At 40.3% G+C, this 72,089-nt stretch overlaps 3 non-coding genes across 3 annotated transcripts; 2 read left to right on the top strand and 1 right to left on the bottom strand.

The window, feature by feature from the left end:
• Positions 1 to 29,297: 29,297 nt before the first annotated feature.
• TRNAV-GAC (transfer RNA valine (anticodon GAC)) lies at positions 29,298 to 29,369 on the top strand. The gene has a single exon. It is a non-coding gene; the product is annotated as a tRNA-Val (tRNA).
• A 9,136-nt stretch (positions 29,370 to 38,505) lies between these two features.
• TRNAM-CAU (transfer RNA methionine (anticodon CAU)) lies at positions 38,506 to 38,577 on the bottom strand. The gene has a single exon. It is a non-coding gene; the product is annotated as a tRNA-Met (tRNA).
• Positions 38,578 to 52,804: 14,227 nt separating this feature from the next.
• Positions 52,805 to 52,876, top strand: TRNAQ-UUG (transfer RNA glutamine (anticodon UUG)). Its single transcript has one exon. It is a non-coding gene; the product is annotated as a tRNA-Gln (tRNA).
• The last annotated feature ends 19,213 nt before the right edge of the window (positions 52,877 to 72,089 follow it).

Raw genomic sequence — 72,089 nt, 5'->3', positions numbered from 1 at the left:
TTTTATGCACTAGCAGACACAAACTCCCTCCCTATTGGCTGGAGGAAAGCCATAAGCTCCGCCCACACTGCCTCACTTGATCGAGCTGAAGGTTGAAAGGCAATTTTTCACAATTATCTCTATGTATATATGGAAAAAAGTAAAATATAATGGTGTCATGAGATAGAGCTTGCTGTGTTGTATATGTTCCATAAGATACATCAAAGAAAAATGCATATTTCACAAAAAGCACACGATGATAGGCACAGAAGGTACAACTGCTACTTTTACGTCCCTCTAGCCCGGTATATATAAGAATGTTCCTACATATACATCACGAATCCCTCCTCTAAACATCTACTGGAGGAAATTGTTTGAAAGACAAGTAGAGCGATTTCAAATACATCATACTCACTGGACTGATTACTTCAACAATCTCCTGGGAATAGACCACCCAGGTAACATGTTTAATATACAACCTGGACAACATCCAGTGCCAATATATTAAAGAACTAAAAACCTCTATAGATCTTGCTGTTAAGTCTGTGCGGGGAACGCCTTGGTAAAATCAGTGTCCATCGGCCAGAGATACGATCCATCTCCTCCTATATCCCTTAAAAGAAAAGAAAAAAAAAAATACAAGAAAAAATGAAATAAGAAAATGTGATAAAGAAAATAAATAGATATATAAATAGAATAAAACCTTGCCCTCCAGTCATCATTTCCGCCCTTCTTAAGCTATTTTTCCTATGCAAGCTGGGTTAAACCTTGGCTCTTTTCCTTCCTCTAAAATTCACTTCCTCTAATAATTCTTGCTCTTTCCCCCCTCTCTTGCCCCCCCCCCTCCTTGGAAAGGACTTTTCTATCATCATCATTGTCATTGTGTTCGTCATCTTTTCTAGCCATTCGAGAAGGTTCTTACTGCTCCTGTCTCGGCCACGTGTTAACCACGTGGTTGATGGAGGATTAACCGCCAGATCCCACGAAGAGAGAAGACCGAAGAAAGAAGTGGATTGTAACGTTGCCTCCAGCGTTGGTCCTTCCCGCGGGAGACCGTTACGGTGACGACGCCGGCAGGCTGTTCCCTCACCACCCTCGCTGCTCCCCACACCCCCACATTGCCTCCAGTCCATCTTCACATCCCTTTTTTATTTTTTATCTTTTATCATCCATCATCCATCTCTCGACCGTTTGGCTTGAGCAATCTCTACCCCAGCTTCCCCACCCCATTCTGGAAAACTCATTTTCCTGAGGAGTGGAGGCTGGAGTGGACCTGTTCTCACCTGACGGGGTGGAGACCCTCACACTATCTCTTACCTCTCCCCTACCTTGGACCGTCGAGCGTCCCTCACTCACGTTTTCTCGCACTAGGACACTGATGCCACCAACATGCCGCCCGACATACGTCTAAAAACTCTCAAAACTGATTGCCCCCCTCCTTCCACGTTCGAACTCCTGTCCATCGTCTTTAAGACCACTGAGATCCGTCCTACTAGGGTCATTCAATTCCCCTCGAACAAATACCAGTTTAAGATTTGCTTGGGCAGAGATAGTGATCTAGATAGAATCCTATCTAAGCCTCTCCTTGATGAACTAGCTCAAAAAAAACTACCAAATCGTTCAGGACCGCTGCCCCCTTCAAGCTAGATGTACTATTATTGCCTACAATGTTGATGAATCTATCTTGTCCCTCAGCCCCTCGGAGATTGTGGAAGCCATCAATGGCGAAAACAATGACGTTAATGTCATCAACGTCTATAAACCGAATAACTCCAGATCAATAAAGATACAATGTTCAAACCCGACCGAGGCCGATCGCCTGCTCTCCCGGGGAGTCCTGTTCCCCATGATCTCTGTGCCAGCAAAATCCCTGAAGAAAGATGAATATCTCGACGTACAACAATGTTTCAAATGTCTGAAATACCGACATGAGACTAAGAACTGTAAAGAACCCCACCAAACCTGTAGTCAATGCGCGGAAACTGGTTATGGTTTTCGTGAGTGCAAGGCTCAGTCAGCGAAGTGTGTCAACTGTAAAGGTAGACATGTTGCTGTATCTGGGCTGTGCCCACGTAAGAAGGAGTAACTCCGCGCAGTGCGTCAGGCACAAAAATCCAACTCACCTCCTTCCACAAACCCTCACCTCTACGCAACAGTTGCTGCTGCTGCTCCTCCCCCTGCCACCCAAGCTTCTCCTATCCCAACTACTAATTCTTCAGACCTCCTCACCCTACAAGGTAGGATGCATGCGTGCTACCTAAAAGCGTTGTTCCTGAGCGGGGAAGATAAGTCGGAATTCATCAGAATCTTCAATTTGCTGCTTGCTCATAACAACCTACCCAATGTAAGCACTCCACCTGAACTCCTCAGCTCCGCCGCCAACAACCATCCCTCACCGACCCCTGTCTCGTCCACCACCCTGACCCCTAACGAAAACGTATCCCAGGAGACCCCCAGTAACATTTCCAACTCTCCCCCAACTACTCAACCTGTCACCCTCCCAACTTCCAATACCCCCTCCGCACACCTTAACACAACTCCATCCACAACCCCCAACCCAACACCAGCAATCCTACTGTCTCTCCAAATACCGATTCCTCTCCCACCCCCACCGTCCCAACTTCCACCACCACGACAGTTCCCCACGAACCTCCACTCACCAATCCCCCCCTCCCCTCTACCCCTCCCTCCGTCCCCCGCCTAACCCTCCCAGAGGAGCCCCAGCACCTGACCTTGCCGACACACCAGACAACCCACCAACGGTCAACCTCGACCTTCAACTCGTCGACAAAGATCCTCTCCCCTTCCCTCTCCCCTCTCCTGACCCCTCACCAGATAGATCCCGACCCACGACTAGAAATATGATACAAGTGAGACTCGCAAACGGTATGTCAACGGCCTTCATCGACAACAGACACAAAAGGCCAGTAAATTTCACCAAGTCGTAAGATGCTAAAAATCTTACAATTTAACGTGCGCGGCTATCACAATGGCCGTCATCTGATTGCCACTCTCCTCGAAGAGAAAAAACCCGATGTTGTGATACTTAACATCACATGTATCACCAACAGATACAAAATTAGACATTACGGGTATACATCACGACAGTCTCCAGACAGTAGACACGAGGGAGTCGCCATTCTCATACGCAACACCATCGAACACGATTACCTCGCCATCTCATGGCAATTCGAACACTTTCTAGCAGTTAAGATAAATACAATATATTGCTTCATTATCTTCTGCACTACATACTCTCGACCCAACACTACCACTCCACTCCATGATTTCTACACAGTATTCAATCACACACATATCCCAGTCTACCTTCTACCTAACCTCAACGCCCAACACAGAACCTTCCACCACAACAGGAACAATTCTCATGGTGATGACTTATTCAATTTATACTCTTACAAACGTCTTAACTTCCTAGGACCTTACTTCCACACTGTCTTCACTGGCCAAGGAGGGAAAGGCAGACCTGACCTTGTCTTCTCCAACAGAGCCAGTAATTATCTTCATAATTTCTTGTCTCCAGGACCACTGTGTGGTTCCGACCACATCCCTATCTTTCTTCATCTCTCGTCTAACCCTATCCTCGTCCCATCACCCTCACACTACCACTACAAAAGAGTAGACTGGGAGAGCTTCAAAGACACTCTCTCCAACTGCACTTACACGACAAACTACGAAAATCACCAATAACACTAATAGACACAGAAATAGAACATATACACGAAACAATCACACAGGCAGCTAACATTTCTATCCCCAAATCTTCATTTACTTCAAGATACTCCCTCTTTCCCTCTGCCAAAACAACAGGACTCCTCTCGTGGTACCGTCGACGCTTTGAGCAAAACAGACGTCGATTTGGCCTAGTACAGTGGGATCTCACATCCCTACGAAACGACACACTCAACAGCCTTCTAGAAGACCACAATAGACACTGGAAATCTCTTATCACCACAACAGAGCAACACCGGATCAAATCTCCTCAAGAGTTTTGGAAAAGAATCCGCAAACTCAAAGGAATAGCAAAAACAGACTTTAATGGGCTAAATGACGACAAAACTCTACACCATAACCCACAAGACATTGCCAACATTTGTCAAAAACACTGGGAAGGTATCTTTCACCCTCACCCCCTCACCCTCTGGCGTACGAAAACACTCAAATTGTCACACAACACATACAAAACAGACCCAGTCACTTCTACCCAGAACAGATCATACACCTCCAATCGCTTTTACACGACCAACTTCTCACAACTCCCATAAGATCGAACAAGGTCAAATTCCTCCTCCTCAAATTACCCAAAGTAGCCCCAGGTAATTCAGGCATTGGTTACCAGCTACTTACACATCTCGCTGACAACACTATTAGAGCCATCACCTTCCTCTTCAACGCGGCACTAGCCTCTGGCTATTTTCCCGCAGTCTTCAAAACAGCAACAACCACAATGATACCTAAACCCAACAAATCCAACAGAGACCCCATGAACTACAGACCCATCAGCCTACTTGAGTCCATTGGAAAGACATTTGAAAGAATCTTAAACAACAGAATTAGACAACACCTTACAAACAACAACCTACTCTCACACAAACAGTTTGGCTTTCACCAACATCGCTCCACACAAGATGAACTCAACATCATTACGAACTACATAAGAAACAACACGCGGACACACAAAATGACCGCACTAATCACAAAAGATGTTGAAAAAGACTTTGACACCGTGTGGCACGATGGATTGAGGTATAAACTAAGCACCCAATTCCAACTCCCACGACCCACCATTAAGCTTCTCTCTAACTATCTTAGCAACAGAAAAACTGGAATCAAATACAGAAACACTTACTCAAACTACTTCTTCCTCAATGCCGGTGTACCTCAAGGCTCCGTGCTGGCCCCCACTCTCTACACACTCTACTCAAATGATCTTCCCAATCCTATGCACCTGGACTCCATCACTCTCCAATATGCAGATGATGTTACTCATCTAATCAGAGCCGTAACCCTCACACACTTAACCAGCAGAACCCAACAGGAAATTGACCACGTTTCGCTTTGGGAGTTGAAATGGAGGATTAAATCAAATCCTGCCAAATCCAACATATCTTACTTTAATGTGCGTCAGAGATACAACATAAGTAATGTCTACCTACACTCCCGTATACACCGTCATTTACCCATTCCCATCTCAAATACCAACACTGTCCTGGGCCTAAATTATGATGTAAACCTGAGAATGAACCGATATATTCAGTCTAGAGCGGCTATTGCGAGAGCGGAGCTCGCAAAATTGTATAGATTCAGAGAGGCGCAATTCAAAACCAAATTTCACCTCTACAAAGCATTAGTACGACCTCTTATCACATACGCCCCTTCAGCTCTCAAACTCGGAGGCAAATCCAACATCCGTGCACTCCAAATCATTCAGAACAAAGCTCTACGTTGGGCTTTTAACATCAAATGGCACGAGTTCATCAGGAACACAGAACTTCATGAGAGAGCACGAATCCCTCCTCTCAACATCTACTGGAGGAAATTGTTTGAAAGACAAGTAAAGCGATTTCAAATACATCATACTCACTGGATTGATTACTTCAACAATCTCCTGGGAATAGACCACCCGGGTAACATGTTTAATATACAACCTGGACAACATCCAGTGCCAATATATTAAAAAACTAAAAACCTCTATAGATCTTGCTGCTAAGTCCGTGAGGGGAACGCCTTGGTAAAATCAGTGTCCATCGGCCAGAGATACGATCCACCTCCTCCTGTATCCCTTACAAAGATGAAAATGAAAAAAATAAAAAAGAAAGTAAATAAGTAATACAAAAAATAAAATAAATAAATTGATAAAGAAATGGATATTAAAAAAGATAACTAAAATAAAACTTTGCCCTCCACTCATCATCTCCGCCCTGCTTATCCTATTTTTCCTATGCAAGCTGGGTTAAGCCCTGGCTCTTTTCCTCCCTCTAAAGTTCACTTCCTCTAACAATTCATGCTCTTTTCCCCCTCTCTTTTCCCGCCCCTCCTTGGAAGGGACTTTTCTATCATCATCATCATCATTAGATGGGAGGCAGGTTTGGGACGAGACTCAGGCCGAAGAGGAGAGAAAAGCTTGGGACGAGAGTCAAGCAGGAGAGGAGAGAGAGGCTTGGGACGAGAGTCAGGCTGGACAGGAGAGAGAGGCTTGGGACGAGAGTCAGGCTGGACAGGAGAGAGAGGCTTGGGACGAGAGTCAGGCTGGACAGGAGAGAGAGGCTTGGGACGAGTCAGGCTGGACAGGAGAGAGAGGCTTGGGACGAGAGTCAGGCTGGACAGGAGAGAGAGGCTTGGGACGAGAGTCAGGCTGGACAGGAGAGAGAGGCTTGGGACGAGAGTCAGGTTGGAGAGGAGAGAGACGCTTGGGACGAGAGTCAGGCAGGACAGGAGAGGTACCACGTCAGTCTCTCGTTCCCATACACAAGTCATCAAGTCCAGTCTCTTCTTTGCCACTCCAAACCTCCAGCCTGACTCGACAACACTGTGGTCTGCATGATGGAAGCACACATGAAATATTCACAAGAATTTCCTTCTCTACACTTGCCTCCACAACTTTCTTTTATGCTTGTAGGTCCAAAAGTTTACGCCAGGCCTTAGCACAGACACCATTGAGATCACCAACTGGTCAAATGTATACTGTAAACACATAATGACAAAGGAAAACATACTTACGGCTACGTACATACATGCACGTATAACCTTAATGGTCAGGTCAAAGGTCAGGCCATCATAATACCTGAAGGTCGCGCCGTCGTGTTCAGCCACACAGATCTTTCAGAGCTTCATGCCTGAGTACGATACCACATTACCTGCTTCCAGTATTGTACTACCTTTCCCGCCACACCACACGACAGCCTCACCTTAATGTCATGCAACATCAACATCTATATTTGGTCTTTGACGACAACCCCCCCACCACCAGCAGACCCATGCAGGCCCCCATGCCACTTGAGTCATTACAGTTTCCAGGCACCACGTGGCATTTTAGTGGCTGTTAATTACCACTCCTCTGACCCAGGCAGCTTTCTTACCTTCCTGTCTCACCCAGACGTTGTCTGCTGGTTCTTACTCCACAAACATGCAACCTCTCCTTCCCAGACATAACGCATCACAACACCTTACTCCCACCATTTTGATCTTTTTCTTCGTGACAATATATTTCTCTGCAATAAAGTTATCTAATTTGTATAGACCATCACTAATATTAAGATGATAATTCTTTGTGTACTTAATAACAGAAGATTCAATGATATTTCTCTTGGTAATAGAGTCAGAGTTAATAACTGAGATGGCGTTACTCCAGTCAATACAATGATCATAGTTTTTAACGTGATTAAACAAGGTAGATAAGTCTAACTCTTCTGTGATTTTAGACAAAAGTAACTATTTATCTAAAATGAATGAACCTCTAAATGATGACACAACATATTCTAAACTTAGCAAAAATCCCTTAGAAGCAGTTAATTCTCACTTCAATAAAGAAATGAAGTTGTTGTTGAAAGGTAACATTTCTCTTATCAAAAGTTTGTCATCTTTGTCCCCTTCATTGCCATATATGTATGGACTTATCAGAACATAAACAGAATTTTCCAGCAAGACCTATAGTGAGTTCACTAGGCTCCATCACATATAAATTGTCAAAATGGTTAGTTTCATAATTAAGCCCTTTAGTGGGTAAGGTATCAAATTCTAATATCATGAATAATGTAGATTTAGTCAACAAGCTAAACAATATCAATGTTAATTTTGATTTTAAACTAGTTAGCTTTGATGTTTCCTCACTTTTCACTAAAGATCCAGTTGATGACCTTTTAGAATATTTATCTGATGTCTTGGATGATATTCATTTACCTGTTTCAAAGTCAAATTTCATTGAACTGATAAAATTGTGTATAAAAACTGTGTATTTCAATTTAATTGACATTATTATGCTCAAAAATTTGGTATGGTAATGGGTGACCCTCTTTGACCTGTACTAAGTAATCTTTATATGGAATTTTCTGAAACAAAATTACTAAAGGATATCTTACCTTCTAATGCAATTTGGTTTAGGTATGTAGATGATGTTCTTTGTGTTTGACGAACAAATGAAAATTTACAAATATTTCTTCCCTTACTTAACAATTTAGTACCTTCCATCAAATTTACTGTAGAGCTTACAAAAATCCTATGCATGAATATTATTTCTATTCACCTTTGCACATTGTTCAGTTAGCCTTTGTACTGTTATTCAACTTTGCTACCTCATTGGTTTTTGAGAGCTACACCTGGTTGGATTGTGATTATTATGTGCTCTAAGATCACACTTATTGCAAGTCGCCTTATAGGATTTTTGTAAGCTCTACTTTAAGATTTATATTGTATTCCTGATAAGATCTCTGTTTTAACTCTTCTGAAGACCAGCTCTTTCATGCCTGTCATGCTACAGTATAATTCATTTTCTCTTATCTTTGACCACTGTCATTCCATTTCCCTACACCTTGTTTTCAGTTTCTGTGAGAAATGTTAGATCAGAGTTTCATTTTTCCACTTGACAGGAAATTATTTGGTACTGTTGGGTGGTGAGCACACCACTAGATAGCCAGCTGCGCCCTGCTAGTGATTCCCGTATGTGTGCAAGTAAATCATAGTATTTAAAGCCTCCATATTGCTCTGTCAATATGACAATGTTAGGATAGTTCAGCATAAAACAGGCGTGGCATGATGCCAGCAGTAGCAGACAGGGTCTTTTTTCTCAAAGAAACCGAAAAAAAGGGCTCCTTCACTATTTTAAGAGCCACTTACTCCTTTGAATATGAAAAAAGATTCATCATATGAAACCCCTACAACATGTATGACCTTTTAAAGTAGCCGTTACCACGAACATATACAACATAGCTCTGAAAATTCTACATTGCTGCAGGAATTTTCACATCACAGAGAAAAATTTCGTTTATGTCTGACCTTGGAATAGTTGGGTTGTTGGTCTGGACAAGATGGCTGAGACTGCAGGGTCTGCTGTTTCTGAGGAGGGATTGGCAGTTTCTAGAAATTATGATGCTTCCTAGTCAAGCATCTGTATGCTTAAGTGCGTGTAAGCCTTCTCCATTATTTGCTGCAACATCTTAATGCGCTTCATTTTGAATTAAGCAAGCAAGGGCTCAGGGCAGGATTCATCAAACTGATTTCTGAAAAATAAACCGATTATACTTTCCACTGTCAGGAAAATAGCTACATAGTTGCACAACAAACTGTATATCATATCATTTCTCTTAAATACAAGCTTAAACAATGATTCTTGACCTTCTCTACATACAGGTCATATGCCTTGAGGACAGCAGCTTCTGTTGTTCTGCAAGACCTAATAGATCCATCAATGTGGAGGCAGACCTGCCTTCAAATATGCCTTGGAAAGTCACCAAACAGAATATTAAGCAACAAAAATGCATTTTAAAGGTGCAAGTTTAAGGGCTACATAGAACTGAAAGAATGTTAAGATATAATCTCTATCAAAGGTACAGTTTCTAGATATCAGAGCAGCGAGGAATATTTCGCCACCCGTACTGGACATGTCGCTGCAGGCTTACCAGAGGGAGGGTGATCTACGCTGTTTGTGTAACTGTTCCTCCAACCAATCAGAATGTAACTGAAGCTCATAGCCAATCAAAATGTAAGGTTGTATAGCTAGCAGGGAACGCTTATATACCCATGACACCCGCTGAGTCTCTCTCTTTCTAGCCCAGCGAGGTAAGTGGTCCACCCCTGCTGTAAGTCCTGCTGTGTTGTAAGCCTGTAAGTCCTGCTGTGTTGTAAGCCTGTAAGCCCTGCTGTGTAATAAGCCCATTACCCAAGTGTTGTGCTGTAAGCCCGTTATAATTATCAGTGTAATGTTATCGAAGAACTGCCCTAGAGGAAAGAGAACTCCTGGCTTGAAATCTTATCGGGAATGTTAAGTCACGTACGAATGTTACCTCATGTTTAATGTTAACTCTAATGTTCAGTGTTAACGTAATGTTTCATGCTTGATTTATGTGCCTATCTTTGTACACTTGAATTCTTTCATTATAAGTAGATTTAATGTGATGCTGGTCTTTAATTCAATCCCATAACTATTATTGTGTTATCCTGAGTTGTGCAACTTGACAAATCTATAACGTCCTTGCAAGACAAGGAACAGTAGTATTTGTAACATATGTTACTGGCGACCTTGCCTGAATAAGTGTTGAATTCGTAACATATAAATTGGCGACCTTGCCAGGATTTTTCTTGCCTTAACGGAATCTCTTTCCTTGATTCATTAATCATGTCGTTGATCAGTGGTGACAATACCGTTCGATCATTAACGTCGGCCAAAGTCTCGATCCTTCCCCATATCCCTAGTGATATTAATGTTGATCTCAGTTATTGGCGAAAGCAGCTAGAGATAGCTAAGGTCAATGCACAAGCACAGTTACAAGTGCAGAGGAAGAAGACTGAACAAGCTAGGTTAGCTCTCGAACGTGAAAGACTTAGACTTAACGCTTCACCATCAGGACCAGTGTCGTCCCAGTTGGGTAACTTACATCTCGTACCAAAGTTCAGTAAACTTGACGCGGGCAGGCATTCAAAGGGCTACGACAGCAGAGGGAGGACCAATGATTATGTAATCCCACCTGAAGCTGCTACCTTGCCGGTAACTCATGAAAGTAAGGGGAAATACTCCAACAGAGTTAAGAGTTGTTTTTATTGTGGCAAGGCTGGGCACCAGGTGAGGGATTGCTGGGCTCGAGAGGAGGAATTTAGAGATTCTACCGTGAGTAGACCGGTGAATCTCGTCTCAACTTTAGGGCCACTTAGTAAAGTAGGTGAGGCTGTCCCTGCTCTTAGGAAAAAGAGGGGTTGCGAGAGTGTAGTTAAGGATCCGTTCTGTGGGAACTACAATGCGTTCCTATCTGAGGGCTATGTTAGTAGATGTGGTGTACGACGAAAAGTAACCGTATTACGGGTTTCTGGTTCTCTGCAGTCCCTGATGTTGGATGGCTTGGTGCCGCGAGGAGAGTTTGGAGACCGAGTCTTGCTAGATGGACTGTCGGGTCCCAAGGAAGCTCCACTAGTCGATGTGAGGGTAGAAACAGATCTCTTCACGGGCCATGCTCTCATAGGGGTTGTAGATAGGTTACCTGTCTCAGGTGTGGACTTTGTGTTAGGCAGTGACCTAGCGGGAGGGAAGATGAACCCAATGCCGGTGTTGCCTACGGGCCCGGTGGAGTCCACGGAGACAGTGCAGCTTGACGAAGAAGTCCCAGAGTTAGTCCCCAACCACGATGTTGCTAGGTCGATGACAGCTGGCACGGCAGGCCGTGTGCCTGACGACATAGCCGTTGAAACGGAGGAAGTGAAGGCCAGCGAGAGGAGGCTGTGTGATACCCTCTCCCCTGGTACAGACTCCGTTGAAACGCAGGAAGTTAAGACTCTCCCCCCGACTGAGACCAGCGAGAGGAGGTTGTGTGATAACCTCTCCCCTGGTATAGACTCCGTTGAAACGCAGGAAGTTAAGACTCTCCCCCCGACTGAGACCAGCGAGAGGAAGCTGTGTGATACCCTCTCCCCTGGTGTAGCCTCCGTTGAGACAGTGGACCTAAAGACTCTTCATGAGAGTGAGGCCAGCGAGAGGAAGCTGTGTGATACCCTCTCCCCTGGTGTAGCCTCCGTTGAGACGGCGGACTTAAAGACTGTTCCTGAGAGCGAGTCTAGTGAGGGGAAGCTGTGTGATACCCTCTCCCCTGGTGTAGACTTCGTTAAGACGGAAGAAGTGAAGTCTCTCCCTACGAGTGAGTCTAGTGAGGGGAAGCTGTGTGATACCCTCTCCCCTGGTGTAGACTCCGTTGAGACTGAGGATTTGTCTCATGCCCATTCAAGAGAGAAGACTTTCCCTGAGGATGAAATTAGTGAGGAGAAGCTGTGTGATACCTCCTGTACTGGTTACGAGTCCGTACAAGAGTCAGTGGGTGAGACTGAGGATTTGTCTCGCGCCCATTCAAGAGAGACTCAGGAACGGAGGACAATATGGTATGACAAACGATTTCGTTTAAGAAGGTTTGAGGCGGGCGACGAGGTGTTGCTTCTACTACAGCAGTCAGGTCAACCCTTGGTTGTCCTTTCTAAGGGTTCCTACACCATTATCTGGAGTGTAGGAGACTCAAATTACTTTGTCTCTACCCCTGTTAAGCGCAGAGGTCGGAGATTATGCCACGTCAACATGCCTAAGCCATATTTCAGTCGTGATCCTTCACCCTTGGAACCGACGGTGCCAGTCTGCATCATCTTACGTCCAGCAGTAGCCGTGTGTGACGAAGTCGACGACGTAGCTGCGAGTGCCTCGAAGACTTGGGACCCGGGCGGAAGCGTGAGAGAACTGAAGTGTTGCTTGTATATAGTTGGGTACTATAGGATGTTCATTGTAAATTTTGCAACAGTCGTAACCCCTCTGACAGATTTGTTGAAGAATGATATCAGATGTTGGGAATGAGCAGTGTGAGACAGTCTCTCTTTTTAGTTAGGAACCCTACTTTTCAACTGTTTTATTTTGCAGGCTCCAACCAGATTAGCTGTGAATGCCGCCAGTGTTGTAAAAGCTGGAAAGGTCCCCATGCAGGAGGACGGAAAGAAGGTTGAGCCCAAACATATAGACCCCACCAAGAAGAGGGAACTTTTGTTTTGCTATTTGTATTGTAGCACTTTGTTTATGTGTTATTCAAGCAATCATAGAAGTAACCTTTGTTTTCCTATTTGTATTATAACACTGTATATTTGTGCCCTTCAGCAAATCAATTTAGAGTGTACTGACTACCAAACCTTTCAAAAGTTATGGGAACGGAGTCAGAAATTAAATAGGTGGGCCTTGTTATGTACAATTTATAGTGTACATTGTTTTCAGCACACCTCATGTGTTAACAGACTGTGTTAGCTGATTGTTTATCCCGCTCTTAAGAAAATTCCTCTTCCAGGAATTTTCTCCTTTAAGGAGGGGGGTGTTACGGAACACGTGTGTCTGTGCTCACATGTTCGCGTATATAACGTGTCATTTGTCCTTGAGCACCCCGACCCTTCCCCGAGGCGGCGGGGGGGGGGGGGGGGGGGGGGTAAGTTGTCATCAGCTGCGGAATATTTCGCCACCGTACTGGACATGTCGCTGCAGGCTTACCAGAGGGAGGGTGATCTACGCTGTTTGTGTAACTGTTCCTCCAACCAATCAGAATGTAACTGAAGCTCATAGCCAATCAAAATGTAAGGTTGTATAGCTAGCAGGGAACGCTTATATACCCATGACACCCGCTGAGTCTCTCTCTTTCTAGCCCAGCGAGGTAAGTGGTCCACCCCTGCTGTAAGTCCTGCTGTGTTGTAAGCCTGTAAGTCCTGCTGTGTTGTAAGCCTGTAAGCCCTGCTGTGTAATAAGCCCATTACCCAAGTGTTGTGCTGTAAGCCCGTTATAATTATCTGTGTAATGTTATCGAAGAACTGCCATAGAGGAAAGAGAACTCCTGGCTTGATATCTTATCTGGAATGTTAAGTCACGTACGAATGTTACCTCATGTTTAATGTTAACTCTTATGATCAGTGTTAACGTAATGTTTCATGCTTGATTTATGTGCCTATCTTTGTACACTTGAATTCTTTCATTATAAGTAGATTTAATGTGATGCTGGTCTTTAATTCAATCCCATAACTATTATTGTGTTATCCTGAGTTGTGCAACTTGACAAATCTATAACGTCCTTGCAAGACAAGGAACAGTAGTATTTGTAACATATGTTACTGACGACCTTGCCTGAATAAGTGTTGAATTCGTAACAATATATATATATATATATATATATATATATATATATATATATATATATATATATATATATATATATATATATATATATTCGTGTGTGTGTGTGTGTGTGTGCAAATACCAAGTCAATTGGGAGGTAAGTTTGAATGGAGAAAAACTGGAGGAAGTAAAGTGTTTTAGATATCTGGGAGTGGATCTGGCAGCGTATGGAACCATGGAAGCGGAAGTGGATCATAGGGTGGAGGAGGGGGCGAAAATCCTGGGAGCCTTGAAGAATGTGCGGAAGTCGAGAACATTATCTCGGAAAGCAAAAATGGGTATGTTTGAAGGAATAGTGGCTCCAACAATGTTGTATGGTTGCGAGGCGTGGGCTATGGATAGAGTTGTGCGCAGGAGGGTGGATGTGCTGGAAATGAGATGTTTGAGGACAATGTGTGGTGTGAGGTGGTTTGATCGAGTAAGTAATGTAAGGGTAAGAGAGATGTGTGGATATAAAAACAGCGTGGTTGAGAGAGCAGAAGAGGGTGTTTTGAAATGGTTTGGGCACATGGAGAGAATGAGTGAGGAAAGATTGACCAAGAGGATATATGTGTCGGAGGTGGAGGGAACGAGGAGAAGTGGGAGACCAAATTGGAGGTGGAAAGATGGATTGAAAAAGATTTTGTGTGATCGGGGCCTGAACATGCAGGAGGGTGAAAGGAGGGCAAGGAATAGAATGAATTGGATCGATGTGGTATACCGGGGTTGACGTGCTGTCAGTGGATTGAATCAGGGCATGTGAAGCGTCTGGGGTAAACCATGGAAAGTTGTGTGGGGCCTGGATGTGGAAAGGGAGCAGTGGTTTCGGGCATTATTGCATGACAGCTAGAGACTGAGTGTGAGCGAATGGGGCCTTTGTTGTCTTTTCCTGGCGCTGCCTCGCACACATGAGGGGGGAAGGGGATGGTATTCCATGTGTGGCGAGGTGGCGATGGGAATGAATAAAGGCAGACAGTGTGAATTGTGTGCATGGGTATATATGTATGTGTCTGTGTGTGTATATACATGTGTACATTGAGATGTAATGGTATGTATATTTGCGTGTGTGGACGTGTATGTATATACATTGTGTATGGGGGTGGGTTGGGCCATTTCTTTCGTCTGTTTCCTTGCGCTACCTCGCAAACGCGGGAGACAGCGACAAAGAAAAATAATAATAAGAAAAAAAAAAATTATATATATATATATATATATATATATATATATATATATATATATATATATATATATATATATATATATATATATTCCTATGAGTCCACGGGGAAAATGAAACACGAAAGTTCCCAAGTGCACTTTCGTGTAATAATGACAATGTGTGGTGTGAGGTGGTTTGATCGAGTAAGTAATGTAAGGGTAAGAGAGTAACGCCATCTCAGTTGTTAACTCTAATTCTACTACCAAGAGAAATATCATTGAATCTTCTATTATCAAATACACAAAGAATTATAATCTTAATATTAGTGATGGTCTGTACAAATTAGATAACTTTATTGTTGATAAGATTTGTAAAATGATAAGTTTATGAACGCTCGTTGTATGTTTTGGACAATCACATGTTTACCAAATGGCGTCCTAGCTTCGTCTCTTCGATGTATATCAACTGACTGTTATATTCCTCTCTTGTGTCTCCCCTGATGATGTGATTATTACACGAAATTGCACTTGGGAACTTTTCGTGTTTCATTTTCCCCGTGGACTCATAGGAATATCTTGATCACGCCCAAAATTGTGATCCTTTCCAACATATATATATATATATATATATATATATATATATATATATATATATATATATATATATATATATATATATATATATATTATCCCTGGGGATAGGGGAGAAATAATACTTCCCACGTATTCCCTGCGTGTCGTAGAAGGCGACTAAAAGGGGAGGGAGCGGGGGGCTGGAAATCCTCCCCTCTTGTTTTTTTTTTTTAATTTTCCAGAAGAAGGAACAGAGAAGGGGGCCAGGTGAGGATATTCCCGCAGAGGCCCAGTCCTCTGTTCTTAACGCTACCTTGCTAACGCGGGAAATGGCCAATAGTTTGAACGAAAGAAGAAAAAAAAAAAAATATATATATATATATATATATATATATATATATATATATATATATATATATATATATATATATGTATATATATATATATATATATATATATATATATATATATATATATATATATATATATATATATATATATATATATATATATATATATATATATATATATATTTTCTTTTAAACTATTCGCTATTTCTTGCGTTAGCGAGGTAGCGTTAAGAACAGAGGACTGGGCCTTTTTTGGAATAACCTCACCTGGCCCCCTCTGTTCCTTCTTTGGAAAATTAAGAAAAAAAAAAAAAAAACTAGAGGGGAGGATGTGGAAAGGGAGATGTGGTTTCGGGCATTATTGCATGACAGCTGGAGATTGAGTGTGAGCGAATGGGGCCTTTGTTGTCTTTTCCTGGCGCTGCCTCGCACACATGAGGGGGGAGGGTGTTGTTATTCCATGTGTGGCGGGGTGGCTATGGGGGTGAGTAGGGGCAGACAGTGTGAATTGTGTGCATGTATGTATATATGTGTGTCTGTGTATGTATACATGTGTGTACGTTGGGATGTGTGGGTGTGTATGTTTGCGTATGTGGACGTGTGTGTGTGTGCATGTGTGTGGGGGCGGGTTGGGCCATTTCTTTCGTCTGTTTACTTGCGTTACCTCGCAGGCGCGGGAGACAGCGACAAAGCAAAATTAAAATATAATGAAATATATATATATATATATATATATATATATATATATATATATATATATATATATATATATATATATATATATACATATCCTCTAAAAAGAATTCATATTGATTCATAAGGAATATTTCTAAGAAAAACCTCGATAATTTTGGGAGCAGCTAAATGAGTGTGTTAGCGGTTTTGATGCACGAGACCGGGTTATAGTGATGGGTGATTTGAATGCAAAGGTGAGTAATGTGGCAGTTGAGGGAATAATTGGTATGCATGGGGTGTTCAGTGTTGTAAATGGAAATGGTGAAGAGCTTGTAGATTTATGTGCTGAAAAAGGACTGATGATTGGGAATACCTGGTTTAAAAAGCGAGATATACATAAGTATACTTATGTAAGTAGGAGAGATGGCCAGAGAGCGTTATTGGATTACGTGTTAATTGACAGGCGCGCGAAAGAGAGACTTTTGGATGTTAATGTGCTGAGAGGTGCAACTGGAGGGATGTCTGATCATTATCTTGTGGAGGCTAAGGTGAAGATTAGTATGGGTTTTCAGAAAAGAGGAGTGAATGTTGGGGTGAAGAAGGTGGTGAGAGTAAGTGAGCTTGGGAAGGAGACCTGTGTGGGGAAGTACCAGGAGAGACTGTGTACAGAATGGAAAAAGGTGAGAACAATGGAAGTAAGGGGAGTGGGGGAGGAATGGGATGTATTTAGGGAATCAGTGATGGATTGCGCAAAAGATGCTTGTGGCATGAGAAGAGTGGGAGGTGGGCTGTTTAGAAAGGGTAGTGAGTGGTGGGATGAAGAAGTAAGAGTATTAGTGAAAGAGAAGAGAGAGGCATTTGGACGATTTTTGCAGGGAAAAAATGCAATTGAGTGGGAGAAGTATAAAAGAAAGAGACAGGAGGTCAAGAGAAAGGTGCAAGAGGTGAAAAAAAGGGCAAATGAGAGTTGGGGTGAGAGACTATCAGTAAATTTTAGGGAGAATAAAAAGATGTTCTGGAAGGAGGTAAATAGGGTGCGTAAGACAAGGGAGCAAATGGGAACTTCAGTGAAGGGCGCAAATGGGGAGGTGATAACAAGTAGCGGTGATGTGAGAAGGAGATGGAATGAGTATTTTGAAGGTTTGTTGAATGTGTCTGATGACAGAGTGGCAGATATAGGGTGTTTGGGTCGAGGTGGTGTGCAAAGTGAGAGGGTTAGGGAAAATGATTTGGTAAACAGAGAAGAGGTAGTAAAAGCTTTGCGGAAGATGAAAGCCGGCAAGGCAGCGGGTTTGGATGGTATTGCAGTGGAATTTATTAAAAAAGGGGGTGACTGTATTGTTGACTGGTTGGTAAGGTTATTTAATGTATGTATGACTCATGGTGAGGTGCCTGAGGATTGGCGGAATGCGTGCATAGTGCCATTGTACAAAGGCAAAGGGGATAAGAGTGAGTGCTCAAATTACAGAGGTATAAGTTTGTTGAGTATTCCTGGTAAATTATATGGGAGGGTATTGATCGAGAGGGTGAAGGCATGTACAGAGCATCAGATTGGGGAAGAGCAGTGCGGTTTCAGAAGTGGTAGAGGATGTGTGGATCAGGTGTTTGCTTTGAAGAATGTATGTGAGAAATACTTAGAAAAGCAAATGGATTTGTATGTAGCATTTATGGATCTGGAGAAGGCATATGATAGAGTTGATAGAGATGCTCTGTGGAAGGTATTAAGAATATATGGTGTGGGAGGCAAGTTGTTAGAAGCAGTGAAAAGTTTTTATCGAGGATGTAAGGCATGTGTACGTGTAGGAAGAGAGGAAAGTGATTGGTTCTCAGTGAATGTAGGTTTGCGGCAGGGGTGTGTGATGTCTCCATGGTTGTTTAATTTGTTTATGGATGGGGTTGTAAGGGAGGTAAATGCAAGAGTCCTGGAAAGAGGGGCAAGTATGAAGTCTGTTGGGGATGAGAGAGCTTGGGAAGTGAGTCAGTTGTTGTTCGCTGATGATACAGCGCTGGTGGCTGATTCATGTGAGAAACTGCAGAAGCTGGTGACTGAGTTTGGTAAAGTGTGTGGAAGAAGAAAGTTGAGAGTAAATGTGAATAAGAGCAAGGTTATTAGGTGCAGTAGGGGTGAGGGTCAAGTCAATTGGGAGGTGAGTTTGAGTGGAGAAAGGCTGGAGGAAGTGAAGTGTTTTAGATATCTGGGAGTGGATCTGTCAGCGGATGGAACCATGGAAGCGGAAGTGGATCATAGGGTGGGGGAGGGGGCGAAAATTTTGGGAGCCTTGAAAAATGTGTGGAAGTCGAGAACATTATCTCGGAAAGCGAAAATGGGTATGTTTGAGGGAATAGTGGTTCCAACAATGTTGTATGGTTGCGAGGCGTGGGCTATGGATAGAGATGTGCGCAGGAGGATGGATGTGCTGGAAATGAGATGTTTGAGGACAATGTGTGGTGTGAGGTGGTTTGATCGAGTAAGTAACGTAAGGGTAAGAGAGATGTGTGGAAATAAAAAGAGCGTGGTTGAGAGAGCAGAAGAGGGTGTTTTGAAATGGTTTGGGCACATGGAGAGAATGAGTGAGGAGAGATTGACCAAGAGGATATATGTGTCGGAGGTGGAGGGAACGAGGAGAAGAGGGAGACCAAATTGGAGGTGGAAAGATGGAGTGAAAAAGATTTTGTGTGATCGGGGCCTGAACATGCAGGAGGGTGAAAGGAGGGCAAGGAATAGAGTGAATTGGAGTCATGTGGTATACAGGGGTTGACGTGCTGTCAGTGGATTGAATCAAGGCATGTGAAGCGTCTGGGGTAAACCATGGAAAGCTGTGTAGGTATGTATATTTGCGTGTGTGGACGTGTGTATGTACATGTGTATGGGGGGGGGGGTTGGGCCATTTCTTTCGTCTGTTTCCTTGCGCTACCTCGCAAACGCGGGAGACAGCGACAAAGTATAAAAAAAAAAAAAAAAAAAAAAAAATTTCTTAATTAGTGTTTATCACAGTAAAGTAAACATGTCTATTTTTCAAAGTATACTTAATGGATCTTACTAAAGTTTTGAAGAATATAAACTTATAACTTGTTTAAGACTTTCTAAACCTGGTGCGAATAATAACTACATCACTTTTCTATAGACAATATCGTTTTAATGCGTAAAACCCGGATAAAAAGCTTGTGATATAAAATCTGATGGTTTATGTTTGGGTTGTTGAAGATGTTACTGATTTTTACATGTAAAACATTTATGTTATCTGCAAAATAGAAATCTTTATGTTAGATATGTTAATTCTACCGGTTTCATGTTACATACATTTCTGTACCCTGTGCTCCAGAAAAGTTATGGGATCTTATTCATTCTCGTATAAGATAATCATTTTAGATAAAATATTTCGTATATATTCAATATGAATCCACAAGGAAAATACACTTTTACTATCTGCATTCTATAATTAGTCATAGATTTTTAGATACAGTAAATGTATAATACATTACTTAGGGAGTAAATCCTTCGTCCATCACAATATACCGTAAGAGTGTCTAAGGCTCACCCTAGCTGGGGTTTACATTGTTGAACAACGTAATGCTTTTTGGTCGGTTTAGGTTTCTTAATTGTTGACTACAGGGACGAGTTTATAAGGAAGTGAGGAATTTGGGAAGGGTTTATTGATGGGTGCCGGGAGTGTGGTGGTGATGATGAAGGATCAGAGAAAATATATTATGTCAGAGGTCAATAGATCCTGGTGCTCGACCCAGAACCTTGACTAATCGTCTATAAGAAAGTGGTTGTTTATGTTTGGCCAAGTCCCAGCTTGGCAGGGGCTCTGGTCTTATGACACATTGTTATCTGGCTTTATTTGTCATGTAAAGTTTTTTCATAGGTTGGATTGCTGAGAACATTAAAGAATTAGAATTTCATCTAAACACATTCTAATGGAATGTATACCTACTATGTAAATTTTGAATTGATTGTATGAGCTCTATAATTCTTGTAATGGAAAACTAGTTGTCTTAATTTGTAATTGACTCCTAAAAAGAAGAAAATGATGAATGACTTAGAGTAAGCGCCTTAGATTTGATAAATCTTTCAAGAAACAATTCTCTTCATTTTTTCATAATTTAGCCAACAGTGGTTTGTGTCAGTCTAGCAAGTCAAGTATTACTCCACCGTACAACAACTACAACATGGTTTGTGTCAGTGTGTCTGTCCCTCAGTATAGCAAGTCAAGCATTACTCCACCGTACAACAACTACAACATGGTTTGTGTCAGTGTGTCTGTCCCTCAGTATAGCAAGTCAAGCATTACTCCACCGTACAACAACTACAACATGGCTTGTGTCAGTGTGTCTGTCCCTCAGTATAGCAAGTCAAGCATTACTCCACCGTACAACAACTACAACATGGTTTGTGTCAGTGTGTCTGTCCCTCAGTATAGCAAGTCAAGCATTACTCCACCGTACAACAACTACAACATGGCTTGTGTCAGTGTGTCTGTCCCTCAGTATAGCAAGTCAAGCATTACTCCACCGTACAACAACTACAAGGTCACAAATGAGGGGACAAATAACATATAGGTTGGCTCACGGAAAATGCCTAATGAGCTGAGGAAAAGGAAGGACATTACATACACTGGCTTTATCAGTGAATCATTTTGTGATGGTTGTGAAATATTGGTCATGTGTAGAAGATGGTCCTTGTACATGAATCATGCTATATATTAGTTTCACAATATGTTACAATGGTGTCTTTAGCTGGTGAACTAATATGTGATATATCAAATGTAATCTGTCTTGTTCTATATTTCTCTTTGAATATATCAACTTTAGATTTATATCAAATTTTTCCTACCTGCAATGAAATCGTGTTTACGAGTTAAACAGAATCTTATGACATTGCAGGAAGATCTTAACAGGCTATCGTTGTACAGTGTACAATGACCAGTGATATTCACCGTAGACATATGCAACATGTTTACACTGTGTACACATAGCAGGCAAACTACAGTATCATCTTAAGATGTGGAAATAAAACTATCAAGGCAGGAGAAGGATTTAGGTGTCATCATTAGTAGAGATGTAAAGCCAAGACAACAGTGTATTAATGTACGTAATAAGACTAACAGGCAACTTGGTGTCATGTGTTAGTAACAAGAATGAACAGGTAATATTACAGCTATAGTTAGTCACACACCACTTACATTGTGCTGCATATATTGCTAATTATATTTGTGTACAAAAATACCTCTGATGGAATTCAGAGACGGATGATGATAATGTCATTAGAATTTCCCACATGAAGACATTAAGATAACAAGACTTACATTATCTGGAAGGACAGAGGGCGAAGGATGATATGATAGAAGGTTAGATAATCTGGTATGTTTATTAATGCGAGTTACACCTTACATTATTACCTGCAAGCCCAAAATATTCATTTTCATTAATTACATATTCACATTGTCAGAGAGAATAACATAATGAGTTGTCGACCAGAGAGAGGATGAAACAGGAGCAAAACTCTATGAATTATTAGATTTATTGATCATATAATGATCGTTGAGCCAGAATCCATAATCATATATATGTATTTACAACTGAGGAAAATACTTTTGTTGTTAGATTCGTCAAGTGTCATGATGAAATGTATTTTTGTCTCATTGTTAGGTTGAGCAGCAGGTCTCTGCTTCCCGGGTCTATGGTGTCGTTGTTAGGTTGAGCAGCAGGTCTCTGCTTCCCGGGTCTATGGTGTCGTTGTTAGGTTGAGCAGCAGGTCTCTGCTTCACGGGTCTATGGTGTTGTTGTTAGGTTGAGCAGCAGGTCTCTGCTTCCCGGGTCTATGGTGTCGTTGTTAGGTTGAGCAGCAGGTCTCTGCTTCCCGGGTCTATGGTGTCGTTGTTAGGTTGAGCAGCAGGTCTCTGCTTCACGGGTCTATGGTGTTGTTGTTAGGTTGAGCAGCAGGTCTCTGCTTCCCGGTCTATGGTGTCGTTGTTAGGTTGAGCAGCAGGTCTCTGCTTCACGGGTCTATGGTGTCGTTGTTAGGTTGAGCAGCAGGTCTCTGCTTCACGGGTCTATGGTGTCGTTGTTAGCCTCTCTAGGTGTATGTACTGGTCCTCACCTCAACCCGGCCCTGTATCTGATCTTGTCTAACAGGTAGTTTGTTGTTGAGAGATTGGCCATGTTCCTGCCTGGCACGGGACCTTATCATACGAAGGTTCGCTGTGTATACAACGTCAGGGGATGTGTATCGTTGGATTCATTGGTTATTAACTGGTAAAGATCATTAAACCAGTATCTCTACCATACGACAAGCCATTCACATTACAATATTTGCTACATGATAACAGGAATGTACATATGTTGATAGATGTTGATGGTTATGAGTAGCAAAGGTCATTAAGCCTGAAGCCATACCATACGTCAAACATTGAAAGTACATTAAATGTATAACAAGATGTATATAATGATGGTGGATACAGTGACAATGTACAGTTAAAGGTCATTGAGCCACAATAATGAAATAAACACTAAATACCTAAAAGCTAATGATAACTGGACACAAAAGCTGTGAATGTCTGTCTTGATAATTGATGGTTGGGGGAGGAGATGCTTATGGCAGTTGAACGATTATAAAATAGTTTGTTGTGTGGTGAGGAAGAGAAGGATAGGAGGAAGGTAATAGATCCTGGGTGGGGTCAACCCTGGTGCTTCATTGTCAATCAAGCAAAATAAGTAAAATAATTATCAAGGAAAGATAGATTTTTATGTGTTGATTTTAACGATCAGTGAGCTATGAGTAAGGTCATGTTTTGCTTGATTTAGAAAAGGTATAAACCGTCATGACATTAATTATTTCTTGATACTGATGATTTAACAAAACAAATCTGTTGCATTTGGACATCAATGATAAGGATATTTCAGTGTGTTTATGTTAATCTGTACTACTCGCAGCTCAATGAAATTCATTTGATCAAGGGCATAAATTTCAGGATGAGTAATGCAATCTATTGGTCACTGATACAAGTAATACAAAATGATTTTCAAACTTCAAAGCATTATAAGAACGTATGCAAAGTGAAATTATGGATTCTGATCTCCATTTCTTCAGTATCATGAGAGAGAAAAGCGGGTTTGAATTACATTGATACCCATATAATTTGAATATACAAATTTTGTTAAATCTCGAGAGTGATTCAAAGAAATTTGTAAATACTTAGATAGATCTCCAGGTGCATGTGTTGATTCGTAACAATACTTAAAAAAAGATAAAATGCCTGCAACTATATACGAGGTATAATTCTTCTTTTGGTGTTCATAATGTTGGTCATGTATGGAGAGGAAAACATTATGTCCAAAACAAATTCTTAGGTATGCTATATAATTCGCAACGGTATGAATTTTCTTACAAATCTAAACCTTTGCTTCAGAAAAGTTATGGCACATTCATTCAACGGGATATGATAACCAGACTATAACTATTTGATCATTTTCAATAGTATTCCACAATGAAAATATTCGTAAATCATATCTATTCCATGACAGCCAATAATCTGTGTAATAGATTCCATTTATCTATCTATCTGTCTCTCATCATTTCTCCATTGTCAATATGATGGTGTGGATCAAGTACATATAACCTGCACAACATCAGTCACATGTGCACATCCTCAACCCGTGCCTAGTGTGTTCAAGTGAAACAGACTTCCATAGACATAAAAGCGCTTCTTACTTTCTCACTTAACTCACTAAGACCCAAGTCCCTATTCATACCACTTCTATACACAAGACGCTTCCATTGTAACCCATCCCAATCATTCCTCTAACATCATCTGAAATATCCCGTCCTGATCAATCATCTCATATATACATATATCCATCACTTCCGTGGCCTACCTCTCCTTCTTGTACATACCTTCCACTGTGCCAACAACTGGACATGTATAATACTGTTACCTATTCCTTTCGTGAGCTTTGATTTATCAAATGAATAGAATTCATAACAAATATCGTACTTCATCGGTTGTTGCAAGATATAATACAATAGATTTCTGTAACCAAAACACATATCAAGAACTTGTGATAAAATTACCAATAGATTCATTTAAGGCCTCAGTATCATGTTGTATATATGATTCCATACCAAAGAGATACTTCCTTTGATTAAGCTAGCTCGCAGGGCTGTTTGCTCGCTATTGATATCTAATGATGAAAACAGCAATAAATACTTTCTGTCTTATAGATCTACATTTTGGAGAGTAGATTTGGTGAGTGATTTGACTTCAGAAGATAGTAGTTATAATCGCTGTGTTATATGTATACAGTCAACATGGCATATCTTTGGTAATGCTTTGAAATAGGTGAAGTTAGTTCTACCCATCTATCTGTCCATCACGTAACTCCATTTCAAGATTATGAAGAGATCAGGTACAGATAGATACCCATCACACATACACCCATCAACCGATGCACAGTAAGTTAAAGTCAGACTTCCACGCTTATGAAAGCGTTTCCTAAATTTACAATTAACTTATTTGTCTCCATCTATATCATTTCTATACACAGATCGTTTTAAATCCGATACAATCTTCATGTGAAATATTCCTAACCATAACCAAGTTTCTCACTACATCTGTACATCACTTCTGTGGCCTACCTCTTCTCTTTCTACCCTCTGTTGTACAACAGTACATCTTCCTGACCAGCATATTGTTTACCATATATTTTACAAGACCATATCATCCAAAGCCTTCAATCTTCATTATCTTTATCCTCTTAATACCAAACACATTACGCAAGTAATCCATCTCCACTGCCCATATTATTTGTCCTATCCTGACCTGTTTACATTTACCTTCCACAATCATACGATAACGTTGGCACGAGATCTGCTCAGGCAAGTATCTGGCAACTCTAATTGTTTTGTCATTTACCAAACCTTTCAATACGTCCTCAGTTTTCGTACTGCCATTGTTCTACTCTCATATTCAGCCTCAGTATCATCCTAAATGAATTATACATCTTGTATCATACTTTCACTCACACTCACTTTCATCATCCTCTCTACAAACATCATGGAACCAGTGTGCCATTCTTTCTCTGACAGCAAACAACAGCATTATCTGCATACAATACCTGTGGCAACTTGCATTGTGTGTTTCCATGGTTAATATCAGCCTACAATCATCCCAGCTGGCTCTCATCTCACGTCATGCCTCATCCATAACGACATTGTGAGTCTTCATGGTTAATATCATCCTACAATCATCCCAGATGGCTCTCATCTCACGTAATGCCTCATCCATAACCACATTGTGTGTCTTCATGGTTAATATCAGCCTACAATCATCCCAGCTGGCTCTCATCTCACGTCATGCCTCATCCATAACCACATTGTGTGTCTTCATGGTTAATATCAGCCTACAATCATCCCAGATGGCTCTCATCTCACGTCATGCCTCATCCATAACGACATTGTGAGTCTTCATGGTTAATATCATCCTACAATCATCCCAGATGGCTCTCATCTCACGTAATGCCTCATCCATAACCACATTGTGTGTCTTCATGGTTAATATCATCCTACAATCATCCCAGATGGCTCTCATCTCACGTCATGCCTCATCCATAACGACATTGTGAGTCTTCATGGTTAATATCATCCTACAATCATCCCAGATGGCTCTCATCTCACGTAATGCCTCATCCATAACCATATTGTATGTCTCCATGGTTAATATCATCCTACAATCATCCCAGATGGCTCTCATCTCACGTAATGCCTCATCCATAACCACATTGTGTGTCTTCATGGTTAATATCATCCTACAATCATCCCAGATGGCTCTCATCTCACGTAATGCCTCATCCATAACCACATTGTGTGTCTTCATGGTTAATATCATCCTACAATCATCCCAGATGGCTCTCATCTCACGTAATGCCTCATCCATAACCACATTGTGTGTCTTCATGGTTAATATCATCCTACAATCATCCCAGATGGCTCTCATCTCACGTCATGCCTCATCCATAACGACATTGTGAGTCTTCATGGTTAATATCATCCTACAATCATCCCAGATGGCTCTCATCTCACGTAATGCCTCATCCATAACCATATTGTATGTCTCCATGGTTAATATCATCCTACAATCATCCCAGATGGCTCTCATCTCACGTAATGCCTCATCCATAACCACATTGTGTGTCTTCATGGTTAATATCATCCTACAATCATCCCAGATGGCTCTCATCTCACGTAATGCCTCATCCATAACCACATTGTGTGTCTTCATGGTTAATATCATCCTACAATCATCCCAGATGGCTCTCATCTCACGTAATGCCTCATCCATAACCACATTGTGTGTCTTCATGGTTAATATCACCTTAACGACCTGGTAATAAAAGCATCGAAGCACAAGAAGGATCTATGTGTCATTATTAGTAGATTCTACAAACATTTCTGTAATATCATTCAGAGAAGATGACAACATTGATAGCAAGCCTCAGAATCCTCCCTTATGATGAAGATAACAAGACTTGTAATGGGCGATATGATAGAGGTTTACAACACCAGGTATGTTTACTGATGATGAAGCTACATCTTACTTACATTGTGGTTGTATACACAGCTTCTCTCCTTCTCTTACCTGGATTTATCACAGTGGATGAATATCCCACTGAGTTCCATCTTGTCTTTAAGTTTCCTGGCTTGCCTCTGTGTGTGTGTGTGTGTGTGTGTGTGTGTGTGTACAAGTAACTAAAAAACACGATGCATACACACAAGGTTAAAAAAACGGGCAAAACACATAACAGTCACAAAAGATGAGCTCACACACACACACACACACACACACACACACACACGCACACACACACAGAGCGGCGCCAGGCTGGAGGCGGGGCATCGTGACGTCACAGGCAAGTCCCTCCCCCCGCCAGATCCAAACATGTGTTGTGTCTGGTGATGGCGGTTCAAGATTTCCCACATTTATATTGATCTTTACATTATCATCCACTCCCAAAGTCACCTGGCATTCTTGTGTTTCAACAACAGACGTGATATATACAACACCAGGCAAACATTGTACCATTATCTGATAGGTTAATTGGTGCAGAATCAAGAACCAGTGAATTTCATCGCCGCCATAAGTAAGTAAGGAAGGTGACTTTAATGATGATAAATACGACCTGGTATGGCTGTGTCTACACACTACCGCCATCTGGTCAACCTGGTACGTACGAACCTTAACCTTAAAGTGGCCCACGTAAACGCGAACTTAAAATCTATCCATTTAACTGTCATTCATTAATTAACATTTAAACACCATCTTTTAAACGTAAATCTTCCACTTGCATTATATTAACAAGTACTCTAAGATACGTCATACAAACACAAGGTTTAAAGCTGAAACTCGAACTTTTAAGTCCGTCAATTTAACACCTACTTTAGAATTAGCAAAAAAATGCGAATTTTTAACTCCGCCAGAAAGCAGCTTGTGTATGTAATGCTTCATTTAATTGAACATTTTTAAAGTCAGTTAAATTAATGGTATCCTTTGATGTTCATCATTAAAACATAAACCTATGAACTCTGTCTCTAGAACTAAGCACAAACTTTTACGTTCCATCATAGGAAAGGAAACTTGCAAAATCTATCAAAATTCGTCACATAACGCGAACTTTTCAACCCTTCCATTTACCTGGGCCACTCTTCCCTGGCTGCCATTCATATTTTGTCCTTTTAAACTGGGACTTTAGTACACTTTCATTCATTCATCATGACTTTATTACACTTTCGTTCATTCATCATGACTTTATTACACTTTCATTCATTCATCATGACTTTATTACACTTTCATTCATTCATCATGACTTTATTACACTTTCATTCATCATTCATCAACTAGTTCGTCTCACTGATATTCCATTCATAAACTTCATTTGTGCATCTCATAGTTTGACCGCCATGTTGCATGTTTCCTTAAGTTTTATAATTCTTTGTGTATTTAATAATAGAAGATTCAGTGATATTTCTCGTGGTACTGGAGTTAGAGTTAATAACTGAGATGGCATTATAATCTCTAACTCCAGTACCACGAGAAATATCATTGAATCTTCTATCATTAAATGCACAAAGAATTATAATCTTGATATAAGTGATTGTCTATACAAATTGCATAAATTTAGTGTTGATAAAATTTGTAAGGAATTCATCTTGTCCACATAATTAGTTTATGATACGCTTGTTGTCTGTCTCGGACAATCACATGTTTACCAAATGGCGTACTAGCTACGTCTCTTCGTTGTATGTCAACTGACTGTTATATGTCTCTCTTGTGTCTCCCCTGATGATGTGGTTATTACATGAAAGTGCACTTGGGAACTTCTCATGTTTCATTTTCCACGTGGACTCATAGGAATATACTTGATCACGCGCAAAATTGTGATCCTTTCCAATATATATATATATATATATATATATATATATATATATATATATATATATATATATATATATATATATATATATATATATATATATATCCTTCAGTATGTTTACTTTCGATAATGAGGGACAGAAGAAGGAGCCAAAGCAAGTAAATTTCGTCAAAGACATCTCTCTTTTCTAAACGCTGCCTCGCAAAGATTTTCATTAATTCAAATTGAAGAAACAGACGTATTTTTCTATTGTCTGGTTAGCTCAGTGGTAGAGCGTGAGTCTGACACACTCAAGGTCGTGGGTTCGAGACCCACACCAGACATAGTTTTTGTCTTTTTCTTTTTTCATTTTGTCCGCATCACATGTGTGCAACATTCAGTATGTTCGTCCAACGTTATAGTGAAGATCTTCACAATAAATTGGGGTTTTCGACCTTATCTGAAAGGGTCAGGTCCACCAAGACGTCCTTGAAATCTTCCAGAAGCTTCTGGCGATCCTCCTCCAACTGCTGGGCACATCAGAGTTAACATGGGCCAGACATCGGTTGTGGAACGACTATCTGCTTCCAGTAGTTAGCAGGGATGATAATGAGGGCTCTGACCTCATACCAGGTCAGCTTAGTTCCAGTCTATTGTTTAGTTCCAGTCTATTGCTTAGTTCCAGTCTATTGCTTAGTTCCAGTCTATTGCTTAGTTCCAGTCTATTGCTTAGTTCCAGTCTATTACTTAGTTCCAGTCTATTTTTTAGTTCCAGTCTATTGCTTAGTTCCAGTCTATTGTTTAGTTCCAGTCTATTGCTTAGTTCCAGTCTATTGTTTAGTTCCAGTCTATTGCTTAGTTCCAGTCTATTGCTTAGTTCCAGTCTATTGCTTAGTTCCAGTCTATTGCTTAGTTCCAGTCTATTGCAACGAAAATAAAAATGTAAAACTCATTTCTTCTTGGAAAATTGAGAGGAAAACACGACAGCAACATGGAGATTTACCCTGTGGTTATTTTGCCGGCTAGTCGGCAACGGTCGGTCAAACAGTATCTTGCCGTGGTAATCTCAGTGCTTTATATAATACTAAGTCCCAAAATATGTTCTTGGGGGCGTAGCTCAGTGGTAGAGCGCTTGCTTGGCATGCGAGAGGACCCGGGTTCAAACCCCGGCGCCTCCATTTTTTTATTTGGGAAATTCATTGTTTTCAGTCGTACATATATATATATATATATATATATATATATATATATATATATATATATATATATATATATATATATATATATATATATATATATATGCATATATCGTCCGATCAGGGAAGTTAAGCAGCGTTGGGTCTGGTTAGTACTTGGATGGGTGACCGTCTGGGAACACCAGATGCTGTTATCCCTGGTGATAGGGAAAAAAAGAATACTTGCCTCGTATTCCCTGTGTGTCGTACAAGGCGACTAAAAGGGGAGGGAGCGGGAGGCTGGAAATCCTTCCCTCTCATTTTCAATTTTCCAAAAGACGGAACAGAGAAGATATAAAGATATTGTAAAGATGTAACTAATATAAGATATAAGAATGAATGGAAGATACGGATGTAGCTGAAACAAGGAGTAATGAAGATTAAGGTGCAATGAAATTATTCTGTAGTGAAGACAAATATGTATGTTGAAATTTTGTATTGAACATCAAGAAGTAATGATAATGATGAGAGTGTAGTGACGATGAGGGTTTATTTGGGAGTAGTGACAATTGCCTTTACAATGATAATAAGGAGGTAACACAATGAGGAACACAAACTTTCCAAAGCTACGTTCAAGTCAGTCTTTGAACTAAGTTCGGTAAACAGAAGGATGATGTTAAGATGAGAGTGTAGCGAGGAAGAGCATAGTGATGATAAGGATATTGTCAAGATAGGTTGTGGTGAAAAAAGAATGTAGTGAAGATACGAATGTAGTAGAGATAAGGGTTAGTAAAGAGTGAAGTGTGTTCAAAATGATTATGTAGTGAAGATAAGAACTATTAGTGAACATTAGGGAGTGCAATGATGATGGTATGGTAGAAATAACAGTGTAGTGAAGAAGAGGGTATAGTGAAGATATTATTTAGTGAAAATATACTAGTAATGAAGATACACGTTAGTGAATATGAAGTTGTAGTGAACTTAACCTTATTGACCTGATCCCCCAAATCCTCCAAACTACGTTCAAGGACGGATCCAAAGCCGACCGAAAAGGCTATTTCTCTGTGTATTATTAGTGGTGGTGGTGTGTGTAGGTGTGTGTAATCATCTATTTGCACTGTATTAGGAGGGAGTTTTACACTCGTGTGGTCCCGTGTAAGTACGTTGTTTGTGTGAGCGGGTAAAATCTAAAGCCTTTCTTGAAACCAGCTTATTCAAGATAAGGTCGTATGAAGATGGGGTTGTAGTGAAGATTATAATAAGCCTTGCATAGTGAAGATAAAGGTATTACGGAGAGGAGATGTAGTGAAGAAGAATATATTGAACACAAAAGGAATCAAGCTAAGTGCAGGGTCGGCCTACTAGCTTGAACTTACATTTCAGGTCAAAGGCATTCGAGTACATAGTATTCGAATAATTATTTCCGTATCAGGGGCGATCATAGCCTTGCGGTAGCTCTCCCGCCCGTTGCACAGGGGTCCCGGGTTCGATCCTGGCTGTTGGAGGTTTGTATGTTTCATGAGAGTGCTCGTTCATATGCACTTAGTTCGTATATATATATATATATATATATATATATATATATATATATATATATATATATATATATATATATATATATATATATATATATATATATATATATATATATATATATATATATATATATATATATATATATATATATATATATATATATATATATATATATATATATATATATATATATATATATATATATATATATATATATTCCTATGAGTCCACGGAGAAAATGAAACACGATAAGTTCCCAAGTGGACTTTCGTGTAATAATGGCAAACAAGTATGAAAGATAGAGTATGAAAGACAAAGACAGTGGATAAGTGTTATGTATTCTGTGTCCCTGATAACCATTTGATCTGACTCATTCAGATAAGGTCGAAAACGCCAGTAGTGAAGATGTACAAAGGATAATAGAACCGTGTACGTACGTACGTAGTGTGAGTATCTTGACTGATAGAAAGTACTGAAAGCGGCAGGAAGTAGTGAGATATTGTATTGTGCTTCGTACAAGACTGGCGGGCGACTCCGTCCTTCGTGCTGTGCCACACACAGTCTGGTGATTGTCGGGATGTGTAGCCATAATGTTTGATCTTATGACCATTAGTGATACATCATGTGATGTTTACTATCACAACATCGTCTTCTTCCTCCTCCTCCAGGAGAGTGGCAATCAGGTGGCGGTTATTGTGGTAGCCCAACACGTGCAACTGTAAGATTTGAAGCAACATTGTGAAAATGGAACACATTATAAAGAGCTCCATAATTTCTCTAATTCTTCCCCAAATTCATGTGGACCTGCAACGCTGAAAATGTTTAAATACTGCTGGTGTAGAGGGAGGGAGAGGGAGGCCTGGGATGAGAGTGAGGCTTTGTAGGAGAGAAAGGCTCGGGATGAGAGAGGCTGAACACAAGATGTTTGGCCGGAGAGTGAGGCTTTGAAGGAGAGAGAGGCTTGGGTTGGGTGAGGTTATGAAAAGAGGCTTGGGAGGGAGGCACTGTAAACCTGTGAATGGGAAAGAAGTTTGTGATGAGAGAGGCTGATCATGAGAGAGAGGCTTGGGATGGGAGATGCTGGACACCAGAGTTTGGGAGGGGACTGAAGTTGTAAAAGAGAGATCTCTCATAAGCGAGGCTGGACACGAGAGATATACTTGGAATGTGAGAAAAAGTAGTGAAGTAGAGAGAAGCTTGGGATGAGAAAAGCTGGAGGCAAGAGAGGTGTGGGAGGAGAGTGAGGCTGAGTGTGGCAGAAAGGTTTGTTTGAGAGAGGCTGGACACAAGAGCAAGACTTAGGTTGAAAATTAGACTTGAAAGAAAGAGAAAGGCTGGTGATGAGAGCGAGGCTGGACGTGAGAAAAGCTTGGAATGAAAACGATATTGGTAAGATGAGAGAGGCTGGTCTTGAGAAAGAAGCCTGGGTTGAGGGTTAAGTTGGATACGAGAGAGAGGATCGAGATGAGACAGAGGCTGTGGAGAAGCGAGAAGCTTGGGATGAGAAAGGTTGGACAAGGAAGAGGTTTGAGAGCAGAGTGAGGCTGTGAAGGAGAGTGGGGCTTGGTATGAAGATGGCTTGACACGAGAGAGAGACTTGGGATTAAGGTGATGTTGGGAACAAGGGGCGGGGCGGGGGGGGGGGGGGATAAGAGTTAGGCTGGATATGAGAGAGAGGATTGGGATGAGAGTGAGGCTGTGAATGATCGAGAGGCTTAGGATGAGAGAGAGAAAAGCTGAACAAGAGAGGAAGGTTTAGGGCAAAAGAGTTGAGACGAGAGATATGCTAAGGATGTAGCCAGGCCAGGCGCGAGAAAGGCTTGGAGTTATATAGATACCACACAGCCAGGTGGTCTGGCCTTAACACTATTCAACAAAATGTATTGCCCTTAACAGCAGTAGAAGAAACGAAGTACAAAGCAAAGGCTCCCTCCCCACCCTCCACTCCCTCCGGCAACACTCAGCACGGAAAACAGGTAGAAAAAATACCTTGCAGAATTAATATGCCTGAAGGAAATGTTTACATGAAGGTCATAAGGTAGAATGAACATGAATATATCATGCATCCCATCACCAAGGACATGCATCCCTTCACTTTCTGTTATAAAGACAATAGTAAGGATAAACTTAAGCTCCAGCCTCCCGACTTACCATGACTATATTATTCCTAATGTTGAAGAATGATATTATAAATCTTACTTACTCTCACAAAGCAGGTGACATGGGTTAATCAATGTTGGTATATTACCTGGCCAGTGGTTGAGAAGGTAGCATGATATACCACTGCGTTATCATAACTGATTAACTGAATTATTCCATACTGGAGAGTGACAAATGATGATCAAGCCTCATTTTAAAGAGAGAGAAGATAGACACGAGAGAGAGGCTTGGGATAAGAGGTAGGCTGCACACGAGAGAGAATCCCAGGATGGAAGTATGGCTGTGAAGGAGAGATGGTGTGGGGTGAGAGAGGCGGGGCAAGAGAGAGGCTTAGGATGGGAGAGGCTGGAGATATAGAGAGGCATGGGACGAGAGTCAGGCAGGACAGGAGAGAGAGGCTTGGGACGAGAGTCAGGCTGGACAGGAGAGAGAGGCTTGGGACGAGAGTCAGGCAGGACAGGAGAGAGAGGCTTGGGACGAGAGTAGAGAAGCACCTTCATAACGTACCCTTCAGCAGAAAAAGGGTTGTCTTGCTCCACTCAGTTGGAATGGAAAAGTAGTTGAAAATACCAAGTTCATGAATTTATGGTTTTAGTGTGGCAAAACCTGAACCGATTCTGAGGTTACACATGAAAGAGGATTAACATTTCAGAAGGTTGAGGGAAGATGAATATAAATGTCATCATTGATAGCCTATTAGATTCATTAGAAGCCTCGATAGATGAATGTTCTTGTCTTTTTTTTAGTAAGAATGAGGATAGATTAGTAATTAAGGCACACGGCGCTAATATCTTTGGTTACTGAGCAATTATGTTTTGCAATGGTGTTATATTAAAGAACTCGACTATGATTGACGGAGTGAGATGTGGAGATTATATATCATTGTGAGTTATTACATAAAGTGATCGTGATGAACGTTACGAAGATCAGGCAAACTATGAGGCTCAGTAAGGTAACAACACACCTGTCATATATGTAACACAACTTATGAACACCTTACCTACAGTAAGGTAACAACACACCTGTCATATATGTAACAACTTATGAACACCTTACCTACAGTAAGGTAACAACACACCTGTCATATATGTAACACAACTTATGAACACCTTACCTACAGTAAGGTAACAACACACCTGTCATATATGTAACACAACTTATGAACACCTTACCTACAGTAAGGTAACAACACACCTGTCATATATGTAACACAACTTATGAACACCTTACCTACCCTTCCCTGCCAGTCCAGATTGGTCTTCATTTTGATATTAATTGATATTAACAGCCAAACGTTATTGAGCTGGAATTCGTATCATACGTCAGAGCATATACACTTCACAAGATGGCTAATTTGTATTTCATTATCTTTCTATTAGTCACCTCCACTGAATTATCATAGGACAGTCGTGCTATATGTGGACTTTACTTATATGAATTCGAGCAACAAGAGTGTGGCCAGGATATGTTACTTTCTCTTTAACCCAAACCTCCATTATCACAGTAGCCACATATAAAAGTGACAAGAGGCAGCAGGTCCAGTCATGGTGGGGGAGCTGACCTGGCTGGGTGAATCCTGCCATCACCTGCCCACCCAGGGAAGGAGCAGCAGGAAATCTGGTTATCAAAAGGAATACAAAGGAAGTCAAACAGCAACAGATCAATGGGTCATTTTGAAGGTGTTTGTGATAGTGGCAGATATCAGAATCTTAGATTAGACTGGTGAAAGTAGAAAGGTAAACAGATAATTCAAAGAGAAAAACCTGCAGTCTGTCTAAGTGACTAAGGAGACGCAAATGCTGTCACAAGTGGAGGTGAAGCAAAATATTATCATGTTTATTCTTAAACGTATTTACGTTACTATTTTCGGCCAACATGATTGGTTCTTACACACCATTAGATTAGGAATGGCGTAATGATGATAGACAAATGAATAGATAGAAGAGATTACATTACATACATATTACCATGGAATATATACCATATATTTTCCAAGAGGACATAAATATGCACAGTTCATTAGTCATTCCATACTGATGATAAATGTGTCATAACTTCTCTGGAGGCCAGGCTGGCTGGCTGGATGGCTGCACATTGGTTTTGAAAGAAACGTTTACTTCACAGCTGGTGAAAACTGATTCATTTATGTAAAGAATAATGAAATCATAATTCATCCCTATATACTGATGCACGGTTTAAACAAGAAAAGAATAATTACATGCTTTATATAAACAATTTATATAACTATGGTGATAATTCACTTCCAGCTTTCGATATATACTTCTCAAAATATTGTGAAAACCGTAATTTGATAAATGTATTTATTAACTTCTAATTTGGTAAATGTATTTATTAACTTCCTTATAATACTGAAAACTTAGAGTCACATGTTGATAATTTCATTATAAACAGGTTTTCAAAATAGTTTGGTGAAGGAAAATCCTTTTGTGTTGTCGCTACTAAAAACCGATTATGATCTGCACAATTCCTCGGGAGATTTACGTCTTTAATACAATAAGTTCTTATAAGAAGTTGTACAGATTAGTACATATGTGAAATGACACCAGATTCAGTAGACGATCTCTACAGGTCATCAGTTTCATGAAACAGTTAAGGTCAAGCAGTTACAAGAGCTTTCTCGATGATCATCTTGCACCACCACACTCACAAGACCCTCCAACAAACTCCTCCAAAGTTCTTCAAGTCCTGCTGGGCCAGCAGAACCCGTCCTGACACTCAGTAATCAAGAAAGATATTCATAGCTTTATGTCCAGCCGTCATCAGGTTTTCTATATTCAATGTTTATATTAAGTAATTAAGTTCAATGACCTTTAACTGCTCACTGATGTTATATCATCCAAGGTGATCAGTTCTATAACTCCAGGACCACTTTTGTGGGGCTCCTGTAACTATAAGGCTGCGCTACAATCAGTAGTGAAAAGTTCCATGACGAGATGTTTCTGGCCATTAACGATAATTTTAGGTGACTTTATACCTGTGGTGGAACCTCATGCAGGCGGAGTCCGGTAACACTCCAACATATATACATTCTGTTATACATTTGATGTATGACGTATGATATGGATGAAGGCGTCATGACCTTAGCTCTTCATAACCTTCTACATGTAACAACATACATATATTCCTGTTACCAAGTAGCAAATACTGTTATAGTATGTTGTACTGTATGGTACAGCTTCTGGTTTAATGACCTTTACCTGTTAATAACCAGTAAATCCCACGATACACATACATGTTGACCTGTTACAGAGCGGCAGACCGTCGTACGACAAGACCCCGTGCCAGGCAGGGACAAATTGTCATAATAAATGTTATAATGATTTATATTTTGATGGAATTGTTTATAAAGATGAGTTACCATAATTATGACGAAATATATCCACATTCACACTCACCAACCCTACCCAGACAACACGAGTCGTATTGATCATTTCTAAATTGATTGGACACATCCGGGAAGATACCTTTTACCGTGTGTACTTTACTTTAAAGTTACGTTCATAGGAAATAGAGCGAAACTAACTGTCTGTATTGCCAACAAAAATCGCTATGAGGTATAAACTTCTGTCTACTAATGACGTCACGCTGATAGTGATGAACACAAACTGGTGGGCAAACGTTTGACCTCAGATGAGGTGAAATACTTTTTCCTTAACAAGATTGAGGAATCATTTACAGAATCATTTACCAATTAGATTGTGGTTGAAAGCATTACTATAGATACGTGTGAGAATACAATTGATGAATATTTCGCTTCAGGTCCAAGAATAACAACATTTGCACCTCCATTGTCACGCTGACAATATATAGGGTTTTCTCTTTGACTTTTGCGTGTGCCTTCTAACTCAACCCCCCCATCCCCCCAACACCACCCCCACCACCCCCCAACACCACCAGCAGACCCATGCAGGCCCCCATGTCACTTACTTCACTACAGTTTCCAGGCACCACGTGGCATTTTAGTGGCTGTTAATTACCACTCCTCTGACCCAGGCAGCTTTCTTACCTTCCTGTCTCACCCAGACGTTGTCTGCTGGCTCTCACTCCACAAACACACAAGCTCTCATTCCCAGACATAACACATCACAACACCTTACTCCCACCTTTTTGATCTTTTTCTTCGTGACAATATATTTCTCTGCGGAGAGCGTTACGTGCTTGCCCTGCCTTTTGGCAAAATCTCGTTAGATGAACTCATGAGCATGAACTCCTCTCTCTCTCTCTCTCTCTCTCTCTCTCTCTCTCTCTCTCTCTCTCTCTCTCTCTCTCTCTCTCTCTCTCTCTCTCTCTCTCTCTCCCCAGCCAGCCACTATGAATGTAGATTGCGTGACTGAGTGAAAGCGATGAAGTTCTTGCCATATGACGGCGAGCCACTCTGCACCCCACCCACCCATCCAGCACATATCAACTTGCCTCTTGCCGGAGATATATATATATATATATATATATATATATATAAGAGAGAGAGAGAGAGAGAGAGAGAGAGAGAGAGAGAGAGAGAGAGAGAGAGAGAGAGAGAGAGAGAGAGAGAGAGAGAGAGAGAACCTACCTACGAGTATTTACGGTCACAAAAAAATACTTAAAACAAAGGCCCCGCCGGGAATCGAACCCGGACCAACTGTTTATGAGGCAGATGTGCTAACCACTACACCACGGAGCCACTTGTCAGTGGCGGAAAAATCTCTTATATATTAACAAACGTGACTGAGGACTTAAAGAATCTGGTACAAACATAATGGTTATTGTGATAAATAATTTGTTTATGATGAATATGTATTGTGTTGCATTATAATGATTGTTCATTACCAAGATCTTTAAGCCTGAATCCTTAAGATCATATAAGAAATGATAAAAACGTGTTAAGAACATAAACATTTATGATTATAAAGAATAGAATGCATTATCATGCGGGTATCTAACTGAAAATGCAATACAAGGAGCTAGTTTAAGGCAGGAGTATTTCATCTTTTTAACAAAATTTTTACCTCAACGTCCTTTATTTTTCATCATAATTTTTTATGTTTACTATCAAGAAATGCCTTTTATCTAACATAAAAATTCTGTATAGGTATTTGATCACTGTTCTCCAACGACGCATTGAATAACTCTTCGTTAGTGAAGTTCATTTCGTGTAATAGATCATGTATTGCAAAGCTGTGTCTATCCACACAAGTGTTATACATCCCGTTCAACGACATTCTAGAGATAACGTACATATAACATATGTAAGTCTTCTATAGATATTTATAAAAAAAATTTTCCTGAGGGACAAAACCTAAGACTTTCGTATCAACGTTTATCAGTTGTAAGTGATCATGCACAAAGCTGTGTCCATTGCCACAGGTGCTACTGATCCCGGGTAAAGGTATTTCACCATCTTTGTATCTTAACCTTTCTAGTTATAGATGTTTCATCCCTGATTCCATCCTTACAATCGATGTATGTGGTTTGTGTTGTCTTAACATATCATTAGTCAGTTGAAGTGGAGAACATGCTCCACAGCCTAGCCACTCTACGCTCTCTTCCACATGCTATTCAAGAGGTGTTACCGGATTTCGCCTATAAGTGTTTACACCGGGGGTAACAAGTCACCTCCGGACGGCTTCTTCTTTTTACTTTTGATGATTTGAAAAATTCATGAATCATATTTGGTTTTATGATGTCAATAAGATTGTTGGAAATTGTATATAATAATCTTTATCTGTCATTTGATAAACTTCAATTCATCAAAGATAAAGTTTATGATCATTGATTAAAATTATAATCTCTCGTTGTTACTGTAGTTTTTTTCTTTTTATCTAACAAAATACTTTCATTTGACTCATAGAGAATATTATTAAGGAAAACATAAATAATCTTTCATTAGTTCTCATCTGTCATTTGATGAACTTTAATTCATCAAAGATAAAGTTTATGAATATTGATTGTTTATCTCTCGTTGTTACCGATGTAAGTTTTTTATCTAACGAAATACTTTCATTTGACTCATAAAGAATATCCTTAAGGAAAATGTAAATAATCTTTCATTAGTTCTCATCACACAAAATAAAAGTCTGTTTTTTCAAAGTTTTCTCAGTGGATGATGCTAAAATTTTGAAGAGTAGAAACTCATAACTTAGAATCCATGAACCTTGTGTTAATAATAATTACATTACTTTTCTCTAAACAATACTTTTTTCAGTATGTAAAGCCGGGGATGAAAAGCCTGCAAAATAGATAATGACGCAATTATCTTTATGGTATTGAAGATATTACAGATTTCTACACGTAAAACATTCATCTGCAAAATAGAAATCTTTATGTTAGATATGTTAATCTTAACGACATCTCGGCCATGTGTTAACCACGTGGTTGATGGAGGATTAACCGCCAGATCCCACGAAGAAAGAAGACAGAAGACAGAAGAGAGAAGACCGAAGAAAGAAGTGGATTGTAACGTTGCCTCCCGCGTTGGTCCTTCCCGCGGGAGACCGTTACGGTGACGACGCCGGCAGGCTGTTCCCTCACCACCCTCGCTGCTCCCCACACCCCCGCGTTGCCTCCAGTCCATCTTCACATCCCTTTTTTATTTTTTATCTTTTATCATCCATCATCCATCTCTCGACCGTTTGGCTTGAGCAATCTCTACCCCAGCTTCCCCACCCCATTCTGGAAAACTCATTTTCCTGAGGAGTGGAGGCTGGAGTGGACCTGTTCTCACCTGACGGGGTGGAGACCCTCACACTATCTCTTACCTCTCCCCTACCTTGGACCGTCGAGCGTCCCTCACTCACGTTTTCTCGCACTAGGACACTGATGCCACCAACATGCCGCCCGACATACGTCTAAAATCCCTCAAAACTGATTGTCCCCCTCCTTCCACGTTCGAACTCCTGTCCATCGTCTTTAAGACCACTGAGATCCGTCCTACTAGGGTCATTCAATTCCCCTCGAACAAATAACAGTTTAAGATTTGCTTGGGCAAAGATAGTGATTTAGATAGAATCCTATCTAAGCCTCGCCTTGATGAACTAGCTAAAAAAAACTACCAAATCGTTCAGGACTGCTGCCCCCTTCAAGCTAGATGTACTATTATTGCCTACAATGTTGATGAATCTATCTTGTCCCTCAGCCCTTCGGAGATTGTTGAAGCCATCAATGGCGAAAACAATGACGTTAATGTCATCAACGTCTATAAACCGAATAACTCCAGATCAATAAAGATACAATGATCAAACCCGACCGAGGCCGATCGCCTGCTCCCCCGGGGAGTCCTGTTCCCCATGATCTCTGTGCCAGCAAAATCCCTGAAGAAAGATGAACATCTCGACGTACAACAATGTTGCAAATGTCTGAAATACCGACATGATACTAAGAACTGTGAAGGTGCGGCTTGATGACCTTACCTGCTGATGGCTAACATCAACTGTTATCATCTTGCAAATTTTGTTATTTGTTTGTTTTTCCGTACGGTACACATTCTGGTTTAACGAACTTTGCGTGTTGACAGCTGTAAATTCAGAGATAATAAAACATACTTACGTGTTACAGAGCCCGTATGATAAGGGCCCGAGCCAGGCAAGGACCTGACGAATCTGTAAACAAGAAATGACCTGTTAGGCAAGATCAGAGAACGGCTGTGTAGAGGCGAGGACCCGTAATAGAAGAAGAAGAAGAAGAAGAAGAAGAAGAAGAAGAAGAAGAAGAAGAAGAAGAAGAGAGAAGAAGAAGAAGAAGAAGAAGAAGAAGAAGAAGAAGAAGAAGAAGAAGAAGAAGAAGAAGAGAAGAAGAAGAAGAAGAAGAAGAAGAAGAAGAAGAAGAAGAAGAAGAAGAAGAAGAAGAAGAAGAAAAAGAAGAAGAAGAAGTAGAAGAAGAAGAAGAAGAAGAAAAAGAAGAAGAAGAAGAAGTAGAAGAAGAAGAACAAGAAGAAGAACAACAACAGCAACAAAATTGTCAGGTGAAGACTTGGCTTATCTGACACAAATCATAACTGCTAAGAGAAGACTTGGTGAACATAACAATAACAACTGTACAGAAAATAATAGTTTCTGAGAACATGTTGTCGTAAGACATGTCAAGCGCAGACCTGGTGACTCTCACAACAGATAATCAATTTGATCATATTCAGAATACATGATTATGTATCCAGGTTTCATGATGATTCAGCAACGGATAACAGTTGTATACAGTAACTTACAAACATTGTTTCTCATGACAGAAGATGATCCAGCCTTTACACACGACCAACTACAGACAGCACTGAGCTCCGGCACGTTGAACTCTCCACTAACTAGCCAGCTACCAGGAACCCTCCTCCTCCTCCTGACGATCCCGAGAACATTCTGTGTTGACCACCCGACCTCCACCCATCCACCCCACACCTCCTGTATACGTAAGGCTGGTCAACAGTAGACGGTCTCCTCCCAACACCGGTCCACACCTCCTGTATACGTAAGGCTGGTCAACAGTAGACGGTCTCCTCCCAACACCGGTCACGAGGACTCTTACCTGAGTGACGAAGGCCGCCGTAGCCAGTGAGGTGGTACAGGGTGTGTGTCTTCACCTGTTGCTTATATTTCCCAAGTGTGGTCGGGCAGGCAGGCAGGGGAGGTGGCCTGGGTAAACAGCCTTAGTTAGGGATTGGTTCTTGACTCCAGCCAGATCTTGCCACCGCCGGCCGGACGTACCAGGTGACACATCATTTGGGGCACCAAGATGTTTCCCGGGATGTCACAAAAGGAGAAAAAGTCATCGTTAACTTTTTCAAACGAAGAACTTCAGCAGAGTGTTATACAGCGGCGTCAAATTTAAGATTGAGTTCCAAAAGCAAACTGAAAAAAATAGAGAAAAAGATTTTTTTTCTTGACATGATATGAACTACTTAAGAGTTACTCGAACTATATCAAAGGTGTTCGTGTTTGTCCTATTGCGATAATGTCACCACTTGTCTTTATCATCAACTGAACTGACCTATTGAGTCATTACCTTCTACTCCCTAAACATTAACCAAACACTTGGTTCAAAATATTGTAACTTTATAGGAATTGTTAGAAAAATGAAGCTGTCTTTTTGTTAGAAAAATATGAAACATATGTAAGAGAAAATATAAACATAGAACATCTTCGAATATTCGTTGACATTAGATAGATTCCACTCCAAATTATATCAACCTAATTCAAGTCAGATTTCAGATTACGTATAAAGGAATATACAAAGGAATTCATAAAATAACATAACACTGGCATCTTACAAAGCTGCCTGTAATGATGGAAGAGATCAGAAGGTCATAGATCAGTGAGGTAGGAGGAGACACACATACACATGTTTCAGAGAGAATAACCTGTAAACTGTGTATGTAACTAAGGAGACGCAAACAATATTAGTCGAAAATCATAGGCGAAATATCTGTCGAGTCTATCCTCAAACATCTTTCATCTACTCTACTTGGTATATCATTCCACATGTTGATAATCCTGTTAAGATAAAGTACTTCGCCTCATTCGAGGTAAAACGTTTTACAAGTTTATAATCATAACTACGATTAGAATGAAGCAAATATATCCTTAAGTACTATGGTTGAAATTGAAACTGAAACTGAGATATTTTATTGATAATATGAACAACAAAATGACAGGGTAGTGTGCTACCCCACCCTTATCTTTGTCATCCCTTTTTGGGCTTACAAAAGTTGTAAATGTCTTAACAACAGTACACTATAAGAATCACATTGCATTATCTACAGTAATATAATTAGAATACAACTAGTTTTGATATGTAAAGATAATGTAGTCTTGGATAATATTAAAGTCATACCGTTGGGGCAAAAGGTTTGTATATTGCAAGGATCATTTTAATCTTTCTATTACCAATTGATCAACAAATTTGTTCTTATAGAGAAGTGACGTCACTATTCCTATATAGTTGGATTTGTCCACATTGTGATCCATAATGCCACAGTGTAGGTGCATCCCTCATAGTTGGCAAGATTGACCCAGCCCTCCACTTATCTGCCAATAATATGCCAACCTTAGTCTCATTATGGCAGTATCAACAGATGGTAAGTTAGTGCCGTAAGTTACATTGGTAATTTGTAACACATACAAATAATAATGTAAACGCTCACTGCCTTTGGTTATCACTTCTCTTCTTGCATGTTCCCATTCTTTTCTTTTTCTTTCAACTTCCTTCTCTATTGTTCTTATACTTTCATTACTTATGATATCTCCATGAAGCTTTTCTGCAGCTTTCTTGGCCAATTTGTCAGCCATTTCATTCAACTGAATCCCCACATATGATGGAATCCATACAAACTGCACAGTACATTCCATTTCTTACATTTCTATGACCAGTTGTTTATAGATATTAACAATATGAAAGTTAACTGGATGTTTACACTGTAAGGCTTCAAGTGCACTTCTACTGTCAACAAAAACATACATGTTTACACATCTCTATAGCAACCTGAAGTCCTTCACTAACTGCATGAAGTTCAGTCAGCGTGGACGAGGTGTTCTTACTTATTCTTTTACAAACTGTTACATCTGCATAACATTGATTGATAAAATATTCCCTTATAAAAACCACCACAACCCGCTTGATCTAACACTAATCTATCACAATATATGTGTACAACATTTCGTCTGGGTATACTGTTTATTCTTTCTAAAAAGACATTTCGTAAATAACTGGTATGCCAATCATCTGTTTTCCCTTCAAGCTGTAATCTATCTACTGCGATGCGTCCCTCCTGACATAGCTTGAATCTCAGATAAGTTGGCAGTGAAACACAATATCTATCTACTCCATACTTCATCATAACATTATACAGTGTCTACACTCACCTCTCGGCTAACTAGCGAGCTACAAGAAACAGCCTTCCTGACCACCATTGCCTCACCTTGCAACTGCTCACTTGAAACGCTTCTGACAATCAACTGCCACTGTTGGTGTCTTCCTGAGCTCTGTTGACAACCCACTCCCACATCTCTTGTATACGTAAGGCTGGTGAACAGTATATGGTTTCCTCCCAACACTGCTCACGAACATTCTCTCCTGAGCCACGAAGGCTGCCGTAGCTGGTCCTCCACTGACGTGGTACATGGCCTGTGTCTTCACCTATTACCTTCTTTTCCCTGCTGCCGTTGGACAGAAGACCTGGTGTGGGTAAAAGGTTTTACTTTTGCCTGCATGGAAACGATAATGTGTATGTAAAGTCATACCATACATCAAACATTGAAACTACATCAAATGTCTAATTGAATATATATAATGTTGGTGGATACAATAGTAATGTACTATCGCCCAAAAAAGTTCTTGAAAACAACTGATCCAGACAACAAGACACATGGGAGGTAAGTTTGGGGTCATGGTAGAGGAGCAGGCTCACGTGAGCCCTGCATGCCACAATGGTTGCTGCCATGTAATATATACAACATCTCCTGCCGGTTGTCATAAAAATCTTCCATATGAATATAACTTATATGGTTATAATAACTGGGAATGACAATGTGAGACATTATCCACGTTAGACACATCCAGTAAACAATATGTGCATAGTTATGCTTAAATGTTCCTGTGTACAAAATCAACAAGGAGTAAATGTTCCTGTGTACAACATCAACAAGGAGTAAATGTTCCTGTGTACAAAATCAACAAGGAGTAAATGTTCCTGTGTACAACATCAACTAGGAGTAAACATTCCTGTGTACAACACCAACAAGGATAAATATTCCTGTGTACAACATCAACAAGGAGTAAATGTTCCTGTGTACAACATCAACAAGGAGTAAATGTTCCTGTGTACAACATCAACAAGGAGTAAATGTTCCTGTGTACAACATCAACAAGGAGTAAATATTCCTGTGTACAACATCAACAACGAGTAAATGTTCCTGTGTACAACATCAACAACGAGTAAATGTTCCTGTGTACAACATCAACAAGGAGTAAATGCACATGTTGACTGTATCTTTAAGTAGCATCTGCTGCTCATACATTTATTAGTAGGTAACGTCAAGAGTGAGTAATGGCATCTTACCTTGATTATATCAATATATATATATGTTGGAAAGGATCACACTTTTGCGCGTGATCAAGATATTCCTGAGTCCACGGGGAAAATGAAACACGAAAAGTTCCCAAGTGCACTTTCGTGTGATATTCACATCATCAGGGGAGACACAAGAGAGAAATATAAGTCAGTTGATATACATCGAAGAGACGAAGCTAGGACGCCATTTGGTAAACATGTGATCGTCCAAAACATATAACGAGCGTTCATAAACATATCATTTTACAAATCTTGTGCACAATAAAGTTATCTAATTTGTACAGACCATCACTAATATTAAGATTATAATTCTTTGTGTATTTAGTAATAGAAGATTCAATGATATTTCTCTTGGTAATAGAGTTAGAGTTAACAATTGAGATGGCGTTAATCCAGTCAATACAATGATCATGATTTTTAACATGATTAAACAAGGCATTTGATTCTTGTCCCGTTCTTATACTATATTTATGTTGCTTAAGTCTAACAGAAAGATCCTTACCAGTCTGGCCAACATAAAATTTATCACACTTTCCACAAGGAACTTTATAGATACAACCAAGAGAATTTTCTGGTGAATTCCTGATTAAGATATTCTTTATAGTATTATTGTTGCTGAAGGCAACATTTACATTAAAGGATTTAAGCTACATGGGAAGCAAAGTGAAATTATTATTAAAAGGGAGAACTAAAAGATTCTTGGTGTCGATGGGAGGTTTGGGCTCAACTCTATAAAATGATTTCTTTGCTAACTTAAGGGATTTATCAATGAAAGATCTAGGGTACTTTAACTTATATCCAATAGAATGTATCTTTTCAAACTCATCATCAATAAACTCTGGACTACAAATACGTAATGCCCTTAGGAACATAGATTGAAATGATGATAATTTAACTCTGTCATGTTGAGATGAGTAATAATGGATATATGAGCATACATTGGTGGGTTTTCTGTATATGCTAAACTTAAACTTGTTTCCTAGTCTATGGATCATGCAATCTAAAAATGGTAACATACCATTATTTTCATTTTCTACAGTAAATTTGATGGAAGGTACTAAATTGTTTAGTAAGGGGAGAAATATTTGTAAATTTTCATTTGTTGGCCAAACACAAAGAACATCATCTACATAGTGTCATTGAGAATATATATACATAGTGGCAGTATTGTCATTACGAACATATTGTCATTTTGGCTATCTTCTTATTTTCGTTACGGTACTTTCGTGTATATATCGCCACCTTGGCTATATTAGCAATGTGATATTTTTTGTAGGTGCTATATTGTCATTTTTTAATCATGCATATTTTGTCATAAGTGATAATTATCATGATAAATATAATATTCCGGTGATTATATATTGGCGTTGTGACAATATTGTTATTATGACTATAATCTCATGTTGGATATCTTGCCAAGATAACTATATTATATTCTTTACTCGTAAATCTCTAGGTTCTATAACCCAAAATATTTAGAGCAGATAGGGTCGAAACTGATGGAAGCCATTTCTAACATTCTTGCATAACCTGACCTCTCGCCTTCCCAAAACATAGCCATCCCAGCTTGGATATTGTACTGCTTTGGTCGTCAACTAATTTCAATAGGAAGACATTGAATGAAGAAATTACTGAGGTAATCTCCAAAGATGATTACTGGACTGAGAAACAAATTCAGAGAGCAGATTAAACGACTTAAATCCATTCAGATTTAAGGAAAAGAAGTTTAAGAGATCCTATACAGGTATATGAAGTCATTGTAATGGCATCCCTTTCAGCTTGATATTTTTACTTCCTGTTACTAGTTCCAACAATTAAAACAATATTCAGCATTGTGATTTAAGTGACTGACCTTAGGATGTATTTGGATCTGTCAAAAATTGTATTTAGCAAATACTTCAACTTTCAACTGACCCATTCTATATTTTTATTCATTTCATCTCAGTTTTATCACCTTTCTGTTACTGTTTAATATCAACAGTAGCCCGTCTAAGTAGTTGGGTCTCTGAAGCAAAGGAAACTTTTTCTAGCCTAGGTTAGGGTAGCATCTAAACCAAACCTAAATGACCTTACCTTAGAAATATGTTCAGACAGTACCTTTTGAAAACATTTCTTAAGGTAAGGTCGTGGGGATTAGTTTAGGTGCTAACTAAACCTTGGCTAGAAAAAGTTTGCTTTAAAGCCACAACTAGTTGAAAGGCCTACTTTAAGTGGTAATATTGAAATTCATTTGCTCCACTGTGCTCCTCCGTCCGTTTGTTTTATGTCCATCTAAAGATGCATACGTTCAATTTTTGATGTAGATTGATTTCCTATCTTAGCTTCGTCTACGGAATTCTACATCTTCAGTTCAGCACAACATTGTGGTAATGAAGGGAAAGTCACCACATTTAAAAGCCGAGTGCACGTAGCTTATCCCACCTCGTTAGAGAGAAAATTTACCTGTATTTGAATTAATGAACCGAAACAGAGAAGACAAAATTTTGATACACATTTATTATACAACTATATAATTTATATCATATACATTACCACGTTTCCTGCACTTTCCATCACAAATTTGCTGAGGTCATAACCTTGTACTTACCATTACCTTACAACCTTAAGGATGGTGGTCTACAACACCTCTAGATTGATGGAGAAAACGAAAAGTTTCGTTTTGCTATTACGACCACAGAAATGCGGAAATTCCACTTCACTACCACTAACTACTAGTTATTTTACTTGTTGATTTTCACGGCTAAGATTTTCATCCTCTGAGCGAAGCCATACAATAATCGTCCTTATCTACTCTGAGCATTGGATATCCTCCTGATGATCAAGATTGCTGTTTTGGTTGTCCGTTTCCCTTGTTACTGATGCGCCTCACTGCACACCTTACATGAGTGCCTTCCACAGTATTAGGGACAGCTGCTGGGCCTCACTGTAGCTACTTCTAGGACGCTTGCCAGTCTCCCTCGTATTCCCTCATGACCACAGCGCCAAACCGACTCCCGCCATCAGGCCGAGACGCACAAACATTTCTGACAAAAATTGAGACAACCGCTTTCGCGTCAGTTTTCACACCAAGTGAATTTAAACGACAATTACGCTCAAGATGCTTGGTTTTTCGTTCATGGATTGAACAGAAGCAACCAACGATGGTTGCTACTGCCCAATCCATGAAGTCCCCCCCACCACGGAAAGGTAACCAAGCTTCAGGGGGGATGGGTGTTTACCCTGACGCCAACGGAGAAACTCAATACAATATTTTTATTATAACTTTCCTTAATCTTGAAAAATGAATCAATCAGAGGGAAGAATAGCCCCAGCCATATGAAGATTGGCTAACCGACTCCTTGCGCATTGTGTAGAAAGTGATTTCTTTGAGGGTTGCTTTATGGAAGGCACGGTAGCGTCGGAAGAGTTTCATTTTTTCTTTGAAGACGAAGAAAATTATCCCCGTGAATTTATGTATTTTTTTTTGGGGGGGGGGGGGGGATAATGCTCCCATTTTTTTCCTTTCTTTGTTTTCAACGTCCCTACGTGGATATTATATGTCATCCACTACTGGGAGAAAGCCAGACTTCCGCCAGATTAACGTTATCCTTGGCAAGTCCAAACTAAAGTTGTCTTGGTGTTGGTTCCTCAGTGATAACCCAAACACAAACACAAACACACCTCCAGTGTCCACTCTAGGGCCGTGTTCTCCTGCAGCACCAGCAGGAAGAAAGAACTCAGGTTCTTCACAAACTGAATCTTTTGGCACGGGGAGCGTGTGTCATCTCGACACGCGTTTTAACGCCCGTACGTGGTGCAGAGTGCAGTCGGTCTGTAACGTAGGACATGTCATGTGTTATTGGTCCCAGTCGGTCTAGAACGCTGGGTCTGACATGTGTTGGGGGACCAAGTCGGTCTTGAATGGTGAGCCTTACATGTGTTGGGGGACCAAGTCGGTCTTGAATGGTGGGCCTGACAAGTGGGGTGGGCTGCATTTCCTCATGGATGGTGGGTCTGGTAGGGCGTGTGGGCTGCAGTGCCACTTGAGTGGGCGAGGTCACTTGGTCAGCATCAGTGTGACGGTGAGGTTTCACTTTTGCACAGCGACCGTTGACGGAAAGTGGTGTCACGTTGGCAAGAAGTGCCTTCTTGTAGGAGGCATAGCAGGGGTACTGGATGACGGCAATCCCGCGATTTTTCTCGTACGTGGATGCAGCCAGGATACTTCTCCGTGGTGGGGTTCGCTTCGTGGTTGGTGGATGTGGCCCTCCCCGCCACATGGTCACAGTGGTTGACCTATTTTACGTCAACACATTACGAGGTCAACCTTCACCAAATCCATATGGCGTTCATACCAGCTTCACCCATATTCCATTTCCTCCAATTCCACTTCTGGGTATTCCACCTCCATATCCACACAGCCAAATTCCACTCCATCCATGACTTCCACGTCCGGGTATTCCACCAATTCCACTCCATCCATCTCTTCAACGTCTGGGTATTCCACCTCCATATCCACACAGCCAAAGTCCACTCCATCCATCACTTCCACGTCTGGGTATTCCACTTCCATGTCCAAACAGCCATAGCCCATGTCAAATACATGGACATATTCAAATTCCATCTCCTGGACAAAGGAGGATCGTCCTACTTCCTTGGTGAACATTATTATATTGAAGTGTTCGAGGAAAGGTTGAGGGAGCTTGCAAGGCGGAGCAGAGATGTTCACTCGACAGAGGTCACAGCTCAAATGATGCTCTCGGTCCCGGCTCCCGCCCTTATATAACCTGGGAACTGATCATATCCTAGCATAGCTTAATATAGAGAAGTCTAATATAGTGAAGTCATTACTTTAATACAGTTAAGTTTATTTCTCAATAGTTTAATACATGTGCCTGACAACAGTTCCTTCACCCGTACAATGTCCCATCACAGAACACAAGGATTGTCATTATAATTCGTTTTTATCAGCAGAAATTAGATTAAAGTGACTAAAGATAAGTGGTTTAATATGTTATATGTGTTCTCTGTCATCATAAAGATGGCCATCTACCCTGATGTGTAAAGAAAACATCAATTTTGCCGAGGCTGTGGTGAAGATAAGAACACAATGATATGATAATGTGGTCATACAATGGTGTAGTCAAGATGTTGTGTTAGAACTATGTAGTGAAGATGGGAGTGTAGTGAAGAGGAGGATTTAGTGAAAATATATATTTTTCTTCACGCTGATCCATTCCATATAGATGAATATATCTGTAATCTAATTTCGGTAAATTACCATATGACTTTAACGGCACCAGCCAGCAGGAAAAATGTCGGATATAGGAGTGACTGAATATTTTGTCGGGTACAGAAATAATTGAATATTTGGTACGATCGATCAAAATACTTTTTATAGGCAAATAATTTCTGATTTTTCAAATGATTTTTTCCACCTGTTGGAACTGGTGTAAGTATTTAAAGATATGAAAACCGATGGAAAAGTTCAGTTTAACGCTTTTACGAATGTCTTGCTGCGTGTTTAGGAAGAGCAGTAAACTACAGGAATATATTGGTGTAATGTCCCCTGCTCGTCCAACAGCAGATATTGTATGGTCTGAGACATTATTTCTGGTGGAGGTGGATTCTCTCCGGCATTGCGTAAATCACTTCCACAAACTTGCGCCATTTTGCACAAATAGAGATCCGATATGATGCATTTCCCAGCTCTGTTACGTTATGGACCCTAGTCATCCTAGCCTAGCCTAGCCTAAATAAAAAGGTGTGGAATAATGTGCAACATTTCTCCTTCATTACAAGTGATAATAAACCTAGGCTATACAGCAACCAGGAACGTCCATATTTGTCTAACTTCTCACATGTCGGTGTCATCTGTCTGCAAACATGTCGGCCATTACCATGAGGGCAATTGCGGCTTTTGATTTTGAATATCACACGTTTCCTCTCTGCCGTGAGATCATACTTAAATAAAATGGTGGGCCGTAAGAAATATATGTCCATCGAAGGTCAACTATATGGCTCAGTTCCATCATCAGTTTCTAAGAAAACTGAAAAGGTGAGGTCCCACCGAGATTCGAACTCGGATTGCTGGATTTAGAGTCCAGAGTGCTAACCTTTACACCATGGGACCTGATAAGAAAAGATGTGATTTCATCTAAATGTTTTACATATAATCAACCAGAGGCCATTCCTCCCTCCCTGCCTGCAGGGTTCAAGGTTTTCTAGAAGGTTCTCGAAGATTCTGGGTAGGAACTGCCATTGAGAGGACGTAGTTATACGTATCATTAATGATATTGTTGTTGACTTTCTGATTTAGAAAGATAGATAGATAGATAGATCGGTAGATAGATAGGTAAAAAACAGATATTAGATAGATCGATAGATACGTAAGGCTGTGTATGTCAATTTTCACAGAAATCATTGATATCTGCGTTATTCTGCAAGAAATACATGTACATGGATGTAGTGATAATATGGGTTAAGTATAAGACCAGTCGTGTTGAGATTGTAGTGAATGTGACCATTGACTTCAACCTTAATAGTGTAGTGAAGATAAAGTTGTAGTGAAGATAAATCTTGAAGTGACTCATAAGGTTGTTGTGAGTACAAGGATGCATCGTAAATGAGTACTTCCTACCTGAAAGTCAACAATTACAAAATTGATCAAGTATAACAACATCCTCGGACAACCAACTACAAACACCAACCATAGAGTGAACCTGACTGTCACCTAACGACGACCTCTCAAAGGTAATGATCTTACCAGAATCTTCGAGAACCTTCTAGAAAACCTTGAACCCTGCAGGCAGGGAGGGAGGAATGGCCTCTGGTTGATTATATGTAAAACATTTAGATGAAATCACATCTTTTCTTATCAGGTCCCATGGTGTAAGGGTTAGCACTCTGGACTTTGGATCCAGCAATCCGAGTTCGAATCTCGGTGGGACCTCATCTTTTCAGTTTTCTTCGATACTGATGATGGCCGCATTATTCTGTACGTTATATATACATTCATATATATATATAAATATGTATATATAAACATATATATGGAATAATATGGTTTTATCAATAGCCAGAGACCATTCCTCCCTCCTTGCCTGCAGAGTTCATAGTTTTCTGGAAGGTTCTAGAAGATTCTGGTGAGATAATTGCCATTGAGATGACATTGTTATACTTCATATATCAATGATTTTATTATTGTTGACTTTCAGATAAAGATAGATAAATAGATAGATAGATAAATACATAGTTAGATTGATAGACTGATAGAGCGATATTTAGATATGTATATAGATAGATAAGTCTCATCAATACTGTATCTTACGCCATCTCCTGTTGCTGGACATATGTTCAGCCAGCATTGTGAAAACCTCCAGTAGACCTTAATGTAAAGCAAGATAATAACAAAACCTGCAATAAAAGAATACGATCAACTCCCCAGTGCAGAAATATTGTGACCAGAAAGTCTTCTAGCAAGATGTCAGACGCTTCCACGGCAATCACAAACATAACATCAAATATCTGAAAGTCAACAATAACAAAACTAATGATGATAATGAAACTATAACAAGAAAAATGATAAACATATGGAAATAGTGTTCTAGATTATGCCTCTAGAAAACAGAAACTTTAACGATAATTGTGAAAAGAAATACCCATCTGGCTGATACGACACAGTAAAAGAACCATCCCACAACCAACTCTAAACTGAACCTGACTGTCCCCTAACAACGTCTTCTCAATGGTATTTATCTTACCAGAATCTCGTAGAACTTTCCAGAAAATCGAGAACTCTGCAGACAAGGAGGGAGGAATGGCCTCTGGCTGCTGATGATAACCACATTATTCTATATATATACTTTTACCTACAACCGAAGGTTGACCGGCCAGCCCAAGTGGCTACAGAGGTTGTATCCATGAAAGAAACGGACCCACCAGCAGACGAATTCGGTTGGCAGGTTGTATCGAAGAAGAGGAAAAAGAAGGTTGCCCAACCAGCCCAGCCAGAAGGGTGTAGCAAAGAAACGAAAGAAGGCTGCCCAACCAACCGGGGTGGTAGTAAGGATGGCTGCTCCACAACCCCAAGTCGTTAGGCAGACTGTAGCCATGGAAGAAAGGAAGGCTGCTCGTCCACCAGCCCAGGTACCGAGTGAGCGTGTAGCTATGCTGGCTGACCCACCAGCCCGGGTAGATAGCTACGCCCAGATGGCTATGTCGGGTGCAGCAAAGAAGCAAACCCCACAACTACTCCACGAGGTTTGCAAGCCTGCACCCAAAAAGATGAAGACGAAGGTTGCCACACTACCCAATGCACCACCACATGTCTAGAAAGGGAAAAGGTAGACAGAATGGCTGGAGGTCCCACTCCAACAACAAAATCACCTTTGGAGCTAAGTTCCATCCATTATTGAAAAAAAAAAAAAAAAATATATATATATATATATATATATATATATATATATATATATATATATATATATATATATATATATATATATATATATATATGTGTATATATATATATATATATATATATATATATATATATATATATATATATATATATATATATATATATATATATATATATATATATATATATATATATATATATATATATATATATATATATATATATATATACAGACTACATTGCAACTTACATATGAATAGCATCATCAAGCTTCACTATATTAGCTTTACTGTATTAAAATATAAGCAAGGTCTAACCGAGGTTACTTGGTTGAGCAAGACGTGAGAATATCATCAATTGGCCCTCCAGCCTTGGGTTGAAATTGTCGCTCTGACGTATTTCGAGTTCAGTGCTGATACAGGATCATTGATTATAGGACTATCTTGTTAGTCTGTGTAACTTCGCCTGACCCAGTCCACGTCTTCAATGGCTTTCTGTTACTACAAACGGGATTACAAAGGAAAGGCTTCCTTTGTTAGTTTCATGAATACCTTCGTTCAAATGAAGGGAAAGACTATTACTATGAAACGGTACCTTATCAGCAGGAAAGAGCTGCAGCAACGGTATGAAAGTTACTGCAAGATACATAACGAGCCCGTGGCTTCCAACGTAAACATCGGCCGCCATTTGGGTTCACTCGGCATCATGTGTGACACCAAGATTGGACCCGTTGGGAAACAGGAACGATACTATTCTGGTATCATGTGGCTCGATGGCGCAGGACCACCAACTGAAATGCAAAGAAAATGGAGAAAGCCGCCCAAACGTATCATGAAGGCCGTGCAAGAGAAGATCGAGAGGAATCGGTTGAGAGACGATATCGCTCACAGTATACTGAAATTTATGCCCAAGACTTCCCCTGATCTCCAGACACAGCCAGCCACAGAGACCACCAGCCCCGCTTCCCAGACACAGCAAGTCACAGAGACCACCAGCCCCGCTCCCCAGACACAACCAGTCACAGAGACCACCAGCCCCGATCTCCAGACACAGCCAGACACACAGCCCACCAGCCCCGTCCCCCACACAGAGCCACAAGATCCTGATATTGAGAAGACAAATGAATTTCTCGATGATTTTTTGCTTTCACTGGAGAAGAACTGATGAGTTCCTTATAGACAAGACAAAATGTTAAAAAAGGAATCTATATAAGTTCACTTATGGAGTGAGATCTTTGACGGAGCTGTGCTGCCTATAGCACAGCCTACCAAAGGGTGATCTTTGCTGTCGTGCAGTAACCTCATGAGGGCGGAGTCCGGCTACACTTTCTTTACCGAGGAAAAGATCTCTGCACTAATATTGAGTTTCTCCGTTGGCGTCAGGGTAAACACCCATCCCCCTCGAAGCTTGGTTACCTTTCCGTGGTGGGGGGGACTTCATGGATTGGGCAGTAGCAACCATCGTTGGTTGCTTCTGTTCAATTCATGAACGAAAAACCAAGCATCTTGAGCGTAATTGTCGTATAAATTCACTTAGTGTCAAAACTGACGCGAAAGCGTTTGTCTCAATTTTGTCAGAAATGTTTGTGCGTTTCGGCCTGATGGCGGGAGTCGGTTTGGCGCTGTGGTCATGAGGGAATACGAGGAAGATTGGCAACCGTCCCAGAAGTAGCTACAGTGAGGCCCAGCAGCTGTCCCTATTACTGTGGAAGGCACTCATGTAAGGTGTGCAGTGAGACGCAGCAGTAACAAGGGAAACGGAAAACCAAAACAGCAATCTTGATCATCAGGAGGCTATCCAATGCTCAGAGTAGATAAGGACGATTATTGTATGGCTTCGCTCAGAGGATGAAAATCTTAGCCGTGAAAATCAACACTTAAAATAACTAGTAGTTAGTGGTAGTGAAGTGGAATTACCGTATTTCTGTGGTCTTAATAGTAAAACGAAACTATTCGTTTTCTCCATCAATCTAGAGGTGTTGTAGACCACCATCCTTAAGGTTGTAAGGTAATGGTAACTACAAGGTTATGACCTCAGCAAATTTGTGATGGAAAGTGCAGGAAATGTGGTAATGTGTATGATATAAATGATATATAGTTGTATAATAATTGTGTCGTAAAATTTCGTCTTCTCTGTTCCCGTTCATTAATTCAAATACAGGTAAGTTTTCTCTCTAACGAGGTGGGATAAGCTACGTGCACTCGGCTTGTAAATGTGGTGACTTTCCCTTCATTACCACAATGGTATGCTGACCTGAAGATGTAGAATTCCGTAGACGAATCTAAGATGGGAAATCAATCTACATCAAAAATTGAACGTATGCATCTTTCGATGGACATAAAACAAACGGACATAGGGGCACACTGGAGCAAATAAATTTCAATATCACCACTTAAAGTAGGTCTTTCAACTAGCTATGACTTTAAAGCAAACATTTTCTAGCCAAGGTTTAGATAGCACCTAAACTAATCCCCACGACCTTACCTTAAGAAATATTTTCAGAAGGTACTGTCTGAACATATTTCTAAGGTAAGGTCATTTAGGTTTGTTTTAGATGCTACCCTAACGTAGACTAGAAAAAGATTCCTTTGCTTCAAAGCCCCAACTACGTAGACGGGCTACTGTTGATATTAAACAGTAACAGAAAGGTGATAAAACTGAGATGAAATGAATACAAATATAGAATGGGTCAGTTGAAAGTTTAAGTATTTGCTAAATATAGTTTTTGACAGATCCAAATGCATCCTAAGGTCAGTCACTTAAATCACAATGCTGAATATTGTTTTAATTGTTGGAACTAGTTACAGGAAGTAAAAATATCAAACTTAAAGGGATGCCATTACAATAATTTCATATACCTGTATAGGATCTCTTAAACTTCTTTTCCCTAAAGCTGAGTGGATTTAAGTCGTTTAATCTGCTCTCTGAATTTGTTTCTCAGTCCAGTAATCATCTTTGGAGATTACCTCAGTAATTTCTCCATTCAATGTCTTCCTTTTCAAATTAGTTGACGGACACAGCAGTACAATATCCAAGCTCGGATGGCTATGTTTTGGGAAGGCGAGAGTTCAGGTTATGCAAGAATGTTAGAAATGGCTTCCATAAGTATCTACCCTATCTACTCTAAATATTTTGGGTTATTAGAACTTAAAGATTTATGAGTAAATAATACTGAAAGTTGGTTTAAAGTTGCCTGACCCAACATAACAACACCTTGGTAATGGTGACCTGATGAAGGATACTGAACCTAACCTAACCTATATTAACACCTGAGTAGTGATTATATGATCAAGGATGCCATAGCTAACCTAACTTTAACGTTAAGCTCTATCTCACTTTCCTTAACCTTTATTTTAAGGATAATATCAAAAGGGAAAACTTTTTAACATCGACGATAATATATTCTATGTACTCAAGTGATTAAAGTGGGTGGAGCCGTTCCATCATTACTTAGTAAAAATGGGCCTGGATAAGCAACACAAACGTATTAGGCTTTTATGATTTTTTTTTGTTTATTTTCTGTTTGATTTTTTATAAGAACAAATTTCATTCTTACTTGAAAACTTATTGCCCTCTAGATATAATTCAATTTACTACTTTCTCAATGGAATAAATACAAAGGTTTTCACCACTATTCAGTATTTCATCTTTCTTTAATGAGCACCTCTTTTGTACGTATAATCCTCTCCTGCCATTCTATTGATATTTGCACACACACACACACACACACACACACACACACACACATGATTAAACAAGGCATTTGATTCTTGTCCCGTTCTTATACTATATTTATGTTGCTTAAGTATTACAGAAAGATCCTTACCAGTCTGACCAACATAAAATGTCGTGTTTAATCATTTTAAAAACTATGATCATTGTATTGACTAGAGTAACGCCATCTCAGGTATAAACTCTAATTCTATCACCAAGAAAAATATCATTGATTCTTCTATTACTAAATACAAAAGAATTATAATCTTGATATTTGTGATGGTCTATACAAATTAGATAACTTTATTGTTGATAAGATTTGTAAAATGATAAGCTTATGAACACTCGTTGTATGTTTTGGACAATCACATGTTTACCAAAAGGCGTCCTAGCTTCGTCTCTTCGATGTATATCAACTGACTGTTATATTTCTCTCTTGTGTCTCCCCTGATGATGTGATTATTACACGAAAGTGCACTTGGGAACTTTTCGTGTTTCATATTCCCCTTGGACTCATAGGAATATCTTGATCACGCCCAAAATTGTGATCCTTTCCAACATATATATATATATATATATATATGTTTTTTTTTTTTTTTTTTTTTTTTTTTTTTTTTTTTTTCCAAAAGAAGGAACAGGGGGGGCCGGGTGAGGATATTCCAAAAAAAGGCCCAGTCCTCTGTTCTTAACGCTACCTCGCTATCGCGGGAAATGGCGAATAGTATGAAAAAAAAAAAAAAAAAAAAAATATATATATATATATATATATATATATATATATATATATATATATATATATATATATATATATATATATATATATATATATATATATATATTGGAAAGTATCACAATTCTGTGCGTGATCAAGCGATCTCAGTTTGACAGAGTTAAATAATCATCATTTCAATCTATGTTCCATAGGGCATTACGTATTTGCAGTCCATAGTTTACTGATAATGTGCTTAAGAGGATATATTCCATTGGATCTAAGTTGAAGTAAACTAGATCTTTCACTAATAAATCCCTTAAATTAGCAAAGAAATCATTTTATAGAGTTGAGCCCATACCTTCCACTGACACGAAGAATATTTTAGTTCTCCCTTTTGATAATAACTTTACTTTTCTTCCCATATTGCTTACATCCTTTAATGTAAATGTTGCCTTCAGCAACAATAGTATCATGAAGAATATCTTAATCAGGAACTCACCAAAAAATTCTTCTGGGAGCATCTATAAAGTGCCATGTAGATATTGTGATAAGTTTTATGTTGTGCAGACTGGTAAGGATATTTCTGTTAGACTTAAGCAACATAAATATAGTATAAGAAAAGGAAAAGAATCGAAACTTGTTTAATCAAGTTAAAAACCATGACCACTGTATTGACTGGAGTAATGCCATATCAGCTATTAACTCTAACTCCAGTACCACGAGAAATACCATTGAATCTTCTATTATTAAATACACTAAGAATTATGACTTTGATATTGATAAAGGTCTATACATATTTGACAACTTTATTGTTGATATGATTTGCAAACAATCAGCCTTTTTGTCCACATAATAAGTCTATGATACACTAGTTGTCTGTCTTGGACAATCGCATGTTTACCAAATGGCGTCCTAGCTACGTTTATTCGTTATATATCAACTAATTGTTATATATATATATATATATATATATATATATATATATATATATATATATATATATATATGTATATATACATATATATATATATATATATATATATATATATATATGTATATATATATATATATATATTATTTTTTTTTTCTTTGCTTTCTCGCTGTCTCCCGCGTTTGCGAGGTAGCGCAAGGAAACAGACCAGAGAAATGGCCCAACCCATTCCCATACACATGTATATACATACGTCCACACACGCAAATATACATACCTACACAGCTTTCCATGGTTACCCCAGACGCTTCACATGCCCTGATTCAATCCACTGACAGCACGTCAACCCCAGTATACCACATCGATCCAATTCACTCTATTCCTTGCCCTCCTTTCACCCTCCTGCATGTTCAGGCCCCGATCACACAAAATCTTTTTTACTCCATCTTTCCTCCTCCAATTTGGTCACCACTTCTCCTCGTTCCCTCCACCTCCGACACATATATCCTCTTGGTCAATCTTTCCTCACTCATTCTCTCCATGTGCCCAAACCATTTCAAAACACCCTCTTCTGCTCTCTCAACCACGCTCTTTTTATTTCCACACATCTCTCTTACCCTTACGTTACTTACTCGATCAAACCACCTCACACCACACATTGTCCTCAAACATCTCATTTCCAGCACATCCATCCTCCTGCGCACAACTCTATCCATAGCCCACGCCCCGCAACCATAGAACATTGTTGGAACCACTATTCCTTCAAACATACCCATTTTTGCTTTCCGAGTTAATGTTCTCGACTTCCACACATTCTTCAAGGCTCCCAAGATTTTCGCCCCCTCCCCCACCCTATGATCCACTTCCGCTTCCATGGTTCCATCCGCTGCCAGATCCACTCCCAGATATCTAAAACACTTTACTTCCTCCAGTTTTTCTCCATTCAAACTTACCTCCCAATTGACTTGACCCTCAACCCTACTGTACCTAATTACCTTGCTCTTATTCACATTTACTCTCAACTTTCTTCTTTCACATACTTTACCGAACTCAGTCACCAGCTTCTGCAGTTTCTCACATGAATCAGCCACCAGCGCTGTATCATCAGCGAACAACAACTGACTCACTTCCCAAGCTCTCTCATCCACAACAGACTTCATACTTGCCCCTCTTTCCAAAACTCTTGCATTCACCTCTCTAACAACCCCGTCCATAAACAAATTAAACAACCATGGAGACATCACACACCCCTGCCGCAAACCTACATTCACTGAGACCCAATTACTTTCCTCTCTTCCTACACGTACACATGCCTTACATCCTCGATAAAAACTTTTCACTGCTTCTAACAACTTGCCTCCCACACCATATATTCTTAATACCTTCCACAGAGCATCTCTATCAACTCTATCATATGCCTTCTCCAGATCCATAAATGCTACATACAAATCCATTTGCTTTTCTAAGTATTTCTCACATACATTCTTCAAAGCAAACACCTGATCCACACATCCTCTACCACTTCTGAAACCACACTGCTCTCCCCAGTCTGATGCTCTGTACATGCCTTCACCCTCTCAATCAATACCCTCCCATATAATTTACCAGGAATACTCAACAAACTTATACCTCTGTAATTTGAGCACTCACTCTTATCCCCTTTGCCTTTGTACAATGGCACTATGCACGCATTCCGCCAATCCTCAGGCACCTCACCATGAGTCATACATACATTAAATAACCTTACCAACCAGTCAACAATACATATATATATATATATATATATATATATATATATATATATATATATATATATATATATATATATATATATATATATTTTTTTTTTTTTTTTCATACTATTCGCTATTTCCCGCGATAGCGAGGTAGCGTTAAGAACAGAGGACTGGGCCTTTGAGGGAATATCCTCACCTGGACCTCTTCTCTGTTCCTTCTTTTGGAAAATCAAAAAAAAAAAAAAAAAAAAAAAAACGAGAGGGGAGGATTTCCAGCCCCCCGCTCCCTTCCCTTTTAGTCGCCTTCTACGACACGCAGGGAATACGTGGGAAATATTCTTTCTCCCCTATCCCCCTATCCCCATATATATATATATATATATATATATATATATATATATATATATATATATATATATATATATATATATATATATATATATATATATATATATATATATATATATATATATATATATATATATATATATATATATATATATATATATAATTCGTACTCTCTGCCCTTGTTAACTTCCGTCGCCACCCCGCCACACATAAAATGACAACCCCCTGCTCCCGCATGTGCGCGAGGTAGCACTAGGAAAAGACAACGAAAGCCACATTCGTTCACACTCAGTCTCTAGCTGTCATGTATGATGCACCGAAATCACAGCTCCCTTTTCACATCCAATCCCCGTAAAACTTTCCATGGTTTACCCCAGACGCTTCACATGCCCTGGTTCAATCCATTGACAGCACTTCGACCCCGGTACACCACATCGTTCTAATTCATTCTATTCCTTGCACACCTTTCATCATCCACCATGTTCAGGCCCCGATCACACAAAATCTTTTCACTCCATCTTTCCACCTCCAATTTGGTCTCCCACTACTCCTCCTTCCCTCTACCTCTGACGCATATATCCTCTTTGTCAAACTTTCCTCACTCATTCTCTTCATGTGGCCAAACCATTTCAAAACACCCCCTTCTGCGCTCTCAACCACACTCATTTTGTTACCATACACCTCTCTTACCCTTTCATTACTTACTCGATCAAACCACCTCATACCACATATTGTCCTCAAACATCTCATTTCCAGCACATCCACCCTCCTCCGCACAACTCTATCTATAGCCCACGCCTCCCAACCATATGATATTGCTGGAACCACTATTCCTTCAAACGTCCAAGATAACGTTCTCGACTTCCACACATTCTTCAACGCTCCCAGAATTTTCGCCCCCTTCCCCACCCTATGATTCACTTCAACTTCCATGGCTTAATCCGCTGCCAAATCTACTCACTGATATCTAAAATACTTCACTTCCTCCAGTTTTTCTCCATTCAAACTTACCTCCCAATTGACTTGACCCTCAACCCTACTGTACCTAATAACCTCGCTCTTATTCACATTTAATTTCAGCTTTCTCCTTCCACACACTTTACCAAACTCAGTAACCAGCTTCTCCAATTTCTCACCCGAATCATCCACTAGTGCTGTATCATCATCGAACAACAACTGACTCACTTCCCAAGCTCCTTCATGCACAACAGACTGCATACTTGCACATCTTTCCAAAACTCTTGCATTCACCTCCCAAACAGCCCCATCCATAAACAAATTAAACAACCATGGAGATATCATACACCCCTGCCGCAAACCAACATTCACCAAGTGAACTGATACTGTGTCCCCTCTAATTGCGGTAAATTACCATATGACTTTAACGGCACCAGCCAGCAGGAGAAATGTCGGATATAGGAGTGACTGAATATATTGCCATACATATCATATTTATCCCCGGGGATAGGGGAAAAAGAATACTTCCCACGCATCCTCACGTGTCGTAGAAGGCGACTAAAGGGGACGGGAGCGGGGGGCTAGAAACCCTCCCCTCCTTGTATTTTAACTTTCTAAGAGGAGAAACAGAAGAAGGAGTCACGCGGGGAGTGCTCATCCTCCTCAAAGGCTCAGATTGGGGTGTCTAAATGTGTGTGGATGTAACCAAGATGAGAAAAAAGGAGAGATAGGTAATATGTTTGCGGAAAGGAACCTGGATGGTTTGGCTCTGAGTGAAACGAAGCTCAAGGGTAAAGGGGAAGAGTGGTTTGGGAATACCTTGGGAGTAAAGTCAGGGGTTAGTGAGAGGACAAGAGCAAGGGAAGGAGTAGCACTACTCCTGAATCAGGAGTTGTGGGAGTATGTGATAGAGTATAAGAAAGTAAATTCTAGATTGATATGGGTAAAACTGAAAGTTGATGGAGAGAGATGGGTGATCATTGGTGCATATGATCCTGGGCATGAGAAAGATCATGAGAGGCAAGTGTTTTGGGAGCAGCTGAAAGAGTGTGTTAGTGGTTTTGATGCACGAGACCGGGTTATAGTGATGTATGATTTGAATGCAAAGGTGAGTAATGTGTCAGTTGAGGGAATAATACATGGGGTGTTCAGTGTTGTAAATGGAAATGGTGAAGAACTTGTATATTTATGTGCTGAAAAAGGATTGTTGATTGGGAATACCTGGTTTAAAAAGAGAGATATACATAATGAAACGTATGTAAGTAGGAGAGACGGCCAGAGAGCGTTATTGGATTACGTGTTAGTTGATAGGCGCGCGAAAGAGAGACTTTTGGATGTTAATATGATGAGAGGTGCAACTGGAGGGATGTCTGATCATTATCTTGTGGAGGCGAAGGTGAAGATTTGTAGAGGTTTTCAGAAAAGAAGAATGTTGGGGTGCAACGAGTAGTGAGAGTAAGTGAGCTTGGGAAGGAGCCTTGTGTGAGGAAGTACCAGGAGAGGCTGAGTACAGAATGGAAAAAGGTGAGAACAAAGGAGGTAAGGGTAGTGGGGGAGAAATGGGGTGTATTTAGGGAAGCAGTGATGGCTTGCGCAAAAGATGCTTGTGGCATAAGGAGCGTGGGAGGTGGGCAGATTAGAAAGGGTAGTGAGTGGTGGGATGTAGAAGTAAGATTGTTAGTGAAAGAGAAGAGAGAGGCGTTTGGACGACTTTTGCAGGGAAATAATGCAAGTGAGTGGGAGATGTATGAAAGAAAGAGGCAGGAGGTCAAGAGAAAGGTGCAAGAGGTGAAAAAGAGGGCAAATGAAAGTTGGGGTGAGAGAGTATCATTGAATTTTAGGGAGAATAAAAAAATGTTTTTGAAGGAGGTAAATAAAGTGCGCAAGACAAGGAAACAAATGGGAAGTTCAGTGAAGGGGGCTATTGGGGAGGTGATAACAAGTAGTGGTGATGTGAGAAGGAGATGGAGTGAGTATTTTGAATGTTTGTTGAATGTGTTTGATGATAGAGTGGCAGATATAGGATGTTCTGGTCGAGGTGGTGTGCAAAGTGAGACGGTAATGTCATGTTATCTTTATTGTCATGGTGGTTGTATTGTCATCGTGACTATATAGTCATGTTGGCTATATTGTCATTAAGATTACATTGTTATGGTAACTATATTGCCATGGTTTCTGTATATTTTCATAGTAGGATGATTGTATTATGGCGATTGTATTGCATTTCTGAGTATATTGTCATGGTGACTGTGTTGCCATAATATCTATATTGTCATTTAATTTGAATTGATGGAAATTTTGTGTAAGAAACGGTACTGTCATGTTATCTGTATTGTCACGGTGGTTGTATTGTCATTGTGACTATATAGTCATGTTAGCTATATTGTCATTAACATTACATTGTTATGGTAAATGTATAGCCTTTGTGGCTGTATTGTTAGCTATGATGGCTATTTGCCATTTTTGTTATATAACAAGCAGGTGACTGTCTTTTCATGTTGGCAATATTGTCAGAATAGCTATATTGTTGAGTAGTGGGTATATATATTTCTATTCTGGCGTTATATTATAATGATGGCAATAATAACGTTTTGGAGATATAGTGTCTTGGCAGCTGAACTCTTATTGTAGATATTTTTCAATTTGAATATTACATCATGGTAGCTACATAGTCAAGGTTACTATATTTTCATGGTAGCTACATTGTCATGCTGAAGACACTGGCATGGTGGCTGTATTGTTATTTTGAATATAATGCCGTCCTGGCTTCATTATCTTGGTCGCTATATCAACTTGATGGCTATATTGCTATGGTTAATTTTGTCGTTCGGGATATATTTTGTTATTAGCCGTCAGGCCGAAACGCACAAACATTTCTGACAAAATTGAGACAACCGCTTTCGCGTCAGTTTTCACACCAAGTGAATTTAAACGACAATTACGCTCAAGATGCTTGGTTTTTCGTTCATGGATTGAACAGAAGCAACCAACGATGGTTGCTACTGCCCAATCCATGAAGTCCCCCCCACCACGGAAAGGTAACCAAGCTTCGGGGGGGATGGGTTGTTACCCTGACGCCAACGGAGAAACTCAATACAATATTTTCATTATAACTTTCCTTAATCTTGAAAAATGAATCAATCAGAGGGAACAATAGCCCCAGCCATATGAAAATTGGCTAACCGAGTCCTTGTGCAAAGTGATTTCTTTGAGGGTTGCTTTATGGAAGGCACGGTGGCGTCGGAAGAGTTTCATTTTTTCTTTGAAGACGAAGGAAATTATCCCCGTGAATTTGTTTTTTTTTTTTTGGGGGGGGGGCGGGATAATGTTCCCATATTTTTCCTTTCTTTGTTTTTCAACGTCCCTACGTAGATATTATGTGCCATCCACTACTGGGAGAAAGCCAGACTTCCGCCAGATTAACGTTAGCCTTTGCGAGGCGAAACTAAAGTTGTCTTGGTGTTGGTTCCTTAGTGATAACCCAAACACAAACACAAACACACCTCCAGTGTCCACTCTAGGGCCGTTTTCTCCTGCAGCACCAACAGGAAGAAAGAACTCAGGTTCCTCACCAACTGAATCTTTTGGCACGGGGAGCGTGAGCCATCTCGACACGTCTTTTAACGCCCGTACGTGGTGCGGAGGGCAGTCGGTATGTAACGTAGGACATGTCATGTGTTATTGGTCCCAGTCGGTCTAGAACGCTGGGCCTGACATGTGTTGGGGGACCAAGTCGGTCTTGAATGGTGGGCCTGACAGGTCTTGAGACCTGCCATGTCTCCCTGAAGGTGGGCCTGACAAGTGGGGTGGGCTGCATTTCCTCATGGATGGTGGGTCTGGTAGGGAGTGTGGGCTGCAGTGCCACTTGAGTGGGCGAGGTCACTTGGTCAGCATCAGTGGGACGGTGAGGTTTCACTTTTGCACAGCGACCGTTGACGGAAAGTGGTGTCACGTCGGCAAGAAGTGCCTTCTTGTAGGAGGCATAGCAGGAGTACTGGATGACGGCAATCCCGCGGTGGTTCTCGTAGGTCGTGTAGGACTGCATGTCGAAGCGAACGATGTCGCCGAACTGCTTGAAGAATTCCCAGACGTTCGTCCTTGAGATTTTGTATGGAACGTTGACGACCCTGATGGTATACCTCTGCAGGACGGTTTTGAGAACCCCTTGCAACTGCTCGTTGGTGGGCACGATGACATGTATGTCGTCATCATCGCAGCCCAACTCATCTATATGTGGGAGTCGGGTCTCGTGTGGTGGACGGTCCAGCAAATCCTCCTCATCGTGGAAAGGCAGGTAGGCCTGGTCAAGGAGGGCGACCCAGAGCACCTGCTGCTGCTCGACCACCTCCACAACTGAGCTTTTTGCAAAATCTTCCATGTTGAAGATACTATGATTACGTTGTGCACTTTACGAAGTAACCTCGGTTATCCTTGTACGTCCACAAATATAGTGAGTCTATATTGATATGGAAAAATATAGTAAGGTACCCCCATGCTCTAATATCCCACATAGAAATAAAAGCATAGTCGACTTCATACAAACAAAAGCATGTCGACTTCGGCGATTTTGAATGCAGAGACCATCTAAAATATTGTAGGTGGGTTAATGGTTGTTACATGGTGACCAGGGGTACAGGTGAATGGGACAGACTGGATATAGTGAAGATCGATAGGTGGGACAGACAGGGTATAGTGAACATCCATAGATGGGACAGACTGGGTACAGTGAAGATTGATAGATGGGACAGACAGGGTATAGTGAATATCCATAGATGGGAGAGACAGGGTGTAGTGAAGATGCATACATGGGACTGACAGGGTACAGTGAAGATTCGTAGATGGGACAGACAGGGTATAGTTAAGATCCATAGATGGGACAGACAGGGTATAGTGAGGATTGATAGATGGGACAGGCTGGGTATAGTGAAGATCCATAGATGGGACAGATGGTATAGTGAAGATGTGCAGCTGGGACACACATTATAATGAATTGATTGATGGGACAGACAGGGTATAGTGAAGATCCATAGATGGGACAGGCTGGGTGCTGGGTATAGTGAAGATCCATAGATGGGACAGAGGTTATAGTGAAGATATGTAGACGTGACACACATTATAATGAATTGATTGATGGGACAGACAGGGTATAGTGAAGATTGATAGATGGACAGGCTGGGTATAGTGAAGATCGATAGATAGGATAGACAAGGTATCGTGAAGATCGATAGATTGGACAGACAGGGTATAGTGAAGATCGATAGATGGGGACAGACAGGGTATAGTGAAGATCGATAGATGGTGGCAGACAGGGTATAGTGAAGATCGATAGATGGGGACAGACAGTGTATAATGAAAATAAATAGATGGGACAGATTGGTTATAGTGATCGATAAATGGGACAGACTGGTTATATTGGCGATCGATAGATGGAAATGTTGGCACAAACAAACAATGGCCAGGTGGTCCTGAGTAGCAGATCTCTGTTACTTGCAGGCCAGAAATTAATGATGGTGAGAGATAATGGTGTCTCCCTCTGTAGTGAACATGATGGTGAGAGATAATGGTGTCTCCCTCTGTAGTGAACATGATATTGAGAGATAATGGTGTCTCCCTCTGTAGTGAACATGATGGTGAGAGATAATGGTGTCTCCCTCTGTAGTGAACATGATGGTGAGAGATAATGGTGTCTCCCTCTGTAGTGAACATGATATTGAGAGATAATGGTGTCTCCCTCTGTAGTGAACATGATGGTGAGAGATAATGGTGTCTCCCTCTGTAGTAAACATGATGGTGAAAGATAATGGTGTCTCCCTCTATAGTGAACATGACGGTGAGAGATAATGGTGTCTCTCTCTGCAGTGAACATGATGGTGAGAGATAATGGTGTCTCTCTCTGTAGTGAACATGACGGTGAGAGATAATGGTGTCTATGATTCGGTACGTAGAACTCACATGAGATTAATCAGATATATGATTATGAGCAGAAAAAGATGTTATCTATGTGTGATATGTAAGAGGAGGAAAACTACTCCCACACATCACATTTTACACACATTTCCACAGGACAAAGAAAGGTAAGGGGTATTGCTGTGATGGAATTGGTAAGACATTCATAAATATAAACGTAGGATGGGATAAATCTAAGACAAGTAGATAACAAACAACCACATTTTTCTACAAACTCAACAAAGACAAAGGCGAATTTTTTAGATATCAAGAAGTACATACCATATTTCCCCAATACCTACATTTTTGTAATTAAAGAAAAAAATATTCTTGAGCTTACTTACTGACGAGTCACTTATGCTAGTTAACTTTGTTTTCAAGCTCATTATTGTTAGAGTTTTTCCCATCATCTCTTATCTGTATAATCACTTCATCAGGATCATTAGGCTTACGTGGACCAATTACAGGATATGTATGTTAATATGTTGCTTCAATGTTAAAGAATGAAATATGTCCTGGTTGATATGGCATGATTGTTGATGAAACCGTCCAGTTGATTTGGTCCCTAACATTGTGTTTAATGTTACCTACATATGTTATTGCTCATAGTTGTCTCAAGTCGTCAATACAATACTTCATCCTTGGGAAAAACATAAAAAAAACAAGTTTTAGATTATTTTCTTCTTTTTTCAAACTGAAAACTTACTGTAAAGTTTTCGTCAACAGACAGACAGCCAGACAGCGCAAGGGTAATTAGTACCACCAGCTGTTGACAACGCTCACAATTAAAGCAGTCATTGCTCACGCGAGATTACTCCTGCTTTCCTGTCTTTCTTATATAGTCTTTGTACAACTACACACAAACACACACACACACAAACACACACACACACACGCACACACACACACACACACACACACACACACGCACACACACACACACACACACACACACACACACCATCATTGATGTCATTATGTTTCCACTACAAGCTACATTACACTCTCCACAAGAGGTAATTCTGCCCAGTGTACACCCACTATCGTATCCTGCTATCTTCACTATATTGATGTTTCATCTTCACTACACTAGTGCTTCAACTTCACTCTGTTAATCTATCATCTAGGATATTAAATCAATGAGGAAACGCTAGTCTACTATATTTTTGTGTGGCTTCACTATATTTTTGCAAGTGCTGGTCTATGAAAGTTTACTTCGTCAAGTAAATCACTCATCTCACCAGATCGCAGAAATGACTCACGTCCGCGCTGCCCATCGGTACCCTGGCAAGGAATCCTTCCTTGAATTTTTCGAGGCTCACATCCAGCAAACCGGGGCTGTTAAAGATTGTATAAGCCGAACTGAGCTATATTTGCGATACTGTGAATTCTGCGAAGGGTTCGGGTACGAGAAAGCTGCCGTCCTGAACGTCGGGAGAACACTGGGACGGTGGGGCATCAAGGCAGATCGCAGACTTGGAGGACGCAACGGCCGCCACCAGGAGTACGCCTACACCAGAATTGCCTGGTTGTCCGGCAGTGAGGGCCTGGCCCAGGGAGGAAAGCGGTGCCTTCCAGAATGCCAAAGGCCTTCCAGGAAGAGATCACGTCTGGATATCGAACCCGTGCACGAGAGAGTAGTGGTGAAGATCCAGACTCGGCATCAAGATGATGATGACCTGTGCGAAGGCGGACCCAGCGAGGAAACTGGTGTAGTTGACACAGGAGCAGCCGCCATCCCCATCAATGTTTCTTTGGCTCCCACCAAACAACGGGGCAAAGTGATGCCTACCACTGAATTGGTGACCTTGATCCCCTACTTCTATGGGGATGAATCAGGCTTGGTGGATCCCGACGTACTCGTACTGGTCGTCGATGAAGACCCTGATGTGTCCGTCGCTGTGACTGGAGGATCAGAAGCACCTGCAGCAGCAGCCGACCCTAAAGCTGAAGCGGCCGTGTTGAAGATTAAAGTCCACACCACCAACATTCATCCCTGAAATTCCTTAAACCTTAAGTTCCCGTCGCTGAGATCGGAGAAGCTGCTCCTCCTCCAGCAGTCGACCCTGTTATACCCGGTCCTCAGAAGACACTTCCTATGGCAAAAGTTTTCATTCAGTTGCAAATCATTGTCAAACTATTGTACGGATGAAGCGGTTATCATAAAGGATTAAATTCTTAGGAAAAGTTCCTACCATTTATCAGTCCCATCTACTGGGAAGGAAAAAGAAAATAAATAAGATACATCCATTCTGTTGGGTGCCATAAACATGGCACAAATGGACCCTAAGTCGAACTGCTGACCTCCTAGTGGTAGGGTCCGGGCAACTTTGAGGGAACATTAACCTTCAAAGGCTAACAGCAGTCGCACAAAAACAATAAAGATTAATCATTATTAGTCATTTACAATAATCATAGACGATGGTTATAGCCTCGCCCATTCATCATCTCATTCGCTGTGAACGAAATCATAGGCGACTCTGATTGCACCTACATCTATCAGTTTACCTATTCATATAACCTTATATTTGTCTATCTTCCCTGTTCGATGATTTTCTGTATCATGTAAATCTCAGCCATTGAAATGTCCTGAGATCAATGTCGAAGAAGTGAACAAAAGAATTCTAGTTTGGACTGAAATACTTAGCCCCGTTTTTGCACATTTTCTCACCATTTATCCACCATTCATTCCCCTTAAGGATCTACGAACTATCTTCAGAGTTGTATTACAAATATATGAAACATGTCACCAACTCACTGTTTTGTTCATATTTCTTGCTATATTACATCTGTCAGTTTCTAAATGCAAACCTCGGATCGTTATGGCTGTGTCTGCACACTCCCGCCATCTGGCCAACCTGGTACATATGATCATTTAAACTCTGACATTTTAATAAATTGTTTCAAAACGACTCCATGAAACGCGAACTTAAAATTCATCCATTCAACTCCCTCATTCATTAACGAACATTTAAACATCATCATTTGAACGTAAATCTTCCAGCTGCATTATGTCAACAAAGTCCTTTTAGATACGTCATTAGGTTAGGTTAGGTTAGGTTAGGTTAATTAACCTCGTCAATTAAACACTTTGATACTACCATCCAACAGTGAACTTTTATACACCGTCATATTGCAGCTGTTGTATGAAATGCTTCACATAACTAAAGAATTTAAAGTGAATTATTTTAATGATACTCTTGGAATTCTGCACTTTAATATGAACCTTTAAATTCTGACTGTAGAGGTACACATGACCTTTAAATTCCACCAGAGCAATGGAAGTCTGTACAATTAATTTAATTCAGCCACTGAACGCGAACTTTTAAATTTAGCTGGGCGGCCTCTTATTCCCTGGCTGCCATTCATACTTTGTCCTTTTAAACTGTGTTTATATCGTTC

Source organism: Panulirus ornatus, chromosome 42 (genome assembly GCF_036320965.1).
Source record: "Panulirus ornatus isolate Po-2019 chromosome 42, ASM3632096v1, whole genome shotgun sequence".
Lineage (NCBI taxonomy): Eukaryota > Metazoa > Arthropoda > Malacostraca > Decapoda > Palinuridae > Panulirus > Panulirus ornatus.
This window is presented reverse-complemented; position numbering and strand designations above follow the sequence as displayed.